Source organism: Gopherus flavomarginatus, chromosome 1 (assembly GCF_025201925.1).
Source record: "Gopherus flavomarginatus isolate rGopFla2 chromosome 1, rGopFla2.mat.asm, whole genome shotgun sequence".
NCBI lineage: Eukaryota > Metazoa > Chordata > Testudines > Testudinidae > Gopherus > Gopherus flavomarginatus.
Window position 1 is genome coordinate 233,694,526 of NC_066617.1, and position 71,579 is coordinate 233,766,104.

The 71,579-nt window shown below is 43.5% G+C and overlaps 3 protein-coding genes and 1 pseudogene across 6 annotated transcripts in view; all 4 read right to left on the bottom strand.

The window, feature by feature from the left end:
• Window positions 1-13,441: 13,441 nt before the first annotated feature.
• On the bottom strand, window positions 13,442-39,924 carry TLR8 (toll like receptor 8). 2 transcript variants are annotated; one of them, XM_050963430.1, is made up of 2 exons: window positions 39,795-39,924; window positions 13,442-17,405 (listed from the first exon to the last, which is right to left on the bottom strand). In XM_050963430.1, the coding sequence occupies exon 2, from the start codon at window positions 17,397-17,399 to the stop codon at window positions 14,250-14,252; it is 3,150 nt and encodes a 1,049-aa protein (XP_050819387.1). In that variant the 5' UTR covers window positions 17,400-17,405; window positions 39,795-39,924; the 3' UTR covers window positions 13,442-14,249. The 2 variants fall into 2 exon arrangements, with proteins under 2 accessions (XP_050819387.1, XP_050819380.1); XM_050963423.1 differs by lacking the exon at window positions 39,795-39,924 and adding an exon at window positions 21,463-21,559.
• On the bottom strand, window positions 30,212-32,266 carry LOC127043337 (toll-like receptor 8; annotated as a pseudogene).
• A 2,977-nt stretch (window positions 39,925-42,901) lies between the features above and the next one.
• Window positions 42,902-58,592, bottom strand: LOC127055863 (toll-like receptor 8). Of its 3 annotated transcripts, none has more exons than XM_050963381.1 (2): window positions 58,475-58,592; window positions 42,902-46,512 (listed from the first exon to the last, which is right to left on the bottom strand). In XM_050963381.1, the coding sequence occupies exons 1-2, from the start codon at window positions 58,568-58,570 to the stop codon at window positions 43,384-43,386; spliced, it is 3,225 nt and encodes a 1,074-aa protein (XP_050819338.1). In that variant the 5' UTR covers window positions 58,571-58,592; the 3' UTR covers window positions 42,902-43,383. The 3 variants fall into 3 exon arrangements, with proteins under 3 accessions (XP_050819338.1, XP_050819357.1, XP_050819348.1); XM_050963400.1 differs by lacking the exon at window positions 58,475-58,592 and adding an exon at window positions 54,642-54,731; XM_050963391.1 differs by lacking the exon at window positions 58,475-58,592 and adding an exon at window positions 49,748-49,798.
• Window positions 58,593-59,826: 1,234 nt separating this feature from the next.
• Window positions 59,827-71,579, bottom strand: part of LOC127055873 (toll-like receptor 7) — a 13,638-nt gene continuing 1,885 nt past the window's right edge. The window contains exon 2 of the mRNA XM_050963413.1: window positions 59,827-65,303. Coding sequence (XP_050819370.1) covers window positions 62,154-65,303 — 3,150 coding nt within the window. The 3' untranslated portion in view covers window positions 59,827-62,153. The remainder of the gene's footprint in view (window positions 65,304-71,579) is intronic.

Here is a 71,579-nt window from a genome sequence, read left to right on the forward strand (position 1 = left end):
AAGTAACAGCTTAAAAAAGATCATAGGAATGGAAGGGCAGATTCTCCATGTAGAGAAGACTGGTGAGTACTCCATAAATAGCGAAGTACACTCCCCAAAGAGCACTTTGCTTTTATAAGCTAGTGCGACTGTTCTTTCTTTCTCCCCTTCCCACCTTGTGCCTAGTATTAAACAGCACGAAAGGAAGTTGATGACTGTTAAGATATAATTGTGTATAGCTAACCTGTCTGATCTACCGCAGTAGTACAGTAAATAGTCTTTGTGTATTTGCATAATTTGTGTAATGAAACAGAAAATTCAGTGAAAAATCTGAATGTGTTCATTAGGATTTTCCAGATGGTGCTTCTATAAAATGAACTTCCGGATTAGGACTGGGAATATTCAACAAACCTCCAGTCTGATCAAGCACCTTTAAATCAGCCCCAGCACTCCTCTTTTCTGTTCCATCTGTCCTTCCTCCTCCACCACTGTCTCCCAACTCAAAGGACTCTTTCCTACTATATGCTTGTAACTTCTGGATGAGCCACTAGATGGCCCACTATACCATATGCTTTCACCTGTTCTCAGTCTCCCTCATCTCCTTGCCAGCAGATTACAAGAATGTTCTTGCATCCACTGTCCTAAGAAAACTCACTCACAGAGTCTGGTCTACAGTTACTCTCTACATCTATTGGTGGACCTCCTGAGAGAAAGATTTTAAAGAAAATATTATTTTGTACCTTGAAGCTTGAAAAATTCTTGGTAGTTATGTATTGGTACCCATGTTTTTACCTCATTGTTACATAAAATTACATGTATTTAATATGTAAGAAATATGTACTTGCATTGCAGATGGCACATATAGCAATGCATATAGTTAAGGTTGCCCAACACTTTCCATTATAAGACTTGTTTTCAGCTGCTTATAATTTTGCCAATCTCTAACCACTGAGCCTGAAATTTCCCATGTCAGGTGCCTGCCTCAGGATGAATTTTTGGTTAAGATTTAGCTAAAACAATTCAGCCCATTTCCAAGTGTAAGCAGGGTCTGAAAGAGCTCTCCCCTGACATCTAGTGATGAACTCAGGGGCACCATTTAGGGGAGGCAGAGGGAGATTGCTGGAGGAGTCTCTGCACCTTGTGGTCTTTAAAACAAGATTTGAGGACTTCAGTAATCAGACATAGGTTAGGGTTTGTTACAGGAGTGGGTGGGTGAGATTCTGTGGCCTGCATTGTGCAGGAGGTCAGACTAGATGATCATAATGGTCCTTTCTGACCTTAAAGTCTATGAGCTCAAGAGCCCCTCACTCCTGAGTTTTATACCATGATAAAATATCAGGGTTGGAGGGGACCCTGGGAGGTCATCTAGTCCAACCCCCTGCTCAGAACAGGACCAATCCCCAGACAGATTTTTACCCCAGCTTGCTAAATGGCCTCCTCAATGATTGAATTCACAAGCCCTGAGTTGAGCAGGCTAATGCGCAAACCCCTGAGCTATCCCTCCCCCAGCTGGGAGCACTGCTGCTTGCTCCACTCCCTCCTGCCCTCACCAGCCAGTGGCCTGGAGCAACTGTTGCTTGCTCCTCTCCCCCTTCCCGCCCCCCGCCTATTCTTTGCTTGGCCAATAGGAATGCAGAGGTGTATCTGGCAGAGCCAATAGCAGGGCTGGAAGCTTCTGCAGCACTTTTAAAAAATTCATTCCTGAAACAAATATGCCGTGGGGGGATGTGAAGAAGCTCTCAAGCTCTGTGTTTAGGTCAGAAGATACTTGCTGCAAATTTCATCATGATCTACTGTGACACCAGTAGACACGGGGCTGCTCAAGTGCAGGAGGAGGCTGCTGCCCAGACACATTCAGGGGATAATTATTATCCCCACAGACAGCTCAGCTTTGGAAGTTTCAGGCTGCAAGAGCAGCTGAAGAATGACCACCTGGAATCATTCCCTGCTGTCAAGAATCAAACATGCTGTCACATCACAAATATTGTTTAAATTACACTTTAAACTTTCCCATTATTTCCAACTTTCTAATGTTTTGTGGAATGGCAGTACCCCAGAGTGGACATTTATTCTGCCAGCTAGTCCCACTTGTCTGTGAGGGTCTTTCCTTTGCCAGCAATGGGCTTTGGGTCAGGTTACCAGGTAGGTTCATATAGGCTGTTACACACAAATGCTGATTCCTCTGTGAATGCCCTGATCTTATCAAATCTCCCCAGGGTTCGGCTTTTCTAGAACCTTTTTCCCAGAACACCCTTTGAGGAGCTGCTGGTTCTTTATATGTACAGATACAAGCAACTGCTGCCTTTACGCATCCATTTTATAGCTGTGTGTCTGCTGTGCTGTATGTCCTGCTCTTCTAACTGGTAAGAAAGCTTAGCTTTTCTTTACTTACTCTTTAATATTTCTGAGCGTGGCAGAGTCTCACTTGAGTACCGTCTGTGAATTTCACTGAAGTGATGTTTACTCTCTCAAATCCTTCCAATTTAGTCCTTTGTATTTATCATAACTGTTTGTATAAACCCTTCAGTGCGCATAAACCCAAGCCAATCAGAACAATTTGTAAGATTTAGCTGCCAAAATTTGTTTATTATAGATCTGTGTTGCTAACATCCATCACTAAATTACACTCTAGATAGTGATTTTTAAGAGAGATTTTTAAAAAAATATCTTCTTTAAGTACCTCAGCTACTTTTGAGCAATCATTAATTTCATCGCTTCCTTCATTTGTGAATTAATGCACATACTTTCTCTCTAATACTACTTTCCCCGTTGGCAAACTTTTAAATGTTCATCTTAACCCCTGTAGCTTAGCATCAGCTCATTTATGTTAGTGATGAAAGATCAAGTTACAACATATAATCTGTGATTATAATCATTCATGGTTAATTAAAAAGATCTCCAAAAATATCATGCCTAAGAGTAATAGAGATCATTCAGCCATTGTGCTGGCCCTGTATATTGTCAAGATGTAGATATTCAAGCATGTCTGTAAAGGCCTGTACTTTAAGAATTTAGGTAAATGTTTATCATTTAGCTAGTTATAAAGGTCTAAAAGAAAGAATCAAAATCATTGTCTGCCTGAGTAAGGGCCTTCTCTTACTGTGACAGTCTGAGGCCCTGTTCTTAAGCTAAAACCTTTGGCTAAGCAGTGGGAGCAGCCATAAGCACATCCTCACACCTTTCAGACCAGTCATATTGAAATAAGGCAATCTGGGGCTGTTAGAAAGGTGATCCGATCTATCACCTCCAGAGAAAGGGAAGAGCCTGGAAGATGTAAAAGGGAATTTAGTTTGATAGTTTTCTGTTTGGTAAGAACTCACTTATCAATAGACAAAGTTGGGAAACCCTTATGTCTTTATGGACGTAGTTGTGAAATCCTCACTTCTGTATTGTTTTGACATTATAGTTCCCACTTTGCTATTGTTTATTTGCATGGTCTCTGTCTGGTTCTGTGATTGTTTCTGTCTGCTGTATAATTAATTTTTCTGGGTGTAAACTCATTAATGTGGTGGTATACCTATCTCACAGAGCTGGAAGGGACTCCAAAATGTCATGGAGTCCAGCCCTCTGCCTTTACTAACAAGACCAAATACTGATTTTGCCCCAAATGGCCCCCCTTCAAGATTGAGCTCACAACCTTGGGTTTAGCAGGCCAAGGCTCAAACCACTGAGCTATCCCTCCCCCAGTTAGCTAATGATGTTACAATATGCTGGAATTGGTTAGGTAAATTTCAGTAAAATGGTTGGTTAAGGTATAGCTGAGAATATTACTATCTAAATTAGGGGCAAACAGGAAGTAAGTTGGGATTTGAAAATAAGGAAAAAGGAACTAGATTTAAGCTTGCTGGAAGTTCACTCCAAGAAACATCGAATTGTTTGTACCTTCAGACTTCGGGTATCGTTGCTCTCTGTTCACGTGAGAAGGACCAGGGAAGTGGAAAGGTGAAGGAATAAGCCCTCTAACATATATGATGGAAACCACTTCAAGCCAAGGGGTGCTGCACCCCCAGCAACTCTAGTTCCAACACCTATATCTTTAAAAAAATCCAACCAAGTTATCATATCAGTGGTTCTAAAACTGTTTTTAAAAGGCTACATATCTGACTGCAAATAGTTCATAGACCAAGATTCCTGTGCAGTGTTTGAAACCCAAACAAGGAGTATGAGGACATTGAAAGTTAAATGAATTAAAAGTAATAGAATTGATTTTTTTCATTGTCTACACTTAGATAAATGCAGAAAGTAAAGCATGCAAGTAGCTACCAACTACATTACATTTTTTCAATTCTTTCATTTGTAGTGGCCTACCTCAGTGTTGTCATTATTATCTTCTTAGCCAGTTGTGCACTGTGGCAGAGTGGGTGAAGTACGGAAATAAAGAAATAGATTGGGCCAGTTTGGGGCTACTTTTTAAGTGACTTTAAGCTATCAGTGCAGTAGAAACCTAGACAACCTGGAATCTTTCCCTGCTGTGAAGAAACAAGCATGAGCTGCCACCACCACAAATAGTGTTTCAATTACACTTAAAACTTTCCAGTTTTTTCCAATCTCTAATTTTGAAGTGAATGGCAGTACCCCAGTGTGGCCATTCATTCTGTCATTTAGTCCCACTTGTCTGTGGGCGTCTTTCCTTTGCCAGCAATGGGCTTTGGGTCAGGTCCATAAGTTGTGACACAGAAACATTAATTCCCCTGTGAATGCCTGGATTTTACCAAATCTCCCCACACGGGGGTTGCTTTCTAGGACCTTTTCCCCAGATATCTTTTGAGGAGCTGTTACTCCTCAACTTCTGCCTTCCGGCCAGGGCTGGTGCAAGGATATTTTGCACCCTAGGCGAAACTTTCACCTTGCGCCTCTTCTTCTCCTCCCCTCCCCCCGAAGCATTGCTCATTATAAACTTTCAAAAATGAATACTGCATAATGTGGCATTGTTCATTAGAATTAATACACGTTCGGCTTGAACATTTATTAATTTCACTATTTAGTCTACGTATTTAATGAAAATAAATGGCCTTGGGTCTCCTGCATGTGGCTAGAGTCCCTTCTGCCCAGATCTGGAAAGGACTGTTTTGGGGATCAGAGCACAGAGCTGGGAGTCAGGATCTGGCTTCTATTCTTCACTCTGGCACCAACTCACTGGGGGTATGTCTACATCTACAATTTTGCAGCGCTGGTTGTTACAGCTGTATTAGTACAGCTGTATAGGGCCAGCGCTGCAGAGTGGCCACACTTACAGCAACCAGCGCTGCAAGTGCTGTTAGATGTGGCCACGCTGCAGTGCTGTTGCACACCGCGGGGAAGGAGACCTGCTTGGAGGGGGGGTCGGGGAACACCAGAGCACACCGCGGGGAAGGAGACCTGCTTGGAGGGGGGGTCGGGGAACGCCAGAGCAAACCGCGGGGAAGGAGACCTGCTTGGAGGGGGGGTCGGGGAACGCCAGAGCACACCGCGGGGATACCTGCTTATTCCACGGAGGTCAACAAAAACGCTGATGAGTGTCTACACCTGATGACCAGCGCTGGTGATCCAGCACTGGATCCTCTACACCCGAGGCACGACCGGGTGTACGGCCAGCGCTGCAAACAGGGAGTTGCAGCGCTGGTAATGCCCTGCAGGTGTGTACACATCCTAAGTTGCAGCGCTGTAACCCCCTCACCAGCGCTGCAACTTTGTAGTGTAGACAAGGCCTCGATGACTTCAGGCAAGTTACTTCCCCATTCTGGGCTTCAGCTCCCCCCAGCGCTAAGGTGTGAAATGTTTCCGTGCTCCTCGGCTGGAAAGTGCAATGCAGGCGGGCAGGGGTGTCTGAAGGCCTGTCTTCCCCACAGGTGTGAGGCAAGAACAGAGTTCCAGCCTCTGTCATGACCATCCTGGTTGCTTTACTCTGCCCCACACCAATTGCTGCTAAAGCCCCTTACTCAGAGAGCTCTGGCCCAGGGCAGAGGCATCAGTGTCATTCTGGGCCTGATTTTCAGAGATGCTGAGCACCTGCGTTCCCCCGATGTCTGTGGGAGCTCCAGGGTTCTCAATACTTCTGAAACTCAGGGCAATTTATTTTGAATGCTGGGTCAGTACTGAGCCTGCAAAGGCAGGTTCATATACACTCCTCAATCCACAGCAGATCTCCCACCAATAACAATACAGGCAATCAGGAAAATGATGAGGGGCAGTTGGCCCAGTGCTGGGAGTGGGGAGGATATGGCCCTAATGTGGTCACTAAACTTCTACCTAGTAAGGTTACTATGCATCTGCTGTCATTCAGTGGTAGAACAACAATCTCTTGGGTGCTGCAGCCTGCCCAGGATTGAGGTGCACTTAACCTGAGTTGCTTGCACACTTGCAGTGGCTGTGCACCATGCAACTGGTCACCCATGTTACATGAAAATCTGGCTCTGACGGTGTTGTAATTAGACTTAACAGTTACTGCCACATTTCCTAGAGCTGTTGTCTCAGGCTGGCTGCAGACTCAGGCAGAACTGTGTTGGCTAGATGCCCATCACCTTTGGAAGATTTTCCTTGTAGCCATGAGGGCTCGAGACAGCCGTGTTTCTTCAATGAAAACTTTCAGTGTGCTGCCTCTGAATCCCAGATTAATACCTAGTGTGGGCAGACAACAACTCCCCGGGTGACCTTGGGCAAGTCACGTCCCTGTTCTTTGCCTCAGTATCCTCCAAAATGGGGTTCTATTTACCTGCTCCACAGGGCTGCAGGGATGGATGGGGATGAAGCCTTGGAAGGTGGCATATGCTGAGGAGGGTTACACTTTTGCAGCTCTTTAATCCTGTATCCTCTGGCAGGGCCATGATCCACCCCCGCAGATGGACCAGTGGCCACGGTCTCCTTTTCTTTTCCCCCATCCCTGCGCCCCCTCCTGCTGCTGCACTGCTTTCAATAGGGCCAGCTGCAGGCCAGCTGATGTCACTCTCTCCGACCTGCAGCTGGCAGCCCTTGGGCAGCAGCCGCTGCTGCGGCAGGGAGTCCGGGATTGCTAAAGCCATAGGGAGTGGAGTAGGGAGCGATGCGGCTTCCCAGGAGCTTGGGGAGAAGGCGGCACCAGGCAGGCAGGCCACGGGCAGGCAGTGATGTGGGCCGGCTCCATGCACCAGCCGACCAAGCCCGTGCTTGGGGCGGCACCTTCTAAGGGGCCACCAATCTTGGGGTGGTGGGGCAGCGCTTTAGTTTTCTTGTTTTGTTTTGTTTTGTTTCTGCTGTATCTCCTTCTCTTCCAGCTGGTAAATATTCTTATCTCCTGTCGTACTGACTGTTTAACATTTCTGAGGGTGGCAGAATCTCACCAGCTTGAGTAGCATATGTGAATTTCATTGAAGTGATGTTTACTCTCACCAATCCTTATAGCAACACACTAGAAACCTCCTTCCAACTTAATCCTTTGTGTTTATCATAACTATTTGTATAAACCCTTCAGTGAACATAAACCCAAGCCAATCTGAACAATTTGTAAAATTTGGCTGCCAACATTTGTGTTAGGTTGATGCTGCTAACATCTATCATTTAATTATACTGTAGCTAGTGATTCTTTTTAAAGGTATAGACCAATGTGCTAATAAAAAAATTGTTTAAATAAATAGATTGGGCTACTTTTGGACTAGTTTTTAAGTGACTTCGGACTATTGATGCAGTATAAAGTAGTCCCTCATGGTTAAAGTTATCCCGCTCCCCAAATCTGAAATGATCCTGGATGAACTGGGGGAAAAGATATCAAGAGCAGACTGTATTTGCATACATACCTACTTTGTCTAGGTGATCAGCAGACAGATCTGCTTTGCCTCAGTGATCAATTTTGGTTGTTTTGGGTTAAAATTCATTTATAAGTGCGGAAGTATTGCTTCTTAGAGGCACCCAGGGGTGGTGTTTAGTGTTCCAAGATTTTTGGGTGGGGGCTCGAGCTGGTTCTGTTTTCCAAGGTTAAGAAGATCTCTATGATATTGGTTACCTGGCTCTTGTGGCTGCTGATACCACCTGGCAGAAGGATCACACAAGAATGAGTCTAAGGGAAAATACACTGTTTTGCCCATGTGAAAATTTTTCCCCAGCAGTTTTGATGAGAAGATCTGTGCTTCCATGCTTTGTAGCAGGGACTTGAAATTTGCAAGGGAGCAGGGGGAAGGGGTCACCCTGGTGTCCATTACTAGCCCTCTGAAAATCTGGCCAAGTTACCTTTGAAAAATCCCCATGTGCACATGCTCAGAAGAGACTTGTTGAGGGGCAGCTAAATTCTCCAAAGATTTCACCTGCACTGGGCATGCTCCATTCCCTCACCACTCCTATGACCAGACTGTACATGCATCATCCCTAAGGTTAAGATTTTGTCACAGTTATTTTTAGTAAAAGTCACAAACAGATCACAGGCTCCCTTGATGTTTTGTTTATTGCCCATGACCTGTCAGTGACTTTTACTAAAAACAACCAGGGAGGAGGGCTGAGGGATTGGGAGGAGGAATGACAGCTGGAAATGCCATGCCATGCCACGGGAGGCAGGGGGACTGACAGCCTGAGCCCCACCATGGGAGAAAGGGGCACAGCCCTCTGGCTGCAGCCTTGGGGAGGGCACAATTCCAGCTCCGACTGCAGGCATGGGGGAGTGTGCAGACCCCGCTCGAGCCGCAGCCATGGGGATCGCACAGCCCTGGCTCCAGCCCCGGCCCTGCTGTGGGGAGGGGAGGGGGCAGAAAGAGGCGGGGCAGGGGCAGAGCAGGGGCTTAGTGGGGGCAGGAAGAGGCAGGGGTGGGGAGTTTGGGGAAAGGGATAGAGTGGGGCTGTGGGCAGAGCAGGGGTGGAGACTTGGAGGAAGGGGTGGACTAGGAGTGGGCCAAGGGCAGGGGTGGGGATCGAGCAGCTTGGCCAAGTAGAGAGCCATGAAGCGTACGTACCCACAGGTTTCAGAAGGGTTTCCTCACCTAAGCAACGCCTCACCATCGACACTACTATTCATATACCAGTGCTGGAAAATGCGGGAAGAGCTGTGTATGTACCCAGCACTGTAAGGAGCATGCAGTGCGGATGTACCTTTAAAGTACTGATGAGGAAGTCTTTATGTAACCAAAGCAACACAGGAAACATCAGCTAATTCTGAGGGATTTATTATAGTATACTTCTGTCTTTTGGTAGATTTTAATATCATTTCTGTTTTTCCCTTGAGCTGCCGAAGAACTAACATGAAACTACCAAAGCTAATTATCAATCTTCATTTTCGAACAGAGAAGTCGTGGTTATGCGGCAAATAAAATAAAAGGAAGGAGGATCAGATGGGGCAATACTTCCCTTTTAATTCCTTTTGTTTGTTTGTTTTCTGTGAGCTGGATACTAGTTTTAAAAAAATATCTGGTCTCAGAATCATTTCCTTGGACATTTCACTTTTTTAAATGCATGATGAAGTGTTGGATTCTACACATGGTAGCATGAATATTTGTTTGAGTGCACATTGTTGTTCTTTATACATGAAGCCACTTGTCACATGCTAAAAATCTGGAATTGACCCAGGATATTATTTTAAGTAGGGCTGGTTTTTGCTGCTGCTGCTGCTGAAATCTCCATATAAAAGTTATGAGATAGCTCTCTCTGTGTGTATGTAAGTAGTAGTTTAGGTGACAGTAGATTGTGCTGAAAAATATGTAGCATAGTTCTTTAAGGATTATTAAGACTAATAGAAACGTGTCGTTGTGCACTGTAAATAGCTTCCTCTGTGCATATCTTTTCATCAGCACTTAACAACTATGCAGGGCTTTTAAAGGTAGGCATCTACTTTTTAAGGTCCCGGTACAGCAAAGAACAGGGACTGCTCATGTGCTTAAAGTGGCATGCTTTACTGGGTTCTGACGGCAACGGGTATAACTAGGAATACTGAGATGAAACTGAGAAAAGCAAATATAGTCTGAATGTCAGGAAGAACTTCCTGCTAATCACATATGTGATAAATGAAATGGGTGGGGGGTAGCTCCCTTTTATGGAGCCAGCCAGCCAGTTAGCTAAAAAATACCTCTTAGTAGCTGTTCTCTTCTTGCTTTATCTGTAAAGGATTAAAAGAAGTGAGTGGGCACCTGGCCAGGAGAGCCAATAGGAAGGCTAGAACTTTTTAAAAATTGAAACAAGATTCCCCTTTTGTCTGTCTGTGGTTATTTTCCTGGAGTGAGGGGACAGGAAAAACTATGCTTGTAACCTTTAAGCTGGACCTCAAGAAACTATCCTTGATGCATAATTTTGTAGTTGTTCTCAATAGCCTAAGTTCCCAGATATATTTTCTTCTTTATGTTTTTTAATAAAATTTACCTTTTTTAAGGACAGAATTAAATTTTTGTGTCCCTAAGAGGTTTGTGCACATGTTGTTTAATAAGCTGGTGGCAACAGCTGATTTTTTTTGTTTTTCTTTCTCAGCTCTTCCCCAGAGAGGAAAGAGAGTGAAAGGGCTTGAGGATACCCCACAGGAGGAATTCTCAAGTGTGCCTTCCTAGGTTTTCAAAGGGGTTTTACACTTGGGTCATGGCAGCATTTACCAATCCAAGATCAGAGAAAAGCTGTAACCTTGGGAGTTTAATACAAGCAGGGCCATCCCTAGCCATTCTGGGACCCTACGCGGGGGGGGGGGGGTAAGAGGGCAGGCCTCTGCAGAGGGGAGCAAGGGGGCTGGCCCCAGGCCTCCGCTCAGGGGGGAGTGCTGGGCTGGCTTGGGGGGCAGGAGTGAACCACCCCCAGCACTCACCAGTGGCATAGCTCGGTCTGGGTCGCTGCACTCCCACTGCTGGTGAGTGCATCTTCGGCCCTGCTGCAGAGTTCAGGGGAGTAGGGGTGGGGCTGGGGTGGGGAAGGGGTGGGGCGGAGCAGGGACAGGAACCCTGGGGAAGAGCTGGAGCAGGGGCTGGAGCAGCACGCAGATGCGCAGGGCATCAGCTGTGGACTTTGCATATGGGTAAGGACAGCCCTGAATACAAGCCTGGAGTGGCCACTATTAATTTTTAGAGTCCTTGCGGGCCTCCACCTTCTGCACTCGGAGTGCCAGAGTGAGGAATCAGCCTTGACAACATGTAATGGATCCTAGTACAGTCTCCTAAGGAATACAGTGGAAATGTCATTGCTTGTGACAGTTAAAAGATTGGATAAAGATAGGAAATCTACTGTAGGAAAGCATCCTGTATAGGCAGGGGTATAGATTAAATGATGTAATAAGTCATTTCTGAACCTAATTTCTAGGATTCTGTGATTCTGTAAGGACTTGTCTACAGGGAAAGTTACTATGTGGCAAGTCAGGGTGTGACTCTACATTGCATGAGCTTGTCAACAGTGACATCCCATGTGGGCCCAGCTGCAGTGCACTGAGAGTCCCAAAGTGGAGCTTGACATACTAAGCTTTCAAGTCATAGTACAACAAGCTGCACTCTAGGACTTTCACAGCATTCTAGCAGTGACCATATGGAATGTTACTGCACAGCAAGATGGTGCGTGTTGATTCATACCCTGGCTTGCCACGCAGCAACTTGCCATGTAGAGAAGCCCTGAATGGCATTATTGGACAAATCCTGCTGAGTTACAGAAATATTCCCACTGAAACCAACTTGTATGAATAAGTAAACAGGATCTAGTCCAATATCTAGATTTGCTACACTCAGCAGATATGTCCTCACAGTAAACTTGTGAATAATAAAGGTCCCATCCTGCAATTACTGAGGTCAATTGATATTTTGCTATTGATTTCCATAGCAGCAAGGAGAGGTCTTTAACAGTCATTTCAAAAAACAGTTACCGAATATTTGTATGGCAGCTTTTTAACAGGTGTCCGTACATTTTTTCAAAGATTTGTTGTGAATTCTAGCCAATAGCTAAACAAAAGTAGGGGCTAGTGTTATCTTTTTGACCTATTCAGAAGTAGAATTGAGTTCTGAAAGAAAAAATAAGGCCTTTGAATCCAATCCCAATACACTATGCAAACGCCCACAGAGAGAGACTTTACAGAGAGCTCTAGCTCTCTAGTTATTGCTAGCAGCAATTATTAGCAGACCAGGCCTCTGATTTCTCAGACTGTCATGAGATTTAATTGAGATAAAATACCAGGGGCATGACTAGGAAACGAGACTTTGGGTATTTTTTCCAGCTTTGCGATAGCAGAGAAATGAAAGTGAAAATGTGAAACTATCTATGGAAATATTCTGAGCTCAGAACTGTCAGTTCATGTGTTGTTTCAAAGTTGCTTTTTGTTAAACTTAGAAGGATAGTGAAAACTAGACTTTCCGTGACCTGGCATCACCTGATGTGACCACAGACATGTGTGCTCCCAGGCTGCATCAGCACAGTATCAGCCGAGCAGTGACAACGTCACTCTGTAAATGTCAAGAGAGAGCGAAAATTAAAAGTAGAGCTGGTCAGGAGTTTTTCAATGAACCACCTTTTCCCCTCAAAATGGGTTTGTCACAATAAAAACTGCTCGCAAAACAGGGCCAGTTTTGACTAATCTCCTGATTCGGAAAATGACTGGGGACAAATGTTTCAATAGTGTCCCATTTTGACATTTACCAAATGAAAAGTTTTGGGAGGTTTAAGTCTTAAAAACTGTTTCAAAATATTAGTGAATTTAGACCAAAAAAAAAAAAAAAAAAAAAAAAAGGATTTTGAAAAGGTCAGAATTGAAATTGACCGTGATTGAACTGAACCAAATTTTTTTCAGATTTTCAGTTTGTGAAAATATTTGAGATTTTGTCTTATTCCAACTCAGGATGGGAAAATGTATTGCTATCTGTAATTTTTGCAGGATGGAAAACTCATTTCCTGCCCAGCTCTAGTTATAAGGAAGAAGATAATTGAAAAGCTCCTATAAGCTTTATTGGTCAATGTATTCATTTCTGTTAAAGGGTCAAAGTACCACATCCAAAATCATTGACTTGAGTGGAGCTGCTCAGGTATAACTGAGAAAAGTATTGTTCCATTGTGTTCTGTTTTACATTCAGTAAGTTGGATTCTCCCATTTAAGTATTACTAGCTGATGACTTGTACAAATGTTGTTGATTTTGTTGTCATCTAACCTTCATGCCATTCCTCCTGATAAGACAGTTTGGTTTAGCTCTTCAGTGGGGCCTGTGGGAGTTAGGCACCCCAGTCTTATTGACTTCTAATGCAGTAACGCTCAATTTTTTACTGGTGACCTCTTTCACATATCAAGCCTCTGAGTGTGACCCCCCCCCCTTATAAATTAAAAACATTTTTAAATATATTTAACACAATTATGAATGCTGGAGGCAAAGCGGAGTTTGGGGTAAAGGTTGACAGCATGTAATAACCTCACAACCCCCTAAGGGGTCTCGACCCCTAGTTTGAGACCCCCTGTTCCAATAGCATTTGAGCACCAAACACCTTTAGGTATAATTGAAAATATCAGTCTTTATTAATAGGTTTATCAGTGAATCAGTTTATTAGGACGATTTCCACTAATAGAGTAGAATTCTTTTATTCTGTATGGTAGATAGCCATTTGCACCCATTAAGAGGATGCTGATGTAAGAGAAGACACAATTCTAAGAGTAATAATGCAGTCCATGAAATTACAGACTTCAGTTATTAGACAGACCAGTGTAATATAATGCCCCATGCTAGTAGCAAGGGCAGTTACAAGACATTTAACACTGGATCCAAGCATGGGTAATTGATGGCTAACGAACAGAGTCAGGCAGTAAGGTCACAGTGTGTACACTTTCCATGTGTATAACAGGTATACCAGAAAGCAAAACCTGATTTTAAAGAAGCAAACATTCTAAATCAACACAAGACTAAAACACACAAAGAAGCACCACTAGACCACTTGAAAGTGTCCCTGTTAAGCCGCAGCTATTGTTAGTAAGTATCATTGGACTGAAGGATAAAAACTGTTTCATTAAAAGGTAGCCAAAGGTGAGACTTTTCTTAATTCTCACTAGCAAGTCAGATAGTTTTGGAAGTTCCTTGATGTTAAAAATACGATTAATAATGGCTAATTATGTGTGTAATTAGTGGTGATAAATGACAAATATTGAGAAACAATTTACACAAATCATCAGTACAGCATAGTATGTGTGATTATGATCTTCCACTTGCCTGTAGTATAATAACTGACATGAATTCAGGCCAAAGTACAGTAATGTTTGTTTCCTTCAAACTTCCTCAAACACATTAGTAGAGAATCAGCACGTCCAATGATGCTGTTATAACTAGATTCTAATTATGTACTCAAAACTGATAATGTCTCAATACAAAGAAATCTGCTACAAGGAAGACATTCTTCTCTCTTTACTGTCATTTAATGGAATCTGTGTACAATGCATTATATCTTTTATAATTTTCTGTTAGCACTACACTTTTTAGATTTTGCCAGAAAAGGCCTTCAGCGTGTGGATTCTTAGGCCAGTCAAGAACAGAGCTCTTGCAGATCCTCCTTCTCAGCCTCAGGTACTGGGAATGCTGTAGCACCGGCTCCAGTAGAATAAACACAATTACATCTGTATTCTCCTCCATTAGTCTCTGCAGAGCGATATAAAAAGCAGTTTTAAAGTTCCCGTTTTTCACATATCTTTCAGTTAGAACAAATATCGTCTTTCTGCTGTGATGGATGCTCTGTGCAAGGTTGTCAATGACAGCCTTTCCTGGCTCCCAGTCCCTTTCCTCCAAACACAGCAGAATGTGTTTGTCTCCATTTTCCTCTAGACGAAATCGTAGCTCATTTATTACCCAGTCGGTTACTGTCATATCCTTAGTATCATAAGCTATGTAAGCATCATAGAGAGCTTTGGTCATGCCAAGAGATTTATATCCTTTTAGTTTTGCCGTACAAAAATAGTAAATATACCAGGCATCCCAATAAAATAAATGTTTTGTGATAGCTGTCATCATAATGGTCAAAATAATGAAGAATGATACAGAAAAGCATATTGCTGCAACATTATCCAAAGTACATGCATATATGTCTAAACTTATGATGCTCTTCCCTCTTTGATCTCCAGGTGTTGCACAAATGACATCTGTTGCCAGTCGTGGGATACTAACATTAACATAATGGTTTATCCAGTTTTTGAAATCAACAGTTGCACAGGTGCATTCGAAAGGGTTTCCTTTTAAGTCCAGAAGCTCTAAATAAATTAAGTTATCATACTGACGTATTGACTGGTTTATGGAACGCAGCTCATTGTAACTTAAATCAAGATGTAAGAGGCTGCGGGCGTTATTAAAAAATCCATCAGCAAGCTGAGAAATCTTGTTTTGTCGAAGCACTAGTCTCTGAAGGGAAGCTGTGCAGCTGGCAAGATTATCAATTACAAAAGACAGTTCGTTTGAGCTCAGATCCAATAATGTGAGGTTCTCAAATTGTTGCAGGGCTGTCCAATCAAAGTTCTTTAATTCATTGTTGGTTATGTGTAGCTCAATTAGACTTTGTGGCAGGCCATGAAATGCCTTGGTAGGAATTTCACTAAGTCTGTTGTGGGATATGTCCAGATGAGTCAGATTGCAGAGGTTTTTAAAAATATTTATGTATCTGTTATCTCCTTTTTTCCATAAAATATCAAGGCGGTTTCCTTTGAACACTAATTCTTTCAGGGAGCTGCTAGTTAGTTTAGGCTCTGTGAGTGTAAAAATTGCATTGTAACTTAAGTTTAAAACTTTTAGATATGGAAGATTTTCAGTAAATCCCAATCTGTGTGTTATTCCTGACACAATAAAATAGTGTATGTTGTAGCTGAGGTCCAGTACCTCTAGCTTAGGCAGTTCATAAAATGCATAGTGATAAGCTAAATCGAGTTTATTAAAAGACAGATCTAAATATTTGAGATTAGGTAGAAAGATAAATTCAGAGCCATTCAAAGCTTGTCCAATGCCATTCGAAGACAAATTCAAACAGGCTATATCATGGAAACCTTTAAATTGCTGTTGGTCAATGAAGAAAATACTGTTTAAGCTTAGATCTAATGATTTACCATACATGCTGCATTGAGGTTTGATTAAAGGAAAACTAGGATTATACACACTGCTACTGGATTGGCCTTCTGCTGGTAGCATACTATTTACTGATGGCTCAAGATCAGTATCTATTGAACGACTTCGAATTACATGATTTTGGACTGATTCTCTTCTAATAACACTGTTATTGCTGCCCTCTAATATGGGTGATATCCTGTTGTCAGACAAAGAAATTGTAGTCAGATTAGCAAAGAGCTGAAACACACTGAGATCAATTTGCTTGATAAAGTTGACTCCAAAATTGAGGGTGTATAGTTTAGTAAGATTCATGAGAGGCCGAAGGTGTTTGCTCTTAAGTTCCTTAAACACGTAACCTCTTAAGTGAAGTTGCTGGAGAGAGACCAGGTTGGAGAACTTATCTGAAATATTTATGTACCTCGGGTATGATTTTCTTGCATAGTTAAAAGATAAATCAAGCACCTCCAAATAAGGCAGCTGGAGTAAAAACTCTCCAGAGGCTATTTCCTTTATTAAGTAGTTAAATTCAAGATGCAGTACCTTTAACTGAGTTGTGTTATAAAACCAGCTGGCAGGTAAGCTAATGAGAGAGGTGCTGGAGAGATTTAAATTCTGCAAATTTTTCAGATGCTGGAAAGCAAGAGGATGTATTTGGATGGCAGAATCCCCACTGCAAGGTTCACATGGGTAGGGGGCATTGTAGCACCTTGGACAGTTTCCACTTAAGTCAAGGACTTCTACATTAGACAGTTCATTAAAATCATCCTGGTTGATGGTTTTGATCTTGTTGCTGTTGAGGTAAAGTTTCCTTAGAGACGAAGGCAGTTTGCTTGGAACTCGGGTCAGGTTGTTGAAGGCAAGTGACAGGACTGTCAAAATAGTGAGGTCTGAGAAAGCCCCATGGTCTGCGAGGAAAGGTTTTTCACAGGGATTGCCATAATAACAATTTCCATCCATATAGAGTTCTTTCAGTTGTGTGAGTTCTGAAAAATGTTGCCGACGGACAGAAAGCATGTTGTTATGTCTCAAACTCAGTGAGGTTAAGGACAATGGCATCCCAACTGGTATTTTACATAGGTGGTTTTCATCAGCTAATAGTGCTCTTAGCTTTGTTAAGTTAGCAAAAGTTCCATTTTCAATTACCATTCCTTTTTTACACAAATCATGAGCCTCTTCCTCTGCCTTAGAGTACTGATTCCTGTTTAGATCTATTTTCATAAGATTATTCAGGCCCTGAAAAGATTCTTTAAACACCTCATTTATAAGGTTGTCTGAGAGCTTTAATTCTGTTACATTACCATGCATTGCAGCAGGTACACTTCTCAGCTGGCGGGCACTGCAGTCAAGTATGACGGAGGAGTTATTCACGCTGACATCACATGGCAGGGTTCTAGGATACTTGGTCTCAGCAAGAATTTCTGAAGTACCATAAGCCAGAAGAAGTAGCCATATCAGATTTGAGATTGTGGGATTCATGTTTCCCTTAAAAAAGAGAGTGTGCTTTTAATAATAATAAATAGGTGGCATTGGTATAGCAGTTTTGAAAATAGCATCATCAGTTCATCAATTCATGGACCAAGATTTGCAAAACTGTATGCCTGAATTTCTGGTGCTTAATGTAAAACAAATTTAAAAGGCCTGATTTTTAAGGGATGATGCTGAGCAGTTTCTGAAAAGCAGATCTTGTCAAGGTTATCTCAGCTTGTATACCCAAAAACATAGGCACCCAAAATCACTAGGGTTTTTTTGTACATTGTAGCTATGGTTTTTAAGACATTTTAGTTCTTCTTCTTTATCCCTCCCATTACAAGTGCAACCAAAAATTTTTTAGTTGCAAGGTTGATAGGAAATTATATATAGTATAGAAATCAATTATAATGGCATTTTAGCATCATCCAACCTGTGCACAGCATGAGGCAGGTGCCTTGTAGATAAAATAGCATGTGCTCATGTGATTAAAGATTGTTTCATAATGCATATGCACAAGGGAACTCAATTAAGGTTGCACAGGCAAACTTAATTCTGGCATTTCCTAATTTTCGGTGATTGCCTTTGGAACCTTCATGTTCTTTTTTAATGTAAGTTTTTTTCTGTCACTTTCTAAAAAACAAACTGAAAAAAACCCCAAACTCTTGCATCTCATAGAATCATATTGACATCCACAAGGGTTGTCAGAAGGGTGAGACCTTTAGATCCACCACACAGTCCTCTACTGCTTGAGCTAGTGGAGTAACTAGCAGCATTAGTAGGCTGTTCTTCTCTATGCTGCACCAACCACTACAGGCAGATGAGATATATTTTGTCAGTGCATTTCTCAGCTATTTGCTAGACAGCAGAAGAATATTGGTATGCAGGAATCTAGACTCCAGTTGCTGGTTCTGGAGGAGACTATTCTCTAGTGGTTACAGACCGTTTTTGCTTCTTTCCCTACCATCAGGCCCACCCCCTGCCCCACGCATACTTTTGCCTCTGTACCCTAGCATGTATCCCCAGCCTGCCCTCTCTCCTTCTGTCCTATCCAGGTTGCGCCTCTTTCTCTCTGTTCCTCTACTCCTCACACAACCTGCTCCTAACGCTGCCCCTCCAGCTCTGCCCTCACTCCTCTTCATTCATGTCAGGATGCTTCTCCCTTCTCTTCCATGCTGCCTGGGTATCATGGGGAGTAGGGATGGGGAGCACTGATTGCACAGGAGAGGCAATCTCCTGCTCTCAGTTCCTGTGCCTGGTACCAAAATGGCTCCCACAATTACAGGGAAAGCCTTGCTCCAGCCCTGGAGCTGGACCCCATTCAGAAATGAACAGCCCCAGTCTTTTCGGTCTCTCCTCAGGTTAAAGTCTTTCTGGGCCATCTTTTTGCCAGTTAGATTTCTTTTTAGTGATTTTAAAAAAATGGACAGCTAAACATCCTAATGCCATTTTTAAAAAGCTCTACCTAAAAACTGCATAACGGAATAAACAGGGCAAGTATTTGTCAAAACAAAAGTAATTTGGGAGAGAAAGTGGCGGGAAGAGACTGGGAGGAGTACGAATAGGAAGGCACTGGCAACCAGTTCAAAAATGCTCACCCTGCCTCAGCCAGGCTACCAGTTAGGCATAGGGATTGCATTCAAACCAGTGCTCAGAGGCACAGGGTTCCTTATCATTGTACCAGTTCCCTTGAACTCTCCAATTCCTTCTCCCATTTTCTAGTTTTAAAATACTGCATTGTAAAGTATTTGGGGCCACGCTAATACATGGTGGAGATGAATACAACTTCCTTGGTTTCAATGGAGTTGCACCAACTTATGCCAAAGCTGCAGTAGAGCCCATAAATATCCATGTTTTGCTAAGAACCCAGTGCTGATTAGTGCTAATTTCATGTATAAAAAGCTAGGTGAGAGGCATGTGATTTCCCTATGTAACGAACTAGTTGGCTGAGCTCACATGCAGTTTATGTTAGCAGGACCCTGAAATGAAGACAGTAATCCTACACAATAGACACATCCATGTTTAGAAGCAATAATTCAGTGCCACCTTTCCAACAGCAAGTTACGTGCATTTATTATTTGTTGCCTGATTTTTTTCTAGGGCCTAATTACAGTTGCTGAAATAAATGTATTAAAACAATTACTTCAATGGCATCATTTGTTAGAAAAAACGTGATTATACACAAGTCATGCAATTCCGTTTGAATTCAGTGGAGGTTTTGCCTGAGCAATGAGTGCATGACTTAACTGGGCTTTTACTGCTACTCTGCAGAAATCACGTGCCACCCTGAATACATACAAACAACACCAGCAATTCCGGTTGTGAAATAGGAAATATGATTTATCTCTAGCGGAACAAAAACAATTTGGAATAGCTTCTTTGACTTAGAAAAAGCTGATCAGAATTATTTACCAGGCAGCATTTTCCTTGGAATTCACTCTACTACTTTTCCACTGCTTTACTTCCCTTTCTCAGGATTATTGGATAAAAATTAGGGAAATGTTCCAAAGCTCATTGAAGTCAATAGAAAAACACCTGTTGACTTCAGTGGGCTTTGGATCAGGCCATGAAGGTTTTTACGTGACTATTATTGTCACAAAAAGACTCCTGCCTTATTTACGCTGCATTAACTATCTCAATAGCAGTGTTGGTTTGAAATCACTCCATGATAGCTGCTTGTGTTATGGTTAGAAATACCTGAAATTCTGAGGATCATTTTGACCCCCTGCTCCTGCTCCCAATGAAGTCAGTGGTAACATTTCTATTGACTGAATTGGAAGCAGGAGCAGGCGCCTTGTCAGCAACTGTGGTTTACAAATGAGATGCCAGCAAAAACCCTGAAAGCCAAAATATTTGAACCTTGTTTTGGAAACAGATAATTGAACTTTAGGTAACAAGTCATTTTAGGTTCTCATCACAATCTTAAGGGAGTGTCTACACTGCAATCTACAGTGTGATTACAGCTCAGCTAGACAGAGCTGCACTAGCCTGGCAAAAAATAGCAGTTTAGATGCAACAGTGTGAGCTGTACAAGTCTGCCTGGAACCCTGGCTACCAACATGTGTTGCTACAGCCTCCGCGTCTACACTGTTATCTTTAGCCATATTAGCGCAGGCATGCAAAGCTGCTGTGCGCACATCAGTTTGAGCCATTTGTAATGTTGTTGTAGCCAAGCTGGTCCCAGGATATTAGAGAGACAAGGTGGGTGAGGTCATATCTTTAACTGGGCCCACTTTTGAAGTCAGACCTCAGATTGGAGTGTACGTTTGGTTCTGATCCTGCAAACACGTAGGCAAATCAGTAACAGCTGTACACAGGAATAGTCTTATTGAGCTCAGTGGGAATACTCACAACCACGAATGTATTCACGTGTGTCTGTGGGATCAGAGACATAGTTTTATCCTTCAGATGTCTAATTTTTTAGATTAACGCTAAAGAGAGGAAGATTGATAGGAAGGAAACTCCTAATATGCTGAAAGCAAGATTCATAATGTAACAGATAAGCATATAAACAGGAAGAATGAAGGGTGAAAGAAGTGGAAAGAAGAAAGGCAAAGAAGCCAAGGAGACCATAGTCATACTTTTTTTATTATCATTTTGTAAAAATTGTGTTCAAGTTATATATCAGATAAAACTAGGCACTGTATGATCAAAACACTTAACAGGTTAACAAAATTACATTTAATTTAGAAATTGATGAATAAAAGCATCCAAGTTTTAGAATGATCTGCAAGAGAAGACAAATCTATATAACTTGATTGGTAAGCCACAATATTTAAACAAAATATAAAATTGTCTAATGAAACATTTTTAAAAAAAGATTGCAATGTTTTTATTCCTTTCGACATGATAGAGTTACCAGTGCCACTTCCTAACATACAGCTTCAGCATGCACAATACTTAAAAGCACAAATTTCTTCCAAACTTCCTACTAGTTAGAGATTTTCTAACTAGATGCTGTGGCGCTGATTCTGATCTCATTTACTCTGACATAAATCAGGAGGAAAAAAATCAAAGTTTCTTTAAAATTCATGGTTGCATGTATGCACTTTTGTAAAATAAAAATACTTACTTTCTTTATTTTTCTGCTATAAAAGATGTCAGTCCAGTGAAGTTTTTAAAACAGACCAAAAGGGGTAGGCACCAGAAGCTGATCACACAGATCGTAACTGAAGTACACTGATCAACTTCCTCAAATTGGCCACTACAGTGACAACAGAAGCTGGCTTGTGGTTTGCTATAGCCCAAGTGGGAAGAATAGAAGCCACACCTATTTTGGTAGTGTAATTTATTGACTCACTTGGCACAAGAAAATGCTGATAAACTGAAATGACAAAAAGTGGCCAATTGAAGCATGGTTGAACAATAACTTTGTAAGCCAGGGAAAATCCATATCAGAGAACAGAAAGCTGGCAAACTATTCAGAAAATAAAACATAAATCAGAGACAAAAAAATCACAAAGGCTGAGATTTTCTCTTGCAGCGTAACATTAGGATTGTTCTTTGTTCTGTCTTTTGCCCTTTACACAATGATAATTGTGGGAAGAAAGAAACCACAGGGGCACAGTGGGATCCAGTTTACCATGTTTACTAATGATAAGCAACATACAAGGTCTAATTAACCTATACAGATTGCTGCTTTGGCTGGTTTGTAAAATGTATAATACAGGGAGGCCACTAGATGGCTCCCCAAGCAGGTATGGGCAAACTTTTTGGTCTGAGGGCCACATCGATCGAGGTTGTGCAATTGTATGGAGGGCCATCTAGGGAAGGCTGTGCCTCCCCAAACAGCCTGACCCCCATTTCCTATCCACCCCTCCCATTTTGCACCCCATGACTGCCCTCCTCAGAACCCCCAACCCATCTAACCCCCACCCCGCTCCTTGTCCCCTGACCACCCCCTCCTGAGGTCCTCCACCCCCTATGCACACCCCCACCCCCTGACAGTCCCCCTGGGACTCCCCCCCCCATCCAACTGCCCTCTGGTCCTCATCCCCTGATCAGCCCCTCCCGGGACCCCCAGCCCTAACTGCCCCTAAGGATCCCACCCCCTTATCCAATCCCTCACTCCCTGTCCTCTGACTGCCCTCCCAACCCCTATCCACATCCTCGCCCCCTGACAGGCCCCTCCAGGACTCCCACTCCCAACCTTCCCTGTTCCCCATCCCCTGACCACCCCCCCAGAACCTCCACCCCATTCAACTGCCCCCTCCTCCCTGACTGCCCCCTAGAACCCCCTGCTCCCTTACCCAACCCCCCCATCCCGGCCCCCTTACCAGCAGCCGGAGCTCGCAGCCACAACACCCAGCCAGAGCCAGCTGCGCTCTCCACACTGCCCAGCAGAAGCGGTGGGCCAGACCTTGGCTGTGGGGGAGGAGGGACTGTGGGGAAGAGGCCGGGGACTAGGCTCCCTGCCCAGGAGCTCGAGGGCCAGGCAGGATGGTCCCGCAGACCGGATGTGGCCCACAGGCAGTAGTTTGCCCACGTCTGACCTAAAGGGATATTATCCTCTTCAGGGGCAGCTTTGAAAATTTTACAGTGCAATACATGCTCAGCTGAAAAGCATAGCTTTCAAATAGTAAGGTGGCATGTGAGTGCTAAGTAAGATAGCTTTGCAAGGTACCAAGTATCAGAGGGGTAGCCATGTTTGTCTGGATCTGTAAAAGCAGCAAAGCGTCCTTTGGCACCTTATAGACTAACAGACATATTGGAGCATGAGCTTTGCAAGGTAGTTGTAACATGCATACAACAATGTACACATATTCATATGTTACTGTCTTCATGGCTGGAAGTAGTATGATTTGTGTTCCCCACCAACTTCACATGATTGAGGACCCCAGCAGGTCCTTCTTTTCCCTCTCCCTTACTGCCCCCTCCCCCTGCAATCTATCAAGGGAAGGAAGAGAGCTCAGACTTCAAAGTGACTAGGTTTTTTGGCTGAGCACCTGTGAGATCAGGATCATGTAATAAGCAAGGAACTGCCTGGTTTCAGTCTCAGCTCCTAGTCAGAGGCAGGGTCGGCTTTAGGCCGATTCCACCGATTCCGGGGAATCGGGCCCCACGCCTAAGAGGGCCCCGCACCTTAGGCACCTTTTTAATTATTTTTTTAACTTACCCCCGTCCCAGCTGCGGTCTGCTCCAGGGTCATCCATGCTCCCGCTCCTTTGAGCGAAGCGCCGGCGGGAGCACGGCATGGCCCCGCTTTCCCAGCTAGAGCTCCAGCCAGGGCAGCGGGACTTGCCGCGCTCCGGCCGGGGCTCCAGCCGGGAGAGCGGGGCGGTGGGGTTTTGCCACTCTCCGGCCAGGAGATCGAGGCCATGGGGCTTGCCACGCTCCAGCCGGAGTGCGGCAAGCCCCGCGACCCCGGCTGGAGCTCCGGCCAGAGCGTGGCAAGCCCCGCGACCCCGGCTGGAGCTATGGGCCCTTTAAATAGCCCCCAGAGCCCTGGGGCAGTGAGGGGCTCTGGGGGCTATTTAAAGGGCCCGGGGCTCCAGCTGCCTTTGCCACCTTGGTTCTTTAAATAGCTGCTGGAGCCCCGCCTCCCCCATGCATTCCCCAGCGCTTCCGTGGCTATTTAAAAGGTCTGGGGCAGGTTAGAAGTGGGTTTGGGGGCTACTTAAAGGGCTGGGGTTCCAGCTGCCTCTGCTGCACCCCCTGACCTGCCCACACCAGTCCAGCCCCCGCTGCCTGCAGCCAGCTCTGCACCCCGTGCCCACAGCCAGCCTCTGCCAAACCCCCTGTCCTGTCTCCAGCCAACCCCTGCCACACACCCCTGCAGCCCTGCCCAAAGCCAGCCAGACCCACACACACTGCTGCCCGCACAAGCCCTGCACACCCTGCCCAGCCCGCATCCTCTCCCCTGTCTCCAGTCAACCCCTGCTGCACCCCACTGCCTGAAGCCAGCCAGTTCCACACTCGGCTGTCTCCAGACCTGCAAACCCCTGCTGCACCCCCCTGCCTGAAGCCAGCCCGCCCAATACCCCCTGTCTCCAACCAGCCCCACACCTCTTGCCCTACCTCCAGTCAGACCCTACCTCCAGCCAGCCCCATGTCCACTGCTGCCCTGCAGTTTCCAGGGCAGTAACCCTGCACACCTGCTTCAATGAGGGGAGCAGGGAGCAGCTGGGACCACATATGTGCACACCCCCAGGGAGTGGCAGGGGCCCACACATGTGAAACGGCAGTCATTAATAGCCAATCAACAGCATCTATGATGCAATGTATATAATATAATTATTCATATAGTTATGGAAAGTAAAGAATACATGAAAGAAATAAAAGGCTTTTTTTTTCCACTTTTTTTTTAAGTCATCCCTGCCAGGGCCCCGCCGAAAATGTTCGAATTGGGCCCCACACTTCCTAAAGCCGGTCCTGGTCAGAGGCACATGCTGCACGTTATCTAGGGGGTTGGACTGGATTTTGGAGAGGTGAAGATATGTTTTTCATGACCATGTCATCTCCTTCCCTGTGCTGAAGTCAGGACCTATCATGGTGAAAGACCAGTTTTAATTATTAGTTGGGATGCCGATTCTGAGACATTATACTGCTCAGACACACTGTTACAGGCATAGTGGAATTATAAGGCTATGTGACTTTGACAGACTGACGCATAGATCCGCACACCCCTCCCACTCTGTCACATCAACTTGCCAGGTCTCCAGGGTTCAGAGATTACTTGTCATTGGTGAAGGGTAGTGGAAACAGGCTTGAGACCTAATGCTCCAAACCAGACCAACTGCAGCCCACAGAACTTTAACGTTCCCATGCTGTGGTTGTGGAAGCAGCAATACCTCCATTTATGGCCATTGACACAGCTTCAGCAAAAGCTTGACCAGATGAGTTATTTAATATTGCTTAAGCTTCCTTCCTGCACCTGTTGAGGCAGCTTAAGCGCCTTCTCTATAGCTCAGTGCGCCGATTTGCCTCCTTAAATTCAGCTCCACCTTGTGCTGGATCCACTTTATTGTATGAAACATACCACTGCAAGTCGATCACCCTCTGACTGATGTTGATGGGAGTTTTGCTCGTCAACCAGAGCATGACTGGGCCCTGTGTTAACTAGAGAAGGAGATATGATAAATACAAAGTAGGGATCAGATCTTGCAGACATTTTGTGCATTGGTACTCATTGCCCTAACCCTCAGGTGCATCCTAGCTGCACTTTGGGCAGGACCAGAAGAAGAGAGGGCAAAGGCTCTGGGAGAGATGACATAGCACTATGTCACTTGGGGAGTCCCATAGGCCAAGGTAGGCCAAGTACCCAGCTTTACTGGGGCTGCGGCTTTGGCCCACTGACTAGTATGAGAGTCTCACACATGAAGCAGCTGCAGGGTAAGGTTAGAGGTGAACTTCAGTAGCTAGTGTGACAAAGTTCCTCCTCTACCTTGGTGGGTCCTGTGCTTATTGGCAGATTTTCTCAACTCAGTGATCTTCCCCAGAGTCTGGATCATCTCCTCCTTTGTCTGATCAGGAGTTGGGAGGTTTGGGGGGAACCCAGGCCCACCCTCTACTGCAGGTTCCAGCCCAGGGCCCTGTGGATTGCAGCTGTCTATAGTGCCTCATGTAACAGCTGTATGACAGCTACAACTCCCTGGGCTACTTCCCCATGGCCTCCTCCACACACCTTCTTTATCCTCACCACAGGACCTTTCTCCTAGTGTCTGATAACGCTTGTACTCCATAGTCCTCCAGCAGCACAGCCTCCCACTCTCAGCTCCTTGTGCCTCTTGCTCCCAGCTCCTCACACACACTTCCTCTCCTTTGGCTCCCCCTCCCTGACTGGAGTGAGCTCCTTTTTAAACCCAAGTGCCCTGATTAGCCTGCCTTGATTGGCTGCGGGTGTTCTAATCAGCCTGTCTTCCGGAATTGGTTCTAGCAGGTTCCTGATTACTCCAATGCAGCCCCTGCTCTGGTCACTCAGGGAACAGAAAACTACTCATCCAGTGACCAGTATATTTGCCCTCTACCAGACTCCTGTACCCCACTGGCCTGGGTCTGTCACACTAGTTATGAAATGAATACACTATAACAGCCTATCAGAGGAACAAACCTGGTCAAATCCTCACAATAATCACATGCATCCACATGACGGATGCGACTCACCATTGTGGCACCTTCTGCTGGCTGTCCTGGGGATTAACTCTTTTCACCAGTGTGCCTTTTTCTGGGGATGTCTTGCCACCCTCACTTCTGCTCCTGGACCCAAGAAACTCCCAGGACCACAGCATCCTCTTCACGATACAGTCCTCTGGCTGTGCAGTACTCTGTGCTTCCCTCCCTTCGGGGCAACAGCAGTCTTCTGTCCAGCCACTTCCTTAGTGGTAGTGGGGGCAGGGGGTACCCAGGCCTGCCCACTACTCTGGGTCCCAGCCCAGTGACCCTGTAGAGGGCAGCCACATGCTGCATCCCCTCCAACCTCTCAGTCTACTTCCCTGGGCCACTTCCTCACAGCCCCAGGACCTTCTCTGCCCTTGTCTCAGGGCCTCAGCATGCCTGTCTTAGCAGTCAGCCAGGAGCTCGCTCTCACTCTCATGACCCTGCCCAGCAGTGTTCTGTCCAAGGTGCTAGTTTTCTTCCTCTTGTAGGGCAGCTAGTCATAGAATATCACGGTTGGAAGGGACCTCAGGAGGTCATCTAGTCCAACCCCCTGCTCAAAGCAGGACCAAACCCAACAAAATCATCCCAGCCAGGGCTTTGTCAAACCTGACCTTAAAAACCTCTCAGGAAGGGGATTGCACCATCTCCCTAGGTAACCCATTCCAGTGCTTCACCTCCCTCCTAGTGAAAATGTTTTTTCTAATATCCAACCTAAACCTCCCCACTGCAACTTGAGACCATTACTCCTGGTTCTGTCATCTGCTGCCACTGAGAACAGTCTAGATCCATCCTCTTTGGAACCCCCTTTCAGGTAGTTGAAAGCAGCTATCAAATCCCCCTTCATTCTCCTCTTCTGCAGATTAAACAATCCCAGTTCCCTCAGCCTCTCCTCATAAGTCATGTGCTTTCCGCTGGACTCTTTCCAATTTCTCCACATCCTTCTTGTAGTGTGGGGCCCAAAACTGGACACAGTACTCCAGATGAGGCCTCACCAATGTTGAATAGGGGGAATGATCATGTCCCTCGATATGCTGGCAATACCCCTACTCATACAGCCCAAAATGCCATTAGCCTTCTTGGCAACAAGGGCACACTGTTGACTCATATCCAGCTTCTTGTCCACTGTAACCCCTAGGTCCTTTTTTGCAGAACTGCTTCCTAGCCATTCGGTCCCTAGTCTGTAACAGTGAATGGGATTCTTCCGTCCCAAATGCAGGACTCTGCACTTGTCCTTGTTGAACCTTATCAGGTTTCTTTTGGCCTAATCCTTTAATTTGTCTATGTCCCTCTGTATCCTATCCCTACCCTCCAGCGTATCTACCACTCCTCCCAGTTTAGTGTCATCTGCAAACTTGCTGAGAGTGTGGTCCATGCCATCCTCCAGATCATTAATGAAGATATTGAACAAAACCAGCCCCAGGACTGATCCTTGGGGCACTCTGCTTGAAACCAGTTGCCAACTAGACATGGAGCCATTGATCACTACTTGTTGAGCCCGATGATCTAGCCAGCTTTCTATCCACCTTATAGTTCATTCATCCAGCCCATACTTCTTTAACTTGCCGGCAAGAATACTGTGAGAGACCATATCAAAAGCTTTGCTAAAGTCAAGGAATAACACATCCACTCCTTTCCCCTCATCCACAAACCCATTTATCTCCTCATAGAAGGCAATTAGATTACTCAGGCATGACTTGCCCTTGCGGAATCCATGCTGACTGTTCCTGATCACTTTCCTCTCCTCTAAGTGCTTCAGAATTGATTCTTTGAGGACCTGCTCCATGATTTTTCCAGGGACTGAGATGAGGCTGACTGGCCTATAGTTCCCTGGATCCTCCTTCTTTCCTTTTTTAAAGATGGGCACTACAGTAGCCTTTTTCCGGTCATCTGGGACCTCCCCTGATTGCCATGATTTTTCAAAGAAAGTGGCCAATGGCTTTGCAATCACATCCACCAAGTCCTTTAGCACCCTTGGATGCAGTGCGTCTGGCCCCATGGACTTGTGCTTGTCCAGTTTTTCTAAATAGCCCCGAGCCACTTCTTTCTCCGCACAGGGCTGGTCACCTCCTCCCCATACTGTGCCACCCAGTGCAGCAGTCTGGGAGCTGACCTTGTTCGTGAAGACAGAGGCAAAAAAATCATTGAGTACATTAGCTTTTTCCACATCCTCTGTCACTAGATTGCCTCCCTCATTCAGTAAGGGGCTCACACTTTCCTTGACTTTCTTCTTGTTGCTAGCATACGTGAAGAAACTTTTCTTGTTACTCTTAACATCTCTTGCTACCTTCTTGTCACTCTTAACATCTCTTGAGCTCCAGGAAGCAACTGAAGCTGCTCTGCTCTGCAGCCCTTCTTATATGGGCAAGCCCGGCCCTGATTGACTACTCCTTGCAGCCCCTCTCTAATTGACTGTCTCCTGCGCAGCCTCCCTAGGGCTCTATTAACCCCTAATGGGCAGTGTGGGGCAGACACCCCATCACAATCTAGTACAGAAAGAGAGAAATTATTTGGACTGATTATTAACATTACCTTATTAATAACAGTAATACCATGAATAGCCCAGGGCCCAATCTTGAGCCTAATAAAATCTATGGCAAAACTCCCATTAGCAAGATCAGACTCCTAGTGCCTTTGATAAGGGGACCTGTAACAGGGTGATGGCTCACTGCTGCAGCGCCTCCTGATGATCATCCAGGAAATTAGCTCTTTCCACTCAGGAGTGTCTTCTGCAGGCCGGTGTCCAGCTTTCCGCTGGTCCTGGGGTCACTGCAGTGCCCCTGCAGTGTCGCTGTGTCTCCCCTCCCCAGGGACCCCCCCAACCTCCTATCCTCACCTCACCTCACCTCAGCCTTTGACTACTGCCGGTCACCAGCTATCCCCCACTCACTGGAGCTGACTGCAGTATAATTGCCACTCATGACTGGCAAGGAGGGTTTGGACCTGCTCCCTTTGCCTACCCTGGGGCTGCACCTCTGCAACCCCATTACCTTTCTTGGACTTTAACAAGGCCTGCAGCCTGAGGGTTTTCCAGGCCAGAGCTCCCCAGCACCTCTGGCCGTTCCCCAGCCCTGCTCCAGTCTCGGTACCCTGCTCAGCTCCCAGAAGCCAGGCCCATCCCTCTCAGCATCTAGAGAGAAACACTCTCAGTGCCAGCTTAGCAGCCTCTTTATAGGGCCAGCTGTAGCCTGATTGGGGTGTGGCCTAGCTGCCGCTGCTTCCCCAATCAGCCCAGGCTTACTGGTTCCCCACCACAGCCCTCTTGCAGGGCTGTTTTAAGCCCTTCAGGGCAGGAGCGGGATTACTCCCCCGCTACAGGACCACATAGCACTTTACAAACATGAATTTAGAAGTGAGTCTTACAGAAGTGTAAAGGGAGGTATGCAGAGGTAAAGTTAGTTGCCCAGGATCACACAATATTAAAGAATAAACTTCCTATACATGAACAGTAAATATTATTAAAAGCTGAAAATTCTGTGAGCACTGAGGTTATGCATTTCACAGAATAGTTTCATATTACGTGTTTTTAGCTACAGGGCTTTAAAATATGCAAGGCAGACTCTTTGGGACATAAAACTTTGTCACAGTTACATTAGATGAAAGTTGCTTCCTATAAAACATCCCCATTCAATCATCAAGGAAAATGATAGGCTAACCCCTTTCTGTATACTGTACACCCCATCATCTCACATGCTGTTATCAGTTAGCACTGCACTTTTTAGTCTTTGCTAGAAAAGGCCTTCAGCATGCGGATTCTTAGGCCAGTCAAGAACAGAGCTCTTGCAGATCCTCCTTCTCAGCCTCAGGTACTGGGAATGCTGTAGCACCGGCTCCAGTAGAATAAGCACAATTACATCTGTATTCTCCTCCATTAGTCTCTTCAGAGCGATATAAAAAGCAGTTTTAAAGTTCCCGTTTTTCATATATCTTTTGGTTAGAACAAATATCGTCTTTCTGCTGTGATGGATGCTCTGTGCAAGGTTGTCAATGACAGCTTTTCCCGGCTCCCAGTCCCTTTCCTCCAAACAAAGCAGAACGTGCCTGTCTCCATTTTTCTCTAGACGAAATTGTAGCTCATTTATTAGCCAGTCGGTTACTGTCGCATCCTGAGTATCACAGGTTATGTAAGCATCATAGAGAGCTTTGTCTGTGGCTGTAGATTTGTATCCTTTTAATTTTGCTGCACAAATATAATATGTATACCAGACATCCCAGTAAAAAAATGTTTTGTAACAGCTATCAACATAATAACAGCGAAGAATGAAACATAAAATAATGTTGCAGCAACTTCCTCCAAAGTACAAGTATGCAGATTGCACAGTTGACTTTTGTTGCTAGCCGTGGTATATAAATATTAGTTGTCTGTATCCATTTTATGAAGTCACTGTTTTGGCAAGTGCAATCAAAAGGGTTGCCCTTTAACTTTAAATATTTTACACTTCGTATATGAACCAGTGTTGACTGGTTCATATATTTTAGCTTGTTGTGACTCGAATTAAGGAACAGAAGGCTGCCATTTGTATTTGAAAAGTCCACAGCAATCTCTGAAATCCTGTTGCCCCTCAACAGCAGAGACTGTTTGAATGAAATATGAACAGTTCTGAAATTATTTTGACTCAGGTCAAGCAGCTTCAAATATTTCAGTCTGGAGAGGTTTGCAAAGATAAACACTTGCAATCTGTTATTGCTTAGGAATAGCTGTGTTAGGTTTGGTGGCAGGCTCAGGAATACTCTAGCAGGGATTTTTAAAGGTCTATTGTGGGATATATCAATGTATGTTAGGCTACCGAGATTCTTAAAAAAAAAAATCTTTCATGTTTGTTGCCCCATAAAATATCAAGGCAGTTTCCTTTAAAAACTAATTCTTCAGGGGATTTGCTGCTTAACTGTCTGTCTGTCAGTGTGGAAATAACATTCCAACTTAAGTTTAATACCTTTAGCTGAGGAAGCTTTTCAATAAATGCCAGTCTAAGTGTGACTCCTGCCAGGCGAAAATAATGCTTGCTATGGGTCAGGTCTAACACTTCGAGAAGTTTCATTTCATTAAATGCAAAACCATAAGCAAAATCCAATTTGTTATTTGATGAATCTAAATATTTGAGTTTGGTTAGGTTGAATTCAGTGCCATTGAAAGCTTGGCTAATACCATTTGAAGACAAATTCAAGCAGGCTATATCCTTAAAACTTTTAAACTGATTTGAGTTTATGAAGATAAAGCTGTTTGAGCTCATATCCAATGCTTTGCCATCTGAAGAACACTGGGGCCTAAGAATGTAATACAAGAAATGGTCTATTTTTTTATACTTTTGCATAACTGAAGGGCTCGGCTGGCCTTCTTGTTCCAGAGTTAGATGGCAATATTTTGGGAATGCCTTTTTTCCAACCTGTTCTAAAAGACAATTATTGTCCCCTACAAAAAGTGATATTCTCTTATCTGTTAAGTAGATTTCTGTTAGGTTACTAAAATCCTGGAATACAGCGAGATCAATTTGTTTAATAAAATGTATCCCAAGATCAAGGATATTTTGCTTTTTTAGAGCTATTAGAGGTTGTAAGTTTTTTTCACACAGGTCTTGGAAAATATAACCTTTAAGATGTAATCTTTTTAGAGACTAGAGAAGAAAAATGTTGTGAGAGGTTTAGATACGATAAGTATACTTCTTCCTCAAACTGAAAGATAAGTCAAGTTCCTCTAAAGAAGTCAACTCCCGTAAGAACTCATCAGATGCTATTTCATTTTGTAAATAGTTAAATGCCAGGTGCAGCACCTTGAGCTGTGTCATGTTCTGCAACCAGATGGCTGGTACACTAGTAAGTGAGGTGCTGATGAGAACCAAAATCTTTAATTTCTTAAGATTTTGGAAAGCAAATTTGTGTATTTGAATGGGAGAGTTTATAATGCAGGGTTCACATGGAAAGGGGGCATTACAACATCTTGGACAGTTCCTGCTTAGGTCAAGAAGGTGCAAATTAACCAATTCATTAAAATCACCCTGGCTGATTCTTGTTATTTTATTAAAGCCAAGATAAAGTTCCCTTAGAGATGAGGGCAAATTGAGGGGCTCTCGGGTCAGATTGTTATAGGAAAGTGACAGCACAGTCAAAGTGGTGAGGGCTACAAAAGCCTCATCCTCTTTTTCAAAAGTTTTTCCGCAGGGATTGCTATAGTAACAGTTCTGATCCATGTAGAGTTCCTTCAGATTTTTGAGTTCTGAGGCGATGTTGTTCTTAATAGAAACTATTTTGTTGGCATTCAGTTCTAATAAGGTTATACTAGGTGAGAAACCTTTGGAAACTTCCTGCAGGTGATTGAGAGCTAATTTCTCTAATTTTGTTAAGTTTCAAAACAAGCCAAGAGGCTGTGCCATTGACTGATTTATTGCATTATAGTTAAGATATAACTGCATAAGATTCCTGAACTTTTGAAAGATCACATGAGAAACATTTTTAATATGGTTATATGAAAGTATCAAACAGGTAGCATTGTCATTTATTTCCAGTGGCACTGCCTTTAAATGTTGATGCCTGCAGTCAAAGATTATGGAGGAACTACTGTTTTCTACATACACTTTACAAGGCATTTTCTTAGAGACTCAGGGATAATAGAAGATTCCAGACTCCACATGAATTGTGAAAAGTAAGCAAAGCAGTTTGTATGAGATGGCAGCCATTTCATCCTAAAAAAAAATAAAAAAAGTAAGAGGCAAAAAGGCATCCTTCAAAAAGTGGAAGTTAAATCCTATAGAGGAAAATAGAAAGGAGCATAAACTTTGGCAAATTAAATCTAAAAATATGATTAGGAAGGCCGAAGAGAATTTAAGAACAGCTTGCCAGAGATTCAAAAAATAATAAGAATATTTTTAAGTACATCAGAAGCAGGAAGCCTGCTAAACAACCAATGGAGCCACTCTATGACTGAGATGATAAAGAAGCACTCAAGGATGATTTGGCCATTTCAGAGAAACTAAATGAATTCTTTGCATCGGTCTTCATATCTGAGGATGTGAGGGAGATTCCCAAACCTGAACAATTCTTTTTAGGTAACAAATCTGAGGAACTGTCTCAGATTGAAGTGTCATTAAAGGAGATTTTGGAACAAATTGATAAAGATGCAGTAATAAATCACCAGGATGAGATGGTATTCACCCAAGAGTTCTGAAGGAATTCAAATGTAAAATTGCAGAACTGCTAACTGTGGTATGTAACCTATCATTTAAATCAGCTTCTGTACCAGATGACTGGAGGATAGCTAATGTGATGCCAATTTTTTTAAAAGATTCCAGAGGCGATCATGGCAATTATAAGCTGGTAAGCTTAACTTCAGTACTGGGCAAACTGGTTGAAACTATAGTAAAGAACAAAATTGTCAGACATATAGATGAACATGATTTGTTGTGGAAGAGTCAACATGGTTTTTGTAAAGGGAAATCATGCCTCACCAATCTACTAGAATTCTTTGAGGGGGTCAACAAGCATGTGGACAAGGGAGATCCAGTGGATATAGTGTACCTAGATTTTCAGAAATCCTTTGACAAGGTCTCTTACCAAAGGCTCTTAATCAAAGTAAGCTGTCATGAGATAAGAGGGAAGGTTCTCTCATGGATCGGTGACTGGTTAAAAGATAAGAAACAAAGGGTAGGAATAAGTGGTCAGTTTTCAGAATGGAGGGAAGTAAATAGTGGTGTCCCCCAGGCAGGGCCGTCCCTAGACATTGTGGTGCCCTATACAGCCCCACCCCACCACAGGGGGAAGTGGAGGCTGGCCCCAAGCCTCCGTGGGGGGGGGGCAGGAGCAGGCTTGGGGGCTAGGGTGGAAACCGCCCCCTAGCATGAACCAGCAGAGCAGAGCAGGTTGGGGATGGGTTGCTTCACTTCTTGCCACCCAGTGATTGGAGGGCAGGACCTACCCCGCACTCATGGGGCAGTGGGAAGTGGAGCGACCTGGCCCCAGCCTGCTGTGCTCTGCTCCCCTGTCTCCCAGCAGGTCCTGGGGTGAAGGAACTGTCCCCCAGCAGTCACTGGCAGCACAGCTGGGAGCCGACGGAGTGAAGCAGGCTGGGGCTGGGTTGCTCCACTTTCAGCCACCCAGGGCGCACCCAACATCTGCTGCAGTTCCCTAGGACATAGCTCAGGGGAAGGAGTATAGTGAGGGGACAGGGCTGGGGAGGAGCAGGAGTGGGGGCTTTGGGGAAGGGGTGGAGTGAGGGCAGGGCTGCGGCGGAGCAGGGGTGGGAAGAAGCAGAGCAGGGGCAGGGGCAGCTTTCCTGGCCAGCTCATCCAGCCAGGGGATCGGGCTGACCGCTGGAGCAGCACGCAGCTGTGTAGGGCACCAGGAAATTTGGGGCAATTTGGTGCCCCAAATTTCCTGGTGTTCTATGGAGCTGAGTTGTTTTGCATATGGGTAAGGACGGCCCTGCCCCCAGGGATCTGTACTGGGACCAGTCCTATTTAACATATTCATAAATGATCTGGAAAAAGGGGTAAACAGTGAAGTGACAAAATTTGTAGATGATACAAAACTATTCAAGATAGTTAAATCCAAAGCTGACTGCAAAGAGTTACAAAGGGATCTCACAAACCTGGGTGACTGGGCAACAAAATGGCAGATAAAATTCAGTGTTGATAAATGCAAAGTAATGCCACTGGAAAATGTAATCCCAACTATACATATCTAAATTATCTGTTACCACTCAAGAAAAAGATCTTGGAGTCATTGTGAATAGATCTCTGAAAACATCCACTCAATGTGCAGCACCAGTCAATAATGCTAACAGAATGTTGGGAATCATTAAGAAAGGGATAGGTAATAAGACAAAAAATATCATATTGCCTCTGTATAAACCCATGGTACGCCCACATCTTGAATACTGTGTGCAGATGTGGTCGCCTCACTTCAGAACAGATATACTGGAATTGGAAAAGGTTTAGAAAAGGGCAACAAAAATGATTAGAGATATGGAACAGCTTCCGTATGTGGAGAGATTAATAAGACTGGGACTTTTCATCTTGGAAAAGAGATGACTAAGGGGGGATATGATAGAGGTCTATAAAATCATGACTGATGTGGAGAAAGTAAACAAGGAAGTGTTATTTACTCTTTCTCATACATAAGAACTAGGGATCATCAAATTAAATTAATAGGCAGCAAGTTTAAAACAAACAAAAGGAAGTATTTCTTCACACAGCGCAAGTCAACCTGTGGAACTCCTTACCAGAGGATGTGGTGAAGGCCTAGACTATAGCAGGGTTTAAAAATGAACTAGATAAATTCATGGAGGATAGGTCCATCAATGACTATTAGCCGGAATGGGCAGAGATGGAGTCCTTAGTCTCTGTTTGCCAGAAGTTTGGAATGGGCAACAGGGCATGGATCACTTGATGATGACCTGTTCTGTTCATTCCCTCTGGGGCACCTGGCATTGGCCAATGTCAGAAGACAGGATACTCGGCAAGATGGACCTTTGGTCTGTCCCAGTATGGCCGTTCTTATATTCTTAGATGAATGACTCATTAATAACAGTAGTGCCATCTGATGAAGCATTTATGCTTCATTTTACCATATGCTAATTAGTGCACAAACCTACATTAATAACATAATTAAAACATGATCAAGTATTTCATAAATATCATGACCTGAACATCATGGATTGAAGTTGTTTGTTACTCTATCAACTTCTGCCACCCATAGTTAAAAAGTGTCCAGAGGGCAATGAATGTTGTTTTGGATGATTTTGGTGTGCAGTGATAAATATTGTCTATATCAAGTATCCTATGTTAATATGAAAGCGTCTCAGGTATTATTTCATACTTCGAAAGCAGTCATAAGGTTACATCAGAGGCAGAACCAACTGCTGTTATACATATTACAATGACTGGAAATTAAATGACCACAGTCCTCAGCTACACCCAGTATCCACTAGCTACAGCTGAGGGAGGTGGATGTATTTGCAGCTCCCCGACCCTGGAAGTGGCTAGGGACCAGTTGCTTTCAATACAGTTTACAGCAGCCCCGCTCTAAACCAGGGTTTCCCAACCCATGAATCTCTACCCAACATTGGGACACCAGAATGTGTCAAAGGGTTGTGTGGGAGTCCTGGTGCGGCTTTGAAAGGCAGCTCTTTGTGACTTTGGTCCTGTGGGGTTGGCTGGGTTCAGCTCCCCATTCCAGGTGGGTTGTGACCTGGTGCACAGTGCTGCTCAGGTTTGACCTGGACTCCCTTCCATCATGATCACAGGGGGCTCAGGCCAAACCTGAGCAGCATAGCAACCCTGCAGGTCACAATGCCTAGAGTGGGGAACTGAACTCAGATAGTCCCACAGGTCTGGAGCCACCATTCTGGTAGGTTTGGTGTCTTTATTTAGTACTCATTACATGGGAGTTCAGACCTAACTTGGAGGATCTGGGGCCTAGTTATTTCAGTGAACTTAGGGCCTGGTCCAATGTGCATGTGCAGTACATGATCCTGTATATGTACAACTATCTTAGCCTTTGCAGACATTGTCAGTTGTAGCTGAGTGTTTATTAAAGTTGTGAGTGAATTTAGGCCCTAGGGATCATTGCATTAATAGCTCTGGCATGGGCCATGTATAGTGCAGATACTGGGGAAATTTCTCCATTCAGCTCAGCCACTGTTCACCCAAACTTCTGCTATACTGCCCCTACCTCTCCTGAGCAAAGACTGTTAGTCATAGCAAGTAGACTGAATTATATGGTGGCTATGCCTTGTTCAGAAATACGAGCTAGATTAAGATCAGTAAATGTAGGGCCTGATCGCACATCCAATAAAGTTAACCGAGTCTTTCTATTGAATCAGTGAGCGTGGGATCAGGTCCACAAACTAAAGTTGCTATGTTAGCCAACTTTACCACTAAGCTCTTTTATTTGAGTATTTCTGACTAACACCCCCAAATTACACCTTTGGTTATAAACATTCAAAAACTTCACATTCACCTCCAGTAGATACCAAAAAGCAATGCGCAGTGCAAAGTCATCAGATTAGCACTCTAGTACAAAGTCTTCATACAGCTTGGGTGCCCCTGCGTCAACAGATCAACTCATCTCAGTTACACATTCAGAAAATTATTCTGCTTTAACAATACTGAGGTCACTGTTAATGTTTTGAGTATGAGTTTGATAAATTGGTGTATGCATTGCTTTTCGGTATCTATCTGCTGGAGGTGGATGCAAAAGCCTTATGGAGAGTGGTAGTGTGTTACCAACAGTGCTTTGGGCATTCCAAACGTGCCCAGGAATGTAGGAGACTTTTCCCCTAACATGTTTCCATACTTTTCACATTTTCAGTTGGTTGGGAGTGTCCTGATGCAACTTTAGCTATCATTACGTGAAGTTTTTGTGTGTTTCTTTCCCACCTTTTATATATTTGTAAAATGAGAAGGCAACTCATACCAGATTGCCTGGTAGCCTTGATGAATAATAAGGCTGGTGAGATGCATGGGAATATAAACTACGGTCAGTAGAGATGAAATTTGAACTCATTGTCTCTTTCCCAATTCAGGGAGCATTCAACTAGACTACAGGAATATTGGGGCGGGGCAGGCTTGCATATGTGCGTGTGTGTCAGTCCCTGGCATCACTGAATTAATCACACAGCAAGCACAGATTAGCACATTTCTTTTTGGTTATATAGGAAATTACAAATCATGACACAGATGAAACTCCCTTATGTATAACTGCTTTTGTATTAATCACTGTAGCGAGGGGGCCCCACTCCCCCGCACTCCTGAGGGATATAGGTCAGAGAAGGTGCGGCCACGGGCGGAGGCCCCGCCGCCTGTCCCCACCCTCCGGAAGTCAAGAGGCGGGACAGAAAGTCCAAGGCCCCTCCCGCCTGTCCCCGCCCCCCGGAAGTCAGGGGGCGGGACCGGAAGTACAAAAGCCCGGCCCCAGCGCTCAGTTAGGAGGAGGCTGCCGGAGGAGGCAGACGCTAGGGCCCGAGCTCCTGCTGGGCCCGGCCTACCCCGTGCCCGGTGCCCGGAGGGGTACTGGCCTGACTCCCCTGGGGCCAGTACTCAGAGGAGCTGCCTGAGCGGTCCGACGCTCGGCCTTTGGAGGAGCTGTCTGGACCTCCTGACGCCCGGTACCCCGAGGAGTGGACCGGACCTCCTGACACCCGATATCCCAACGAGTGGACTGGACCTCCTGACTTCGGACACCCTGGGGAACCCATGATCTGGGACCCCCCAGACTGCGCTGGCAGAGGGCAGGTACCCAGTGAGGGGGAGGTTGGAAGTGGCCCGGGGGCAGCCGACCCCAGTCAGGCTGCAGGCTCACCTGAGCCGATGGCAGTGTGTTTCGGTCAGGATCCCCCACTGACCGCTAGCGGTGTTGACCGCTGCTAGGGCCCCGGGCTGGAACGCAGTGGAATGGGAGGGCCTGTGTTCCCCCTGCCACCTCTTCAAGGGTGGCAGACTCCCCCTCCCCGACCGGTGGAAGCTATATACTGTTCCCCTGTGCGCTGACGAGGCCTGAGCCTAGACTGTGTGTGTTGCCCCACCCTGCCCAAGGGCCTGGGTCACTTGCGAACTGTTGTGGGTTCACTCCGCCCCGCAGCAAGGGACGGACTCCGAGCCAATGGAGCGCGGTGGGCTGGTGTGGCTTCCCTCCGCCCGCAAGGAGGGTTGCGTCCCGGCGCCGCTCTACTGCAATCACTAAAACAGGATCAACAGAAGAATGAAACACAGATCCCAGAGTGTTTTTGTAGCAAGATGGAGTAGGAAGGCAAATGTTAGAGCTGACAGCCTTGACAATGTCTGTTCAATAAAGAATGAAAAATAAGCAGCAAAAATTATTAGCAGTGATAAAATTAGAACCAAATGTTAATTTTAATACAATGGATATAGTAGAGTTTTTTTCTAAAATCCCCAAGAATTACTAGACATTTACTAACTTTAAAATATATATATATGAGAAAATGGAAAGTTCTCAACTTGTTCAAATAGAAATAGACAGTCTTATAACTGTACCACTTACTTACAGAAATGAAGACTTCTCACTGGTAGGAAGCAATACATCAATAATAATGTGTTCTTGCGGTAAAGAGTGTGCCCATGGAAATCAGTTGCGGAAGCCTGACTTGTACATCATTGGAGAGTAACATAAAGTCTACCTTCAAAAAATCCTTTTCTCCAGCATATCAAAAATCACTGCTGGCAAGAAATTAAATGTGAAATTCTCCATCTCCATCTGTGTCCAGGTTTGGAAATAAACAGTTAATTTGAGCAGATAGCGCATGCTGCGTTTTTTCTATAAAGAACAGGACTGTTTCAGCATTAATAGAGACATACTTCTTACAAGTTTGCACAGAGAACAGGAGTAGGAAGCCTTCAGAATTGGGAAGTGAAAAAGAGACAAAAGGGAAGTCTCATGTTTTTAATGGAATCAAGAACTAAGAAACAGGAATAAGATGTTTTACAGTTTTATAATAAAGGCAAAACAGAAGTGTAGAGGTATTCTGTATGTTAAAAATGTGAATAATGTCACACTAAGAAGTCAGCTAATAATTTTATTTAAATAGAAGTCAGTGGGACTATTCATGTGAGGAACAGTGAACCCCTTCCTCACAATGGTGAGCAACCCCACTCCTACAATGCTGTTCATTCAAGGACCTTTCAGTTATGACACTTCTTAGAGTAACATTGTATGGGCACTGAAAAAAATCAGCCTATTTTCTATATCAAACATAAATAATACCCCCCAAAGCCAGTAGACATCCTTAATATCTTTTAGAAAAGCCTATTTTGGGCTAAAATAACCAACTTTTCCTCCTCCTTCTGAAAGTAAAAGGAAAGAACAAAATATAAGTCTCACTTTTTGTTTTTCTTGAAATAAACTAATTTATTGGTGGATCTGGAGTTAACACAGAGTATCCACCAGTAAAAGTTGCTTTGTTTAAATAAAAGCAAGTTTATTTCATTTTATTTTTTTCTTCATAAGTTACTGAAAATGTTGGGCCTTATTCTCTTATTTACAACATTTTTACACCAATGTAACGCCCTTGTCTTCAGTGGAATGATACCTGCCTTATCCCATCCAAATACAAGTTAAGAATACTAGCTTGGGTGCAACTGCTCAAATTAAGCCCCTTCCTCCTAATCCTGTGTCAGGCCTTTCATTTCAATAATCTTATAGCTTCTGTTATTTACAATTACAGTATCATTATCATGGAAACTTGCTAGAGCCATGAAATTAATGATCCCAGATATCGGTATGTAGCAGGAATGGATTCCAACAAGGAGAAAATCCAGGAAAACCAAGATATTCCTGAAAACTGATAAGATCAGAAATGGCAACAAAAAGGCTGAAGGAAATCTAAGTTTAAACCTAAAGCTTAAAAAGACACGTTACTCTCTATGCAGCTCTCAGCTGGTGAGTCACAGCATACACACATAGCACAGAAATCAGAATTTCAGGATAATGATAAAATGGCATATGATCAGACCTTTTCAGAATGCTCAAAGCACCACTCTTCTCACACACCCCCTTGGAGAAAATTCTAATGGCACTACTGACAGGCCGCTTTCAGCTCCCAGTGCTGACCAGCAAAATGAATTTGAATAACTCCAACCTCTGCTGGACAGGACAGGGGCAACTCAGTCCCCACACAAATTTCTGGGCCTGGTCACCCATTCACAAACATTTACAGAAAACCTTTGACATAAACCCTGTTAAAAACTAGACCTGTTTCTATATCCTGGTGGGCCTTTTCATGAACTTTTATAGCAGTTTCATAACAGACAATACTCATTCAAAATATTAACAACTACAAGAAAATGCTTAAATGCAAGAAAATATTCTGGCTCATGGAGGAAAGCACTACAAATGAGATGTGGCTAACGAAACTAAAAGAAATATGAGAGATGGAATAGATAACAGCTGGAATTGGGAGTTGTTTCACTGCTGTGTTAGTCCAAGATGTAACTCAAATGTTGCCCCTAAATAGGAGCGGCTCTAGACATTTTGCCACCCCAAGCACTGCATCATGCCGCGGGGGGCACTGCCGCTCGCCAGTTCCATGGCTCCGGTGGACCTCCCGCAGGTGTGGCTGTGGAGGGTCCTCTGGGCCTGCGGCTCCAGTGGACCTCCCGTAGGCGTGGCTGTGGAGGATCCGCTGGTCCCGCCACCCTCCCGGCGACTGGCAGAGTGCCCCCCACAGCATGCTGCCCCAAGCACACACTTGGCATGCTGGGGCTTGGAGCCGCCCCTGCCCCTAACCCAACTATTGTCCAGGCACAAAAGTCTCTAGCTCGAGTTACGTGGTGCTTGGAGTGTATGGGTTGAAGCCCAAGTGCTGCTGATGCTTGAGGTAGTGATGTAGTAGAAAGTAGCTGTGTCGCTGATGCTAAATCAATCATTCTGTGTGGCTCGAGCATTGTTTTGTAGTATAGCTGCTTTCACTTGAGGTAGGCTAACTCAAGAGATGTAACTGAGTGTAAATAACTTGAGCTAAGGCTGCAGTGAAGACATACCCTTAGACAGTCCCAAGAGCAGTAAATACACTGTCGGGCTTTACCTCACACTCTGTGGAAACCATACATGAAACAAAAAGAAAGGATGGCCCCAACTTAAAACCAGCCAATAATATGTCAGCTCATCATCCAAATAATGATCCCCAAACTGAACAAACCTAGTTACCCATACATCTTCCTACCACAAGCAATTTGTAAAACAACTGCTTGTGTACTTCTCCATGTATAACATTGCTACAACAAACACCTGTATAAATCTATGCTTTGCCAAATCCTACTTTCCTCCTTTGTTATAGCAATACTGCACCAGTTCTTTGTGAACCAAATGATAGTTATAACACTGTATCAATAACACGTCCACATTCCTATTTATACATTTACCTAAATATTAATTCTTACCTCTGCGTATGTATATTAACCTTTATGCCCAATTTTGAATTTACTTTTAAAATCACTAGTGAACAGTTTCTAAAGAAAATACAGTTGACAATGTAGAAAAAGGAAGATTGGTTATTAGGCAGCATAGGCCGGTGGCCAGAATCAGTCTATCTGTTCCTTTACATGAGGTGGTGTAACATATACAAATTAATATTCATACATATATAAAAAGACATCTTAATAACAGTGTAACAGAAAAAAATATGAAGCAATGGCAGATGGCTGAATGACATTATGACACAAAGAAGCCATCAACTCCATAAAAAATTTCTAGTGTCATTATTAATATAGCATCATAAATGTGTATCAAGCTTGACAAAGGATTAAACCTGCCGTACACGCGGCAGAGCCCAGGCTCAAAGTAATTGCAATTCTGAAGGCAATTATTATGTAATCATAGATTTTATAATAGAATTTTGTATCTACTTATAATTACAAATTTATATACAATTCAAGAAATAAAGTTGTAATAAATACATTGCCTATAAATATAAAGATACAGAAAAAAGTGAATAGCTAAGCAAACTTTGCCTTGTTAGAGAATAAACTTTCTTCCACTACAGAAAAATGTAGCACAGGAAGAAAGAAAAAAATATTGTTTACATGCAGCAAGTTTGTGCATGTTATTAATTCTGTCTCTGTGATTTCATATTAGCTATTTTACTTTAACCTTGTAAAGCAGACTCTCTTCGTACAATATAGCAGTATAACAGGTACATTAAACTGTAAGTACTTACCATAGAGTACACCCCATAAAACTTTAAGAAAACCACCCAAAGTTTTCAGAGGTGACCAGTGATGTTGGTTGTCCAGCAAGAGATAACATAGAGCAGACTGATTTTCAGAAAATGCTGAACAACCTCCCTCCCCAAATTAGGACTCTTTTTAATGCATTTAAAATTTGGCACCCAAATACTGAGACACTGAAAATCACAAGTTACTTTTTGAGAACTAAAGCTAGCTGTTGTAATCCCTTTCTATATACTGTACATCCCATCTTCTCGAATACTGTTATCAGTTAGCACTGCACTTTTTAGTCTTTGCCAGAAAAGGCCTTCAGCATGCGGATTCTTAGGCCAGTCAAGAACAGAGCTCTTGCAGATCCTCCTTCTCAGCCTCAGGTACTGGGAATGCTGTAGCACCGGCTCCAGTAGAATAAACACAATCACATCTGTATTCTCATCCATTAGCCTCTGCAGAGCGATATAAAAAGCAGTTTTAAAGTTCCCGTTTTTCACATATCTTTCGGTTAGAACAAATATCGTCTTTCTGCTGTGATGGATGCTCTGTGCAAGGTTGTCAATGACAGCTTTTCCCGGCTCCCAGTCCCTTTCCTCCAAACAAAGCAGAACGTGCTTGTCTCCATTTTCTTCTAGATGAAATCGTAGCTCATTTATTACCCAGTCAGTTACTGTCGCATCCTGAGTATCATAGGCTATGTAAGCATCATAGAGAGCTTTGTCTGTGGCTATATTCTTGTATCCTCTTATTTTTGCCATACAAGAACGATAAGTATACCAGACATCCCAATAAAATAAATGTTTAGTGACTGCTATTATCATAATGCTAATAATAGTGAAGAAAGAAATATAAAATAATATTGCTGCAACACTATCCAGAATGCAAGCATGCAGGTCAATCAAGAGAATGCTATGCTGTCTTTGGTCCTCAGGGTTCATGCAAATGACATTTCTTGCTACTTGTGAGATTGGAGTTTTGGTTTTCTGAATCCACCTTATGAAGTTATTGTTTTTGCAGGTGCAATCAAACGGGTTCCCTTTTAATTTTAAAACCTTCAAATGTTGTACAAGTCCTGATAAGAAAGTTGACTCATTTAAGACTTGCAGTTGGTTGTAACTCAAATCCAGGTACAGGAGGCTGCTGCCTCTCTCAGACAACCCAACGACAATCCTGGAAATCTTGTTCTCCCTCAGCAGCAGAGTCTGGAGGGACTTTGTATAGTTGTACTGGATATCAACAGCCTTCAGTTTGTTCTGACTTAAGTCAAGCAACTTCAGAGATTTAAAGTATCTAAGATTTTCCCAGCTGAGGGTATGTAGTTTGTTGTTATTTATATACAATTTAGTTAATTTCTGAGGCAGATTTTGGAAAGCCTTAGTGGGGATATTTCGAAGTCTGTTGTATGAGATGTCAAGATGTGTCAGCTTTTTTAGATGCTTAAACAATTGTATGTGATTCGTTTCTCCATTTTTCCATAAGTTGTCAAGGTGGTTTCCTTTGAAGTCTAGTTTTTGAAGGGAGTCGCTCCTTAGTTCAAATTTTGTTAGTGCAGAAATGTCATTCCAGCTTAAGTTTAAAATTTTTAAATTAGGAAGGTTTTCAATAAATAGTAACTGATGTGCAAAACCTGTCACTAGAAAATAGTGCTTGTTATAGCTAAGGTCTAATACCTCTAGGTTAGGTAGTTCTTTAAATGCGGAGTAACTGGTCAAATCCAGTTTATTATATGAGAGGTCTAAATATTTGAGATTAGGTAAATAGATTAATTCAGTGCCATTGAAAGCCTGGCCCAGGGCATTTGAAGACAAATTCAAACAAGCTATATCCCCAAAGCCTTTAAACTGATATGGGTTAATGAAGAAAATATTGTTTAAACTCAAATCCAAGGCTGTACCATATGAGGTACAAAGCTGTTTAAGGAAGTAATATGATTGCTTTTTTTTATCAGAATATATGACAGGAGGGTTCAGCTTGTGTTTCCACACCAAGGTCCGATGATAATTGATGAAATAATCCTCTTTCTTAAATGATTTTAAAAAACTAGGCCTTTCTGTTGTTTGTGGGAATATTTTGTTTTCTTTCAAGTATATTTCGGTGAGGTTCCTAAAAGCCTGGAAGACAGACATATCAACTCTTTTAATAAAATTTAACCCGAGGTCCAGGACATTTAGCTTTCTCAGAGGAAACAAAGGTTCTAAGTGGAGTTTATCTAATTCTTTGAAGACATAACCTTTAATATATAATCGTTTTAGAGATACTAAGGAAGAAAAGTATGGTGAGAGGGTTAGATATCGTGAGTATATTTGTTTCTGGTAGTTGAAAGATAGGTCAAGTTCCTCTAAAGAAGATAAATTCTGTAAGAATTCTCCAGTAGCTATTTCACTCATTAAGAAGTTAGATGCAAGGTGCAGTACCTCTAGCTTTGGCATGTTTTTAAACCAAATAGCGGGTACACTAGTGAGTGACGTGCTGGATAGAACCAAAGTCTTTAATTTTTTAAGATTCTGGAAAGCCAGAGGATGTATTTGAATGGCGGCATTTCCAGTGCAAGGTTCACATGGAAAAGGTGTATTGAAGCATTTTGGACAGTTCCCACTTAAATCAAGAACTTCTAGATTAACTAGTTTCTTAAAATCATCTTGACTGATGTTCTTTATCTTGGTATGACTCAAATAAAGTTCTTGTAGTGACACAGGCAGTTTGGGTGGCACCTGGGTCAAATTGTTATAGGAAAGTGACAGCACAGTCAAACTGGTGAGGGCTGAAAAAGCCCCTTCTTCCATGTTGAACCGTTTTTCACAGACATTACCATAGTAACAGTTCTGGTCCATATAGAGTTCCTTCAATTTTATGAGTTCGTTGAAGGTATTCTTGCTAATAGTAACAATGTTATTGGACTTTAGACTTAGTGAAGTAATGCTAGGTGAAATCCCTGCAGGCACTCTGATTAGCTGATTGCCATTAAGATGTAATTCCTTTAAATGTCTTAAGTTTGAAAAAGTTGCATCTAGTATTTGTAAAGGTTTTGGAGACAAATCAAAATTAGATTCTTTTGGTTTAACATGCCAATTCCAGTTTAATTTAAAAAATGTAAGGTCCTTAAAGTTCTGAAAATCCTCTTTAGAAATCTCTTCAATCCAGTTGAAAGACAAAATCAAGCCAGTAACATTTGTATATATTTCCTGAGGGACTGCTCTCAGCTTTTGTTTACTACAATCAAGGAGAATCGAGGAGCTGTTCTGTTTTGCTTTTATTTTGCAAGGTAGGTCCTTCGAAACCCACTGATGACGAGTGGAAAAACCAAACTCAGGTTGAATCAGGAGGAGTAAGAAGAACAGGTTTTGGGGCAAGGTAGCCATATTTACCTAATTAAAAAGAAACAGGCAGATTAATGGTTTTGGTATATTGTTGATGACAGGTGGTGTTCATGCGCATATAATATTTCACATTGTAATCTTAATAATTTTTAAATATATGTGTCCAAACCACAAAAATACAAACAAAACATATTACTAGTATAGTGTACAGGCCATTTGTGATTATTATCAAAATTGACCAGCAACATAATTTCAGTTATTACTGTTGATACATACACTATATGCTGCCCAAAATGGAATAAATTAATTTTTAACAGAAAGCACGATTTCTGAGGAAAATTTCTGTTAAGTTCTTTGAGTGAGAAGGACATTGTAAGATTTTGACCAGTTGTACCCATTACCTTGTCAAATAGCAGAGGGGTAGCCGTGTTAGTCTGGATCTGTAAAAGCAGCAAAGAGCACTGTGGCACCTTGTAGACTAACAGACATATTGGAGCATGAGCTTTCATCCGATGAAATGGGTATTCACCCACAGAAGCTCATGCTCCAATACATCTGTTAGTGTATAAGGTGCCACAGGACCCATTACCCTGGTTTTGTTTAATGTCTACTATACTTTTAGTACTTTAACGAAAAGGGTTAGGGTGTGGAATATTTAACAAATGCTTCCTTTATCCCAAAGGCTAATTAATCATTGATGTTAAATAGGTGTTTACAAAAACAAACGGAGGGTTTTAAACAGTCTAATTAAAATCCCTTCAGCTTTCGCTCTCTTGGCTCTTGTGATGTCACCATTGCACTATTTTTCCTGTCATCATGAGACTTGCTTTTGAGGGTCTTAGCTAGCACATATTAGCTAGCAAGTGTTAACAGCCTAGTATAGACATGGCAGTGTGCCTTTAACATGTGTTAAGTGGTCAAATTTAAAGTTCAACTGTACTCTAGAGATCAACTTGTGCAGTGTCTTTGAATTAATGAGGTGAGAAATGCCAAGGTGATCCTGGCAGGCAACCCACACTCCATGCTGCAGAGGAAGGCAAAACAAAAGAACCAAGCCCAGGTCCCTGGCAATATGACCTGTTGGGAAATTCCTTCCACATCCCAAATCTGGTGATCAGCTGGACCCTGAGCACTCGAGCAAGACACACTAGCCAGGCATCTATGAGAGAGGATTCTGTGTACCACTTCAAAGCATCAGTCTACTCCAGCCAGTATTCCAACTCTCACCACGGCTTATCTCTAATGCTTCAGAGGAAGGCGATAAATTACAATTATAATTGTGCATCAGGAAAAAACAAATTCTTCCTGATCCCTGCAGGCAGCCACCTGAAGCCCTGAGGCATGAGATCTGATTAGACCTATTATCTTAATGCAGAGCTACAAGTGTGATGAGCATATTGAGGGAAACTTTGGCAATCCCAGTTTCCACAAGGTCCATGAAGGAAGAGATGAACAAGGGGACTTATATTCACAGACTTCAAGGCCAGATGAGACCAACTGTGCCCACCCTCCCCAACTAACCTCAACATGCACAGGCTGTAGAATTTCTCCCAGAAGCTAGAGTAAAGCAAGTCTTTTAGAAAGACTTAAAGACTCCAAGTGACAGCCAGTACACCACCTCCTTGGTACACTCTTCCAGGGTTTAATCACCCTCACAGCTAGGAAATTGCATCTTATTTCAAGGTTGAATTTGTCTAAGTTCACCTTCCAGCCATTGGATATTGTCTGCAAGGTTGAAAAGCCTCCCACTATCTGATATTTCCCCCTGTGTGAATGCCTAGATGCAGTGATCAAGCCACTTCTCAATCTTCTCTTCAATAAGCTGAAAGAGTTTCTCTCTTTAAGCCTCACATCATAAGCCTTGTTTTCTAGCCCCTGTATCATTTCTGTGGTCTCTATTGAACTCTCTCTAGTATTTTTTCATTCCTCTTGAAGGGCAGACACCACTAGCCTACATGTAATGTAGTAACAATCTTACCAACACTGCGTACAGAGGCAAGATCACTTCCCTACTTCTACCTGAATTTCATCTATTTATACATCCCTAGATCACAGTACCCTTTGTTGCCACAGCATAGTTGAAGTGATTCTCTGTGATGATTCCTGAGTCTTTTCTTAGTAACTGCTTTCCTCTGTCTTGGAAATGCTTGGGGGAAAGTAGGTCCATTAATTAACGAGAAGGGGAATAAAATGATGCCTCAGCAATGGCTGAGATGCTGAACTTTTTCTATATTACTTTTTCTTATACCAAAAAAATCATATCACACAGTACATTCTCACACACAAATATATTCATACATGAGATTTTAACTCATTTTTACTGAGTTTTTGTTCAGTTCTTAGTAACTCCCATGGGAGCCACACAAACAGGGAGCTGGAAACTGAAGTGAGTATAGAGGCTCAAGGCAATGATCTCCAAAATAGGTGCTTAAAGTTGAGCTCTTAAATCCATATTTGCACTCATTAAAAAATAGCTTGATTTTCAAAAGCACTAATCATTTAGCAGCTGCCTTCAATGAGAGGTGCTGGAAGGTCATCACTTTTGAAAATCAGGCCATTTATTGAGAAGCCTACCTTTAGGCACACATTTCTGAAAACGTTGTCCACATCCTTCAAGTGGATGGTTCAGCATCTCCAGCAGATCCCTTCTGCCAGTCACAGATTTGGAGGATGAACCACTCTCTATTCTCTGACGTTCAAACTCTGTCACCTTCCTTCGATGGCAGAATTTGGAGGAAATTCCTTGAGCAGAGTCTCATGGAGTTTAATTGCCATTGTAGAATAGAAGAATCTTGTTTTGTGTAAGGCCTTCAGTACTCTGTGTGTGTGTGTGTGTGTGTGTGTGTGTGTGTGTGTGTGTGTGTGTGTGTGTGTGTGTACACATTCATACACTACTCAATTGATAGTAAAATATCTCCTGATTTCAGGTTCACTATGGGTGTATGTAAATGAGTGTACACACACACACACACACACACAAGCACTGAACAGGAGATTAGGAGATATTTTGAATATCAGTTGAGTATTGTTAAGAAAGGATAGATACTATGCTACAAATCATATGCATTAAAAACTTGATGAGAGCATATCCTAAGAAATAACAAGAAGTTTGGCACAATATGTAATACTCCTATATAAACATGTCTAGCTATCACTCTGTCACACACATGCAAACTGGCACAAGCTCACAAAAAAGAGAGAAAGAGAGAGAGAAATAGTCGAATACATTTGTGTTAAAGAATTGTTGAACTGTGAGTTTCAGCAAAGAGATTTAATCACTTACTTGCAGAAATGAAGAATCAACACTAGCAACTAAGTAGATACTTCTAGTGCAGTGATGCAGTTATGAGAATGTGCACATTCCTAAGTGGTCTTCTACATTGTAGACGGGCACAATATCTGCCTTCAGAACATTCTTCTAAGCCATATAGATAAAACGTCTCCTATTGAGTGGTAGGCGTGAAATACTTCTCCATTTGAAAGTAAATCCAAAAAAAGTATTATGATGATTACAGAGACTATGCCAATATTAAGGTTGTGGCACATGGTTTTCTTTACACAAGCCCCTACAAAACAGGAAGTGAAGGGGCATAAAGAGGAAGATCAAGAGTAGAATAACAAATTAGGAAATATGAACTACATGTCTTCATGATGACGGGGGAAATAAAGGCTCAGTCCATTTATGATCAATTAAACATCAGAATTATTCCACAAGACTGGGGTATGTTCCTGTGGCCTGACTGAATTCCAGTTTCGATAATTACATTCTGCCTACATAAATTCCCCATTTAGTTTTACTGGAAGTTATTCTTCATTCCTCTCCTGTGACACTGTTGTGTAATGTTGCTAAGATAGAATAGCTACTGTACTTGTGAAATTCTTTAAAGCACTTTGGGATCCTTCAGACTAGCAGTTAACTGTACTTACAAAATGCTATTTGTTATCAGTCACTGTAAAGCACAGTAACAATGTAGTAAATGAATGTGTTCCCAGTGTAAATAATTAATGACTGTAGAATGCTGTGACTATGTAAAGTGCCAAATAAATGTTGTTATTATCAGCAAAGTATACAGTCATCAATTTTGTGCATCAAAGATAACAGCCAGTTATGTGAAGTTTCACACATATGTTTGCGTTTGGCACATATTGCTAATTTTGTAGTCCATATTTTTTCATGGCATTTTTGAATTCAGTCAGTACAGACTTTAATTATAGATACTTTTGTGTAATATTGGGTTTTACTGTCTCTAATCTGGGATGAGATAAAGCCAATTAATATCCATTTGGATTGTTGAATATCTGTTACTGAGTATTGGGAATACTTTGTTGAATTTTGCAATATTTCTATTCACATAAAATTCATTATATAATGATAATTTAAACACAGAATCCCAGAATATGTTCAAGTATTTAAAATACATGCATATGAAATTTACAACAAAAGCTACAGATTTCATTTTCACTATACATTAATAAAATTATTTATTTATCAAATTACTAATATCAGAAATAACTTAGGGAACTTAGAGGAACAAAACTAGTTTGTGCAATCATTGTAGTCCAAGAACTGACTATATTTCTTCGCTCTCACATTTTTGTTTTGTAATCTTACATTTCTTGTCTCTTTTGAACCATTTAAAACACCTTTAGTTTTAAAGGTCTTATTTTTAAAAAAGATATCTAACATATCACTCTATCTAATATTCTTATTCTAAAAATAACATTTATTGGATATTTCACTCTTGTCTGGTTTAAAAGCTCTTGTGATGAGTTCAGGCATTGTTTTGTATACAAGTAATAATTATTTTGTTTGTTGTATAAGTAGTGAAATATTTGGGGTAAGATTGTAAATGTAGCACATTCAAAGTGCCTCAGTGACTTAGCTGTCTAAGTCCCATTGACTTTCAAAGTCACTTTTGAAAATAGGATTTTGCTTATTAAGTCCCTTCGGTGCTTTTGAAAATGTTACCCTTGTTGAATCACACTTTTCTTGCAGCTCAGTGTCTGCATTAAGGAATTAGTGTCATTCTAGTAGGATTGTTTACTAAATTCATGAAATTTCCACACAGAAGAAAATGAGTATTTTTCTTTGTAAAGGTTAAAACAAGAATGGTGTGATATGTATGGGTTATCTGCTGCCAGGTGTGATCCCTGTAACATATAAGAAATATTATTTCCACAGTATTTGGGCTTTGGGGTACCGAAAGCAACGACAAAAGTCTCTGTATATGTTGATCTGAAATTAACAATAAGCCTGATTGTCCCCCATATTTCCTGTGTGGAGGGTAACCTCCACAGGGGCAGATGGTCGGCTACTTCTGTGACCCTGGCCATCCCTGCTCCCATTAGCCTCTGCAGTGTTCCATGGCTGGGGATGGGACTAGAACAGGGGTAGACAAAATTTGAGTATGGAAATTGTATGGTGGGCCATGAATGCTCATGAAATTGGGGGTTGGGGTGAGGGCTCTGGCTGGGGGAACGGGCTCTGGGGTGGGGCCAGATATGAGGAGTTCAGGATGTGGGAGGGGGCTCCAGGCTTGGGGTAGGGGCATGAGGGGAGGGGTGGGGTCTCCAGCTGGGGTGTGGGCACTGGGGTGGGGCTGGGGATGAAGGGTTGAGGGTGCATGAGCTTCCTCCGGGCTAGGATGGCGGGGTTCAGTAGGAGGGAGGGGGATCAGGCCTGGGGCAGGAGGTTGGGACGCAGGAGAGGGTCAGGGGTGCAGGCTCCAAACGGCACTTACCTCAAGCAGTTCCCAGAAGAAGCGGCATGTCCCCCTGCAGCTCCTACATGACGGCACAGCCAGGCAGCTCTGCATGGTGCCCCGTCCACAGGCACTGCCTCTGCAGCTCCCACTGGCCGCATGCGGAGCCCCCTGGCTGCCCCTACATATAGAGCCAGTGGAGGGACATGCCGCAGCTTCCAGGAGCCGAGTGGGGCAAGTCCCAGTTCCCACTGCCCGGTTGGAGCTCAAGGGCAGGGTTAAAACCTCTGGAGGGCCGGATGAGACCCCCAGGCCATAGTTTGCCCACCCCTGAACTAGAGGGAAGTGCAGTGTCTTACCACCACCATGACATACATACCAGTCCCAAAGCAAAGCAATGGAAAAACTTAATGCAGCCTGTGTCATTAATTTTTGTGCAGGCTTTCTTCCATGCTCGAATATCTCCTCTAAAGCGGAAGTTGAGGCATTGCCTGCGCCTTCAATGAAGTAGCAGCGTGCAAAAGTCTTTACTCAATGTCTTTGACTTATTTATTTATTTATTTGTAGCAACTATAGTGTGCTAGTTGCCTTATAGACCATAGAGACTGACACATTCTTCCCCCACCTCCACCCCACCCCACCCCTGGTCCCCCTAAAGAGCATGCAATCTAACAGTAAACATAACCCATGCGGAAGCCCTTACTTTTACTTCTTTGCTTGAATGGTATTACCCAACAAGACATTTTTACAAGCAACAGCTGGCGAAATAGGGGAATGGGCTGATGAGGATTACAAAAATAAGATCACAAGGTTATTTACTTGTTATGCACATCTTGTTCCACAATATTTACAGAAATTGAGGGTGTGTAGTCCTAACCCACTAAAATTCCCATCGAGGGTCCAGTATGCCTTCCTCAGCCACCTTCCTTCTCCCTCCTACCATCTTCTATCCTTACTCCATATGGCAACTGTAAACATGCCATTTTGTGAACATTCCTCCTCTCCCACAACCAGAAAGCTGGGACCATCATTCATTAGAGGCCAGGAGAGGAGCTTTGCCTGTTTCCTTTTCTGTCTGAGGGAGAAGGGCCCCTGTCAAGAGGTTTGTCGCAGGTGTCCGGGGCCAACAGCAAGGTCCAGAATTGTCATGGGCCAGTGACTGACAAGCCCCACATGGATGTCTCAGTTCCTATGAGAGAGGGATAGTTTGGGCTAAACTACCTCTGCCTGATCTTGCAGGAGCTCTAACTGCTGATTCAATACCAAAGATGGTTAGGTCTGCCCCTGGGAGTTCTTCAGTCAGCCTCCATGACTGGCATATGAGACTATTGGAAACCTCATGTGACTGGGTGGGGTGGGCGGTTTCCTCCTGCTGGCATCTGGCTTGTCGGTGCTGGAGGGGACCTCACCTGAGCCACTGTTGTCTCCTCTCCTCCTCCCCACCCTACCTGGAGGAATAGCTTTGGTTGCTGCTGGTATAGTTTCTCACTCTCAGTGGTGGCAGGCCCCCACCTGCTATTCCTCCCCAGCATATCTGGCTTGAGGAGGTTGGTGTGTGGAATGACTGCATGTAGACTGTTGCCAGCATAAAGCTTAGAAACAGCTGTAGACTTTGGCTCATCATTATATATACAGGCCTCTATGCCTGGATGGCATTGCCATACTTACAGGTTTCCATGCCAGTTCCAGGAGAGCATAGCAAACAATCAAAAGCCTACATAGCACTGCATATATCACTTTTGCACAGTGCCCCTTGTCCATGTTAGTGCAAATACTGGTGCCATCTACCTCTTTATGCCTGTTCGCATCTCCTGTACATGAATAGCATTAACTAATCATGAAGGTGTGGAGAAAGACATGGGGATTTGGGACATTTGACTTTCTGTGGTAGTGGGAACCCGGGAAAATGTACCATGACTATATGAGAGGAGAAAACATATGACATCTGTATGTGCTGTGTGAGGGATTTTTATTACACGTTGGCCAAAAGGAAAACAACAACAACAAAGATTTGTGGTTGTTGCTTCCTCATCACATCGCTACCTTCACATAGCATGACCTGCTTCTCTAAGGCAGACAAAAGCACAGAAAAAGAAGTCAAAGGTTATATTTGGTGTGGTGATGCTGTATGACACCAAGAATAATCACTGGGATTCACAACACCTGAATTAGGCTCCCTAGACAACGAATGGTGAGAGATTAGGCACCTTAGCATAGGACTGACAAAAGCCAGCAAGCTCGGCAGCTCCATGGCTAAGCTTGTCGGTGGGAGCTGCAAAGAAATGGAGGTGTCCTAATCCCTGCTCCTCTCATGGAGATAGGAGCCAGAGTCAGGCTGAAGGGAGGCACCTTGCCTTGCTTGAGATTCTCAGCTTTGACTCCTCTCTTGGCAGTAGACGCCTATACTGTTAGCAAAAAGAGAGGGGAGAGGAGGACTGTCCTTGCAACTTTTAGCCCCAGGGTTGGAGTATTCACCTGGGATGTAGGAGACTCCCCCCTCTCTCCCCAGTTCAAATACCACCTCTGCTCAAGGGGAGAAAGGACTTGAAAAAGGCTCTGCCACATCTCAGGTGAGTGCCCAAACTACTGGGCTATGCCAGACTGTCCTGGAGGGCTCTCTCAGTCTTTCCTGCTGAAGATGTTCCACAGTGGGTGACTAATGAAAGCATTATCAGAGCAAGGGGACTGAAGCCTGGCTCGATCACCTCTCAGATGAATGTTATAACCACAAGCTAGAGTCATTCTCCGACTTGTGCACTCTTTCTTGCTCTTGCTCCGGCCCAATGACTCTTTCACTATTTCATAGTGGAACAGCTTCAATAGGAGAGAATGAGACTCACTTGCACCGAAATAGCCTTTCCCCAGGGGTTAGGGCATGCCCCTGAGAGGTAACAGAACTGTGTTTAAAGCCCATCTCACCAGAGGCAGCTTTTACTGCAAAAACTTAGATGCCAGTTGAGTTTAGGCACCTACGGCATTAGGCAGCAGCAACTGAGCAGGAGTTTTATGAATCCTGTGGGGCCTGATTCTGGGATTTAGGTGCCTAAGGTGACGGGCACCTAATTCCTTTCTGTGAATCTACCCCCCTCCCCACTCCCAAGCTTCTCTTAGCCAACAATGACAATATGGAGATAATTATAGTCACACATTTTATTTTGAACTTTTGCTTCCTCATATTCAGAGCTTGTTTTGAGAGGCCTTTGCAAAGCAAGGCTCAGCAAGCTTGGAGGCAGGAGGCAGGAAATGCTGAGGACAAGGCAAGATGAACATTTTCTATTTTTGGTGTGCAATGTTGCTTAACCGTTGGTTCCGCTGGCAGCCCACACACAGCCAGCCTCCCACTCTCCTTTTGTTTTCAGCTCTCAAATACTATTGTGATGTTCCCTCATAAAACACCCTGCAACATAATATGCCTGCTTTCTATTTACAGTGTATCTCTTACCTGAGGGATTCCCACATGTTAGTGCTGAAGAACAAAAAGCAAGATGATCTGGGGTTTCTAAGCATAGTACCAGCTGTACAACAGGATGTCTTAGGCAGTCTACAACCTGCCCCTTAGTCCTGCTCATGTTAGCGTGGCACCAGCTAAGGAAGGATGGGTCCAGCAACTAATCAGCTGTAACCAAAGCTATATTTCCAATCAATATGATCATAGTATTACGATGGTGACACCATAATTAAGGTATAGAGAGGCACATCCCTTCAGCACGTGACTGCTATTAAAATATTGCTAATTCTGTCAATACCATCCCATTAGATGGTATGATCTTTCCATAGGCTAAGAAGTGTTGAGTGTAGTTAGGGTGACCAGTCAGCAAATGTGAAAAATTGGGACGGGGTGCATTGGGGGGGGGTAATAGAAGCCTATATAAGAGAAAATATCGGGACTGTCCCTATAAAATCAGGACATCTGGTCACCCTATGTGTCGTCAGTCCACAGAAATAACATATTTATGAAACTTGGGGGCTTTGTTCACCAAAATGTTGCTAACAGGCTTCCAGATTTGCGCCATTCTCTATGTGTTAATATAGGACCAAGTTGTCATTCCTCCCACATTGAGGCCCACTGACTTCAAAGGATCGAAATCTGTACCATAATTAACTAACTATGAACAAAGGCAAGCGTTGCAGTGTGACCTGAAAGTAAATAAAGTCAGACACTGGGAGCCAGATTCAGAAAGGATCTGAAGCATTGTGTTGCAACACCTAATATTTATGTGCTTAGAAAATCACTGGGATCCACAACGCCTGAGTTAGGCCCTATACGGTGAATGGGGAGAGATGGGTAGCTCAGAGTGGGATCCACAAAAGTCAGCATGTGAGGCAGCTGCTGGCCAAAAATAGCCAAATGAAGATGTTGACAAGAGGGTGGGTCCTAGCCCACACCCCCTCAGGGAATTCAGTGCATCAGCTCACAACTGTGAATCCTCTCCGAGAGGCAGGTTCCTAAACTGTTTTGTGCAAGAAATGCCCAGTAATTAGAGCACTCATCCACCCTGCAGGAGACTGAGGTTCAATGCCCCGGCCCCCGTGTCTGACAGGGAGAAAGGACTCAGATAGGGTTCACCCACATTCCACAAGTGTGCCCATTCAACTGAGCACTGGGATAGTTTGGTATGCAGCTCCTTCCAAGCTATTCCACTCTGGCTAAGTACTGAAATAGCATTTGGAGCAAAGGGACGAAGAAAATGACTCGATCGCTTGGTGATGAAGGCATTGACGTGAGGAGGTGGGATACACTGCCCTTGCTCCAGTGAGTTAGTTATCTATAGTGCAACAGCTTCAACACAAGAGACTGGGAGAATCTCCCATCAGAATACTCCATAGGTCACTGGTTAGAGCATTCTCCTGAGATGAGGGAGATCTCTGTTCACCCCCTTGGGCAGAAGGAGGAAGTGAACCTGAGTCTCCTACAGTCTGGCTAAGTGCTCTAACCATTGGCTGAAAGTTATAAGGTGGCTGTCAGAGTTTCAGTGTAACTGCACATGTATCCCCCCCTCCACTTAAAGTTTCCTGTTCCCAGCCATTATCTCTCTGGGGGGGTGGGGTGGGGGGGTGGAGCTAGAGGTGACACATGGGGGGAAAGGGGTCACTTGCCCCCCCCCGATTTTCTGCTTGGCTTCTACTGAGCATGCTCACACAGACTGAGCATGCTCAGGTACGCCTGCTGAAGCTGTTGCCCTCATTCTGCCCCCCACTATAGGCAGGTATGGGTCATTGCTGGATGGAGCCACTTCTCTCTGCCTTCTAACCAAGCGTTTTTACTACAGACTTAAGTCAATCTATGTTAGGTGGCTGATGGCTGGATGATGGTCGCTGACAGGACCATGATGGCTGACATCCACACTACCCTTCTTCTGTTGGTGGTGGGTGTCCTCACTAGGAGTGCTTTCACCGACTGAAGAGGTGCAGTGTGGGGGACTGAGAGCCAGGGCTCTCGCCCCTGTGCAGCTTCTCACAGGGAGCCCAGCTGCCCCCTGGGCTCTCAGCTCTCTCTGCCAGGAGCAGGGGCCAGCCACCCTGGGCTTCTCACCTCCCTGTTCCCTGCTGGGAGTGGGTGTCAGCTGCCCAGGCTTCTTGGCTCACTGAGTGGGGAGCCTCCGGGCAGCAGCTGATGTAAATAAGGCAGTGTCTACACAGAGACTGTGTCGCCTGGTCCTAACCACACTGACACAAATGCTACACCTCTCATGGAGGTGGAGTTATTATGTCCGTGTAGTAGGGTGCTTATATCAGCGAGACAAGGCTGTAGTGTACACCCTGACATAATTAGGTCAACGTAAGCGGCCTCACATGGACCTATCTGTGTAGTGTAGACCAAGCCTTACACTGTAATATCTCCAACAAGCGAGTCTGCCTAATGGCCAGCACCTGTGCTTTGCTTTCTCTCCAAGGGCTATGACCAGTCAGCGGCAGCTCCAGGTACCAGCGCTCCAAGTGCATTCCTGGGATGACAAGCTGCAGGAGGCACCCTGCCGATCCCGGCGAGGGTGGCAGTCAGGCAGCCTTCAGCAGCGCGTCTGCGGGAAGTCCACTGGTCCCGCGGATTCGCCGGCAATTCAGCAGCGGGTACGCCAAAGCCACGGGATCCCGGACCTCCTGCAGACAAACCACTGAAGGCTGCCTGACTGCCGTGCTTGGGGTGGCATAAAGGCTAGAGCTGCCCCTGTGACCAGTGTATTGCCAGCAGTTCCCAGTAACCACACAGCTCTTTCTATGCAAGCACATTTATTCTTTCAGTTAAAAGTTTTGCAAAGAAAACATACATTAAAAACAATAAAAGTTCATGTAGACATGCTGAGACTTACCCGTAGTGACCCATCCGTCTTATGGAGCCCTAGCAGGCCAAAGTCTTTCCAATCCTTCTGCAAGGTTTGCCCCTCACACACCCCCTCCCCCATCATCCCCACATGGACAAAAGGTCCTGTCCCTTTGCTGGGTCACAAAAAAGGCTCCAAGTTAATCTAAACCCAGACTGTTTATTCTTTGTCTGAGGGTCTCTGGAAAACCCAGCTTGAACTAGTATAGGCCAACCTCCCCAGGGAGTGGTACCTCTCTGGAGGTTATTCATTTTAATTACCACATACTGTTTCTAGTTCCTGGTGGAACTGCAGCAACCTTTCCTCCTGAAGTAACATACAATCCCCGGCCCACAGTGTTACGTAAACCTTTCATATGTTTGCCACCAAATGGTTCCCACAGCTATTGCGTACAATTGCAATGTGTGTGTCACAGCAGGGGAGGGGGATTGACTCTGGATCTCCCACAGCCTGGGTAAATTCTCTAACCGCTGGGGATAAAAGTTATAAAATGGGCACTTCCTTCTCATGGATTCTGAATGGGCCCCAATCGGTCCCCAATGGGCCCTGACCACACCTATCAGCTCAGGTGCTGCAGGTGGGGGTCACCGGAGGAATGCCTAGCTTTCCCTGGATTGTTGCACTGCACCTTTGGCATGCGGACAACCAATGTGAGGCAGCAGTGCGCATGCCCAGAGGCAGACACATAGGTGCCTTAGGGTATGTCTACATCTACAATTTTGCAGCGCTGGTTGTTACAGCTGTATTAGTACAGCTGTATAGGGCCAGCGCTGCAGAGTGGCCACACTTACAGCAACCAGCGCTGCAAGTGGTGTTAGATGTGGCCACACTGCAGCGCTGTTGGGCGGCTTGCAGGGGGGTTCGGGGAACGCGAGAGCAAACCGCGGGGAAGCAGGTCTCCTTCCCCGCGGTTTGCTCTCGCGTTCCCCGAACACCCCTGCAAGCAGGTCTCCTTCCCCGCGGTTTGCTCTCACGTTCCCCGAACCCCCCTGCAAACCGCGGGGAAGGAGACCTGCTTGCAGGGGGGTTCGGGGAACACCAGAGCAAACCGCGGGGAAGGAGACCTGCTTGATTACCAGAAAGGCTTCCTCAGGTATGCTGGGATACCTGCTTATTCCATGGAGGTCAAGAAAAACGCTGGTGAGTGTCTGCACCTGATGACCAGCGCTGGCTCACCAGTGCTGGATCCTCTACACCCGAGGTTCGACCGGGTGTACGGCCAGTGCTGCAAATAGGGAGTTGCAGCGCTGGTAATGCCCTGCAGGTGTGGACACCTCCTAAGTTGCAGCGCTGTAACCCCCTCACCAGCGCTGCAACTTTGTGGTGTAGACAAGGCCTAAGAAACTTTTACAGTGAAAATTTAGCCATGACGTTAGTTTACACACCTACAAGGTTAGGCAGCAGCCAAGCAGGTGTTTGGTGAATGCCAGTGGCATCTAAATGTTGATTTAGGGGCCTAAGTGGCATTTAGGTGCCTAAGTCTGTTTGTGACTCTGGCTCTGGTAGACCAACAGGGTAAGCAAGTTCATGCTCAGCTCCTCTCATAGTTAAGGCAGAGGGCTTTTAAGCCCCTCAATTGATCTTCACTGTCATTCTCTTCTCTGAGGTATCCAAGCTGTAAACAATTTAGGGCATTTGCTAACAATCTCTTGCATATGTTTATTTCCTTTTTTTTTTCTTACAAGCAGGGGTTAGATTGGGCTGAGATCCACCAGGAGAGTGACCAGCACCCAGATACTCAAAGTTACTTAAGTGCTTAACTCCCATTGAAATCAATGGGTGTTAGACTCCTAAATACCTTGGAGGATCTGGGGCCAGGTACTTTTCTGGTACTTGCTATTTTGTACTTTAACTATACATTTTTAAAAAGTCTTTGGATCTTATGCTTGCAATGATCATCTTCAAAATGTGACCCAAGTGCAAACCAATGCAGAGTCTGTGTTTTAGTCAATCAGCAGTCTGAAGCAATAGTTCAGAGAGAAGCATGAATAAATAAGACAGACTTTTCAGCTTGGAAAAGAGACAACTAAGAGGGGACATGATAGAGGTCTATAAAATCATGACTGTTGTGGAGAAAGTAAATAAGGAAATGTTATTTACTCCTCATAACACAAGAACTAGGGGCCACAAAATGAAATTAATAGGCAGCAGGTTTAAAACAAACCAAAGGAAGTATTTCTTCACACAACACACAGTCAACTGGTGAAACTCTTTGCCAGAGGGTGTTGTGAAGGCCAGGACTATAACAGGTTTAGAAAAGAACTAGATAAATTCATGGAGGATAGGTCTATCAATGGCTATTAGCTAGGGTGGGCAGGGATGGTGTCCCTAGCCTCTGTTTGCCAGAAGCTGGGAATGGGTGACAGGGGATGGATCACTTGATAATTATCTGTTCTGTTCATTCCCTCTGGGGCACCTGGCATTGGCCACAGTCGGAAGACAGGATACTGAGCTAGATAGACCTTTGGTCTGACCCAGGATGGTCATTCTTATGTTCTTATAAGCTTACATAGAGCTCTTCTTCAGGTCTAGGAAACATACTCAGTGTCACAGTTAAATACAAGGTGGAACAGATTGTTTAGCATAAATAGTTAACACATATTTCAAGGGACCATTCAAGATGAAGTGCCCCATTAACACTCCTTCAGTCATTGGGGATGAGGGAGGTGAGAAGGAAGGGAGAGGAAAAAGGCATCCAGAAGAAAGAGAAGGGAGTTGTTAATGGCTTATAGATTGTTGTAATAAGCCATAAATACAGTGTTTTATTGAGTCCATGATTTTTAGTGTCTAAAGAAGTTATGAATTTAAGCTTCCAGGCTTGTCTTTTGAAGATATTGGGAAGGTTTCCTTCCAGAATGAGGACTGAGAGGTCAGATGTAGAGTGATTTCTGTGAAAAGTGTTCACTCACAGGTGATATGGTGTTTTTGTCATTTTTCAGTGAGAATTCATCTGAGAGCATAGTGATTGTCTGGTTTCACCCACATAGTTGTTATTGAAGCATCTAGTGCACTGCGTGATGTACACCACATCTTGTGATAGGCATGTGTGGAATTTATGGGCCCTGAAAGGTGTGTTGTGGGGGGTATTATCATCGTAGCAGTGGAAATATATCTACAGGTTTTGCATCTGTTGTTCTGGTAGCGTCTGGTGCTGCTTTGAGTTGGTGACCTACAGTTTTATATGAGAATACTATTTAATCTAACAATGATCCAAAGAGCAGCAGTTTCAAGCACAGCTAAACTCCTCTTAGTAGTCCATGTAATACACTAACACAAGTAAGTGGTCTCAGAGGAATTTGAGCCAACCTACATGAGATGCTCTTAACCTCCACTGAACTGAAAACTGGAAGATATGATTCTGTTCCAAATCTGAGTCTTCCAGCTGGTAGTGCATTTTATTTCTATGTGTAGCAGTAAGTGCCAGGTAAGGTGCACGTCATTGAAACAGCCTGGCTGGCAACTGGGGGTGGTTAAATGTAAGGCTATCATGTTGCAGAGAGACAAGTAAAATATTGTCTTTGCAATATTAGTTGTGGCATATAACTTTTGATATGATGTTAGGCTTAAATTATCTCCCATGCTTTGAAACTTTCTTCAAATAAAATTTGAGTTTCATTGTCACCCAGCTACTCAGTATCACACTAAGATTTTACAGGGTGTGGGAAAGCTACACAGTTTCTCGGAACAGTTTGTTGTAGGTCATGTCATTGTTTGTCGCTAGTGCATTTTTTAGACACTGCCAGAAGTAACACTGGGACCGAGGATTGGTTGGCCACTCTAGGACAGAGCTACTGCACAGCCTCTTCCTCAGCTGGAGGTACCTGGACTTCTTCAGAACTCTCTCAAGAAATATCAAGATAATCACATCCACTTTTTCATCCATAAGTCTCTGGTGTGCCATGTAAAATGCTGTCTTAAAGATGCCACTTGTTGTGTACTTGTTAGTCAGCACAAATATGGTTTTTCGGCTCAGTTGTATGCTCTGGGAAAGGTTGTCTAAAATTGGTTGCCCCGGCAGCCAATCTCTTTCTTCCAAACATAAATTGAACTGTTTATCTTTTTGATTTTCCAGGTTTTCAACTAGTTCTTTCAAGATCCATTCAGTTACAGCTGGATCTTCATTATCGTAGGAAATAAAAGCATCATAGCAAGTTTCTGGTGAATGTAAACGCCGATAGCCCTTTATCTTGGCAGTGCAGAAATGGTAACTATACCACACATCCCAGAAATAGAGGTGACTTGTAACTGTGAACACCATCAGACACAGGATAGCTGATGCCGACACAGAGTACAGGATCACATGAGAGGAGTCCAATTCGCAGGAATACAGATCCAATAAAATCACACTCTTACCTTTTTGTGCTCCTGGGCCTGCACAGGTCACATCTGTGGCCAGCAGGGGAATCGTAACCTCAGTCTGGTTGATCCACCAAACAAACCACACAGCATCACAAATACACTTGAAAGGGTTGCCATGTAAAAGCAACATCTCCAGATTGCTGATAACATTCTCTGGGAAGCTAGATTTCTTAATTATTTGGATTTTGTTTGAGCTGAGGTCCAAGTATTTTAACTGGAAAGCATCTCTGAGAAAGTACTTAGTCAGCCGTCGGATCCTATTGTTCTTTAGTATCAGTTTGTGGAGGGTTGCAGAGCAATTGGACAGCTCCCGGGGAACGGTACTCAACAGATTGTTGCTAAGATCCAAGGTTTCTAGTTTTTCCAAAAAGGGGAGTTTCCCCCAGTTGAAAGACTTCAGCATATTATTGGTTAAGCTGAGTACCTTGAGCTGTGGAGGCATGCCTTCAAAAGCACCAAGAGGCAAAAAACTCAGAAAGTTGTAGGAAATGTCCAGTTGCTCTAGGTTAGTCAGATTCTTGAAAAATGACAAGTATCTAGTATCCCCATCCCTCCATAAAACATCTAGGTGATTTCCTTTGAATTCCAAAGTCTGAAGAGAATGACTTTCCATTCCCATATTAGTAGAAGTGGAAATTTCATTCCCATTCATCATCAGCTTCTTCAGAAAGGTCAAATTCTTTGTAAAATCAAGCTTGTGAGTAATACCTTCTGCCAGAAAATAATGTTTGTTATCGCTCAGGTCTAGAATTTCCAGATCTTTTAGTTCCTGGAAGGCAGTCGAGTACAGCAAATCAATCCGATTGTTAGAAAAATCCAGATATTTCAGTCCAGACAGAGGGTAGAACTCACTTCCATTCAAAGTCTGGCTGATAGCATTACCTGACAAGTTGAGGCATTTGAGGAAAGTGAGATGCTGGAAGTCAGAGGGGTTGATAAAAAATATGTTGTTTCTGCTTAGATCCAGGGTTTCCCCATAACTGAGGCAGTCCTCATTGACAGAAGGTTGGAAGGAAGCAGCCTCTTTGTCTTTGGATTTACAACTTCGTCCATACTCATCATACCTGAAATAATGCATTTCCTGCACCATTCGACTTTTGTATTGATCTACTGAAGCCATGGGGATAGAACAAAAACCATGATTTTTGAATTCACCTGAAGAAGGAGATATTTTATTTACTGAGAGGTCTATCATTTTAAGAGATGGGAATTTTTTAAACATACTCAAGTTAGCAAGTTTGATAAAATTAGTTCCCAGGTCCAAGACTGTCAAATTTCTAAGATGAAGCAATGGACGTAGGTTTTCTTGACTCAATTCTCTAAAAACATAACCCTTAACTCTCAAGATTTCCAGGTGTGAGAGGGAGGAAAATGTCTTAGACAGGTTCAAAAATGAAGAATAGACCTGAAGTTCAAAATTAAAGGAAAGATCCAGCTCTACAAGGTTGGGGATAAAGTTCAAAAAGCAAGCTTCTCCAATTTCTTTGGCCAGGAAATTTTGGGAAAGGTCAAGCACTTTGAGATTCTTGGTGTTCTTAAACCAGCTACTGGGTACATTGTGAAGGGAGTTACTGTGAAGGCGCAGAATTTTTAATTGCTTTAATGCATCGAAGGCCTTGTGATGGATCCAAATTGGGGCATTATTAGGGCACGGAGTACATGGAAATGGGGCATTGTAACAGCGAGGGCAGTTGCCACTTAAATCAAGAATTTCCAAATTGTAAAGGTCATTTAAATCATGTTCCTGAACTTTTTGAATCATGTTATTGTAAAGGTACAGTTCCTTTAAAGTGGATGACAAATTGTGTGGAATGTAGGTTAAATTATTGGATTTCAGGGACAATATGGTTAAATTTCTCAAGTCCTGGAAGGCTGCTTCTTCAATTTCAAATGAAACATTGCATGGATTACGGTAATAGCAGTTCTGTCCCAGGTACAACATTTCTATGTTTCCAAGTTCTGACAAATTCTCTTTTGTAATGGAAAAAATGCTGTTTGCTTCAAGGCTCAGCAGGCGTAAATTAGGAGGAAGACCCCTAGGTATTTCTGATAGCTGATTTCCATCCAAGTACAATGACTCTAACTTTGTGAGAGTGGCAAAGCTACTGTTCTGGATCTGCAGTCTCCTGGTGCACACATGATCCTTCGGCCCCAGTCGAACAGGCACACAGTTGCACCTGAAATCAATCTCCACAAGATTATCAAGATGGACAAAGGATGTTGAGTAAATGTTTGGAATATGGTTAACGGTGAGAGTCAGGTTGGTAGTGTTAAGAGGAATCCCATGTGGAATTTCGGTCAGGCGACGATCACTGCAGTCCACTATCACATTGGCTTTTGAAGCTTCTACTTTCACATCACAAGGTAAACTTTTAGGAAACCATCTGGCTGACAGCAGCTTGGAAAACAGGAAGAGCAAGAGGAAGAGCAATCTGTTTGAGGGCCATGTGTGAAAGGCCTGAAAAGAAGGAAAGAAACACATGTTTATTTAGTACAGTTGCAATATAGGTCTACAATTATTTTTCCCTTTTAACTATTAAATAGTAGATCCCAAAGCTCTCTATTCAATAAAGTACTACAGAACATTAAAGAACTTACTCAAAAGAGTTGTGAAAGACAAATTAAAATTCATACACCTGGGAATTCTCTTTGGGTAATCTCCATTTCCGTGCACAGCTACATTATACTCATGTAGGCCCAGAGAAATCCGTCTGAAAACTTGTGTGGAATAAAGTAGCTCAATTTAAAAGGATTAAATAAACCCCACACAGAAATCTATCAAAACAGTCCAGCTGCATATATTAACTCAGCAAGGAGAGATCTGACATTTGTTTCTTTTCACACTCAGGATTTTCCCCTATATTGTACTTCTGTATATCCTTTGAGAATGTAGTAATATTATATTTAAAGGTACAGGAGAAATGTTTTAAAGAGTTCATTTTAAATACATAATAAGCTGTAGCTATACAAAAGGGAAGCAATGAAATGACTATTGCACAAATTGCTGTCAAATGCACAAAATAAACAAATGGAAAAAATAGCGTGTTTTTGTTTTTAAGATACTCAGGTTCAGTTTACAGTGGCGTAAGGGCTGGTCTATATGGAGCCTTAGTATGTGGCAAGTTGGAGTGTACATCTACTGCAGAAAAGCCTGCTGTGCACTAACTAGCCATGCGGACCCCTTGCGATGCACTAAATGTTCAGTAGAGTGCTTTGATCTACTGCTGTACACTATAGAACTTTCAGTGTGTGGTAGTGGGTCCACTCAAAAACTTTGTGTGCAGCAGGCTAGGTTAGTGTGCTACACATTAACACCCTGACTTGATCTCCATGTGGTCAAACTGTACATTTTCAAAAAGTGACTAGTGACTTGGGTGCCCAACTTGAGACACATTAAAGAAACCTGATTTTCAGCAGGTAGGTACGCAGCACCCTTTAAATCAAACAAAATATACTATCACTATTTAACAAAATCACTATATACTTTTGAAAATTCAGGCCAGTAAACCAAGGTGTTGATGTAACAATGATAGGTTAAAAGGAATCAAGCAGAGGTGTACTTTTAAATTGACTATGTCCCTTTAACAAATAATAATAGCTAAATAAGAAAGCCAAAACTCACAGACATTTCAGTTCACAGAATCTCCCCAAATGAGCTCTCGTTTCACACCTATCTTTGTGATTTTGGCCACTCTTTTTATTTATATTTGTATTGGTATGGGGGTGACAGAAATGGGGAAGTAACCTTACTTAGCATTCTAGTGGACATTTCTTTCTTTCATGTGCAGTGCATTTCTTGTTCAAGTAATATTATTCACTGAAGTTGTCAGTCACCTGAATTTCAATACAATTATAACTACCCTTATTTACTGTGTTATTTTGGAACTGGCTTTTATCTGGATCTTTTTTTGATTGGTGCATACATTCAATGAAAACTTTAAAAAAATTCATAATTAAAATTTCTCCCTCAGTAATTTGATGTGTAAGGGCTGGAGAACAAAACATTACACACAGTGCTCCTTAATGAAATGAGGGAATGTATTGACTAAATGTGGATGTTCAATTAAGCAGCTAATTACACTGAAAATCAGATGCTTAACCAGATACCACGAGGTATGCCCAAGTGTTTCTTCAATCCTGTGTGAAATCTTTTCTTTATTACAAGCCACCCAGTAAACTGAAAGTCTGGGAAAGTGCTGTTGAACACTAATTCAGACACACTTGGTAGATAACATAGGCATTTTGAATATTTAGGTATTCATGTTATATATATTCTGCGCACTTAAGTTGCTCCCCTGCTGCTTCTCCACCCCGGCCATTTTGTATTTATTTGTAACCTAAAATAGCCAGCCCCAGAGGTATACAAAGGAGTTGACAAGAACTGAAAAAGACCAACCATGAGAAATAGATGGAAAGGCTCTCACGTGACACTGCATTTCTGTTCTCTAGGGTCAACAGTTGGTTTAAGAACTTCAGGAGATTTATTCTATCAACTTTCCAATATAAAGCTTCAGTACTAAAATATGGACATAAAAAGTCATAGAATCATAGAATATCAGGGCTGGAAGGGACCTCAGGATGTCATCTAGTCCAACCTCCTGCTCAAAGCAGGACCAATTCCCAACTAAATCATCCCAGCCAGGGCTTTATCAAGCCTGACCTTAAAAACCTCTAAGGAAGGAGATTCCACCACCTACCTAGGTAATCCATTCCAGTGCTTCACCACTCTCCGAGTGAAAAAGTTTTTCCTTATATCCAACCTAAACCTCCCCCACTGCAACCTGAGACCATTACTCCTTGTTCTATCATCTGCTGCCACTGAGAACAGTCTAGATCCATCCACTTGGGAACCCCCTTTCAGGTAGTTGAAAGCAACTATCAAATCCCCCCTCATTCTTCTCTTCTGCAAACTAAACAATCCCAGTTCCCTCAGCCTCTTCTCATAAGACACGTGCTCTAGCCCCTAATCATTTTTGTTGCCCTCCGCTGGACTCTTTCCAATTTTTCCACAACCTTCTTGTAGTGTGGGGCCCAAAACTGGATCCATACTCCAGATGAGGCCTCACCAATGTTGAATAGAGGGGAATGATCACATCCCTCGATCTGCTGGCAATGCCCCTACTTATACAGCCCAAAATACCGTTAGCCTTCTTGGCAACAAGGGCACACTGTTGACTCATATCCAGCTTCTTGTCCACTGTAACCCCTAGGTCCTTTTCTGCAGAACTGCTTCCTAGCCATTCGGTCCCTAGTCTGTAACAGTGAATGGGATTCTTCCATCCTAAGTGCAGGACTCTGCACTCATCCTTGTTGAACCTCATCAGGTTTATTTTGGCCCAATCCCCTAATTTGTCTAGGTCCCTCTGTATCCTATCCCTACCCTCTAGTGTATCTACCACTCCTCCCAGTTTAGTGTCATCTGCAAACTTGCCGAGAGTGCAGTCCACGCCATTCTCCAGATCATTAATGAAGATATTGAACAAAACCAGCCCCAGGACAGACCCTTGGTGCACTCTGCTTGAAATCGGCTGCCAACTAGACATAGAGCTGTTGATCACTACCCATTGAGCCCGACGATCTAGCCAGCTTTCTATCCACCTTATAGTTCATTCATCCAGCCCATACTTCTTTAACTTGCTGACAAGAATACTGTGGGAGACCATATCAAAAGCTTTGCTAAAGTCAAGGAATAACACATCCACTCCTTTCCCCTCATCCACAGACCCAGTTATCTCCTCATAGAAGGCAATTAGGTTAGTCAGACATGACTTGCCCTTGCGGAATCCATGCTGACTGTTCCTGATCACTTTCCTCTACTCCAAGGGCTTCAGAATTGATTCCTTCATGGAGGACCTGCTCCATGATTTTGTCAGGGACTGAGGTGAGACTGACTTGCCTGTAGTTCCCCGGATCCTCCTTCTTCCCTTTTTTAAAGATGGGCACTACATTAGCCTTTTTCTAGTCATTCGTGACCTCCTCCATTCGCCATGAGTTTTCAAAGATAATGGCCAATGGCTCTGCAGTCACATCTGCCAGCTCCTTTAGCACCCTCGGATGCAGTGCATCCGACCCATGGACTTGTGCTCGTCTAGTGCTTTTAAATAGTCCCGAGCCACTTCTTTCTCCACGGAGGGCTGGTCACCTTCTCCCCATTCTTTGTTGCCCAGTGCAGCAGTCTGGGAGCTGTCCTTGTTTGTGAAGACAGAGACAAAAAAATCATTGAGTACTATGTCAAATTGCCGGTACTGTTATGCTGGGTCTCGTGCTTTCTCTGCTTTGGAGAAGGTTCAGGGCGCCATTGCTTGCCTCTGAATTGGTATTGGGTGACCAGATGTCCCAATTTTATAGGGACAGTCCCGATATTTGGGGCTTTGTCTTATATAGGCACCTGTTACCTCCTACCCCTGTCCCAATTTTTCACACTTGCAGTCTGATCATCCTACCTGATTCTCATCCAATTGAAGTCAATGGGAGTTTTGCCATTGACTTCAATGGCACCTGGATTGTGTCCTAGGAGATGTTTTATGTCGATGAGACAAATTTAATTTATTTTCATATAAGGTTCAGATCAGTTCTCTAAATTCCTAAGGAACTTCAACCTTTCCCATACTGTGACTCCATTTGACAACACCAAAAGTTGCCAGAATCCTCCTACACTTCCATGTAGCCATAAAGTAAGAGAAATTGGTTGCAACCTGCAGGTTGAGAACTCCTGATTTAGATGAGATCAGTGAATAACGGGATTATAAGGGTAGACAAATTAGGTAATATGCAGAGCAGCAATTAAAAAAATGACCCCCGCAACTCAATATTTTTCGTTAATAAACAATAAAGGTGGTGAAGGAGGAGGGAAAAAAGGAAGATAAAGAGGGGACATATTTAAAAAAAATTAACTGAGAACCAAATTAACTGGGGAAAAAAACCTGAAGAAATTAACTGAGAACTTTGAACAAGATGAAAAATTACCCATTGAAATCTTCATTTGGTTGGAAAACGAATTATTTTTGTTAAAAAAGTTGCAAGAGAAAAATTTCGACAATATTATGCATCACTTCATTTTGAGCACATTTAGTAAACTCAGTGACAGCACATACGCAATCAGTAACTTTTATAAGGGATAATTAAATACATAAATGATTATTAGAATAATGAAAATTGCTACCAAAAGGGTGACTTACAAACAGCTGCTCCTCTACTGACAGCAAGGTCTTCTCCAGATCCAGGAGCAGGATACTTGAGGCTATACACCAATCATGAGAGCTGGAACAGATGTTCACAATCTCTAGCACAAGGTTGCTAAAGAAGCCTCAGGCTCTCTAGCTCCTCTCCAGAATTATGAAGAGTGTCTGTCACAGAGGTCAGTGGGAGTTTCTCCACAAGCACTATTATAGGGGAAGACATGTCTAATGACAACCCATTGTGGGTAGCTCAAAGAGCCTGCTGGGAGTGGGAGCAGTGTGTTTCAAGGGGCTTATCTGGCAGAAGACAAGAGAGGCATCATCACATGTGTCATGGTATAATTCCCCACTCTGAACCTTAGCGTCCAAAAGATGGGGTACCAGCATGAATTCCTCTAAGCTCAATTACCAGCTTAGAACCTGTAGCGCTGCCACCAACCAGGAATTCCAGTGCTTGGTACACTCTGGTCCCCCCAAGACCTTGCCCAGGGAACTCCAAGACCCAGACCCTCTGGATCTTACCATAAGGAAAGTAAACCCTTTCCCCCACTGTTGCTTCTCCCAGGTTTCCACTCCCTGAGTTACCCTGTAAGATCACTGTGATTCAAACTCCTTGAATCTTAAACAGAGAGGAAAATGCACCTTCCCTCCTCCTTCTCTCTCCCCCTCCCAGACTCTCCCTGAGAGAGAAAGTAATCCTAACACAGAGAGAAAATTAACCTTTCTCTCCCCCTTCCCTCCTTTCTCCCCACCAATTCCCTAGTGAATCCAGACCCAGTCCCCTGGGGTCTCACACCAGAATAAAAAAAAATCAGGTTCTTAAACAAGAAACTTTTAATTAAAGAGAGAAAAACAGTAAAAAAATCTTTGTAAATTTAAAATGGAATAGGTACAGGGTATTTCAGCTATAGACACTGGAAATACCCTCCCAGCCTAAGTATACAAGTACAAATTAAAATCCTCCCAGCCAAATACACATTTGAACTTCTCCCAGCCAAATACACATTTGCAAATAAAGAAAACAAAGATAAGCCTAACTCACCTTATCTACCTAGTACTCACTATTCTGAAACTCATAAGAGCCTGTATCGGAGAGATTGGAGAGAAACCTGGTTGCATGTCTGGTCCCTCTCAGAACCCAGAGAGAACAACCACCAAAAACTAACAGCACACACAAAAAACTTCCCTCCCTCAAGATTTGAAAGTATCCTGTCCCCTGATTGGTCCTCTGGTCAGGTGACAGCCAGGCTCACTGATTCTATTAACCCTTTACAGGCAAAAGAGATATAAAGTACTTCTGTTCTATTAACTCCTACTATCTGTTTATGACAACATGTCAGGATGAAGAGGAGAAAAGGAGATAAGGATGCCAGTCCTTCTCCCATCCCCAAACAAAGACCAACGTATGTTTGTTGAACTCGAACTTTCAAGTTCAGGTTTGTTCAGGTCTTGCTGTAACAAAAATGCTGTTGGATTCTTCACTATGATGGTTCGCTATGGACAATTTAGACATTTTATGCAAACCTGTGCTTTGACACTTTTTGGATACATTTCTT

What these genes read in the sequence shown, in the direction of transcription:
- LOC127055863 (XM_050963381.1), bottom strand. Translation starts at nt 58,570, where the DNA reads ATGATGGGGGAGGGGGTGTGTGAGGGGCAAACCTTGCAGAAGGATTGG. An exon ending in AGACGGATGGGTCACTACGG is followed by an intron (nt 46,513 to 58,474) that starts GTAAGTCTCAGC and finishes CTTTTTAATTAG; the next exon opens with GTAAATATGGCTACCTTGCC.
- TLR8 (XM_050963430.1), bottom strand. Translation starts at nt 17,399, where the DNA reads ATGAATCCCACAATCTCAAATCTGATATGGCTACTTCTTCTGGCTTAT.